The 60,948-nt window shown below is 45.9% G+C and overlaps 3 protein-coding genes across 7 annotated transcripts in view; all 3 read right to left on the bottom strand.

Annotated features, from left to right (window-relative positions):
* Window positions 1–3,282, bottom strand: part of dgkb (diacylglycerol kinase, beta) — a 42,223-nt gene extending 38,941 nt beyond the window's left edge. For both annotated transcript variants that reach the window (XM_068323911.1, XM_068323910.1), the window contains exons 1-2: window positions 3,047–3,282; window positions 1,141–1,266 (exon numbers count right to left, since the gene is read on the bottom strand). In XM_068323911.1, coding sequence (XP_068180012.1) covers window positions 1,141–1,210 — 70 coding nt within the window. In that variant the 5' untranslated portion in view covers window positions 1,211–1,266; window positions 3,047–3,282. The remainder of the gene's footprint in view (window positions 1–1,140; window positions 1,267–3,046) is intronic.
* Window positions 3,283–11,474: 8,192 nt separating this feature from the next.
* Window positions 11,475–46,973, bottom strand: agmo (alkylglycerol monooxygenase). 3 transcript variants are annotated; one of them, XM_068323817.1, is made up of 13 exons: window positions 46,402–46,973; window positions 41,500–41,630; window positions 38,389–38,540; window positions 28,496–28,599; window positions 28,283–28,378; window positions 27,039–27,105; window positions 26,759–26,824; window positions 26,128–26,207; window positions 25,797–25,931; window positions 23,125–23,241; window positions 20,309–20,391; window positions 19,728–19,833; window positions 11,475–11,921 (listed from the first exon to the last, which is right to left on the bottom strand). In XM_068323817.1, exons 1-13 carry the CDS (start codon window positions 46,519–46,521, stop codon window positions 11,841–11,843), a joined length of 1,338 nt encoding a protein of 445 aa, XP_068179918.1. In that variant the 5' UTR covers window positions 46,522–46,973; the 3' UTR covers window positions 11,475–11,840. The 3 variants fall into 3 exon arrangements, with proteins under 3 accessions (XP_068179918.1, XP_068179920.1, XP_068179919.1); XM_068323819.1 differs by having other exon boundaries at window positions 46,415–46,512; XM_068323818.1 differs by lacking the exon at window positions 46,402–46,973 and adding an exon at window positions 44,454–44,526.
* A 1,740-nt stretch (window positions 46,974–48,713) lies between these two features.
* meox2a (mesenchyme homeobox 2a) lies at window positions 48,714–57,672 on the bottom strand. Of its 2 annotated transcripts, none has more exons than XM_068324537.1 (3): window positions 56,656–57,672; window positions 52,923–53,131; window positions 48,714–49,521 (listed from the first exon to the last, which is right to left on the bottom strand). In XM_068324537.1, exons 1-3 carry the CDS (start codon window positions 57,230–57,232, stop codon window positions 49,303–49,305), a joined length of 1,005 nt encoding a protein of 334 aa, XP_068180638.1. In that variant the 5' UTR covers window positions 57,233–57,672; the 3' UTR covers window positions 48,714–49,302. The 2 variants fall into 2 exon arrangements, with proteins under 2 accessions (XP_068180638.1, XP_068180639.1); XM_068324538.1 differs by having other exon boundaries at window positions 52,923–53,095; window positions 56,656–57,661.
* Between the last annotated feature and the right edge of the window lie 3,276 nt (window positions 57,673–60,948).

Here is a 60,948-nt window from a genome sequence, read left to right on the forward strand (position 1 = left end):
CATTACAGCCGGCGAGGTATAGTCGTGTTTTCCTTCCCTTGTACCGATTCAAATGATGAAATGAGTCAACATGTTGGAGCGTAACATAAACTCCAGGCATCCCGCCTGGCGAGCAGGGGAGCCGTTTGTCGGGCGGCAGGTGAATCATCCGGAGCCACAACTGCACCACGAGGGGTAAAGGCACGGGCAGGTGGAGGCATCAGAAGGGTCGTCGGACTGGTTCAAGGCAGACGGAGGGTTCGGCTTTTTGTTATCGTCCCTGGTTTGATGCTTTCAGACCAAAATCGCCAATGAGTTGAGGATCGCTGAAGATATTAGGGAAACCACGACACCGACTTTTCAAGATTCGATGTGACCGACGGAACAAAAACAAGTCAGGAAACTGGAGGAAACAACGAAGACCCAAACTCTTAGCATAAAACTATCGGTAAGGGTTTGTAAGTTCTCTCCAGGTTCCCCTGATCCTAAAAACATGAACTTCAGGTGGATTGGTCGGTTTCAAACTGCCCGTAGATGTGCGTGTGCGTGGGTGGTCGTTTGTCTTTTGTGTGGTTCAGCTGTGTTAGCAGACAAGCAACATGATGGCGTTCATTAGCAAACACGCTAGCTGTGTAATATAATATAATAAGACAGAGCCTCTCTGGGGAGTCGCCGTAATGCCTTCGCTACCAGCTGCTGCTAATCAGTGATTCACGCTTGACTTGTGAAATCACGTTTACATGGTCCTGCACGGAAACGACAGCGTTGACACGAACCCCCTCTGCTAGCGGGTTTCTACGGCGGCTGGGAGGAGTCATGGGGGAGGAGTAAAGGAGGAGGAGTCAAGGAAGAGGAGTCAAGGAGGAGGAGGAGTCAAGCAAAAGCAAAGCGGTCGAAACAATCGAGAGACGTTCATGTGCAAAAGAAGCCGACGGACGTTAAATGTTAGCATGTGATGCTAGTGCTAAAAGCAGTTCAGGAGTCATTAAAAATTGAATATAAACTGATAAAATAATTGTGCTGCCCGTTGTGTTGGAAGATTAAAAAATGAATTATTCATAATCGGAGCAGCTGGAGGACCGAAAACCTTACACACACACACACAAACACACACACACACACACCCTCACACACACACACACACACGCCCGTCATACTCACACTGGGTGTACTCCTGCAGGAGGGCGAACTCGGCCGGGGTCAGGGTGACCCAGTTGTCCTGGCTGCTCATCGTGCTCACGCCCGGCCTCGCCGCCCGCCGACCATTCCCCTGAGCAACCCGGCACCCTGGAAAAAAGACCAGGAGGCGTCAGGTCACATGACCCTATGTCGCCCCGGGCGATATTCATGCAGGCGACGGGTAATTAGTCCCTTTATCTGTTGATCAGCGTGTTTTGGTATTCAGGGCGACGACCTTCATGTTGGTGGAGAGGGAGGAACAACGGAGGAGGTTTTAAACCCCAACGCAAATGTCAAGACAACGTGTGTGAAAGTGTAATTAAGGAAACGTAAAGAAAAACGTATGTTTGTTTTTTTTTGGTTGCCTGGATACGGGTCGCTGGATTTTATTATGAACTCAAAATGACGGTAGAAAATGTGATTATTATAGTTTGATACGAAAAAAGGTCACAGGTCGCTTCAATCAGATCAAACATTCAGGGAATGAGAGGGTCATCAAACACAGCGTCTGGGAGACGTTTGAGAACCGTAGGAGACGAAAGACACAGAAGAACCTGGAGATACAAGTTATCTGAGACACGAGTCGTCCCTTCGTCCATGGACAAAGGGACGACTCATAATGAACCGTACCCACACGAGGCCACATAGGTCCAGGGTTGAACATGGGTTTGGATAACTTAAAAAATTTATGCAAACTCATTGCCTTAAAAGAGCTAAGCTAAGTCAACTTTAAAATAAGTGAGTTACCTGAATTAGATTATTTTAAGGCAACAGGGCTTAAAATTTATTAAATTGCATGAGCTTAAAGGTTTTAAGTATTAACAACTTAAAAGGATCAAGTTAAGGTTGCTCAACTACAGTATATGTAATTGACTTAGCTTAATTCATTTAAGGCAATGAGATTGCATACATTTTTTAAGCTAAGTCAACATATTTTATTTTACAGTGCATGTTTTTGTTCGACAGTGACAATCCGAGACACGAGTCGTGCTCCAGGACACGCCTCCAGGAAATAAGGTTCACTGTTGATGAATAGCGTTTGGCATGCAGACATCAATCAGAGGGTATTGATGATCATTGATCGATCAGATGAACGACGTTCGGACTGAAACACCTGTGAGGGGGGAACATCAGAGCGTCTGAAGCTGGAAGCTGAAACGGAGCTCCGTCTGAAACGACCTCATCAGCCGGGCTGGTTGCTATGCAGACGATTCAATGCTGTTCAAGGTAAACCAGTGTGGGCGGAGCCAGGAGGCGTCGGCGTCGGTCGCATCAGTGTGTGTGTGTGTATGTGTGTGTGTGTGTGTGTGTATGTGTGTGTGTGTTCACGCAAGTGTGAGTATCCAGATGAATGCAGTGAAACATTTTTCGTATCACATGACGCGACAGATGTATGAGGGAAATCATCATCATCATCATCATGATCATCATCGAACATGAAGGCTAAGCAGCTCAATACAGCGATGCACACACACACACACACACACACACACACACACACACACACACACACACACGGGATCAGCCCCCTCCTACAAACTTTGCTCCGCCGCTGGAAGCTGCAGCGTTCCTCATCGTGTTCCACAGGATGAAGAACGCTCCCGTTTCCTGGAGCCTCCTGTGAGCCTGAACGCATCACAGCGATACCACCTCCAACCTGACAACCCCCCCCCACAATAACATTATCATCATCATCATCATCATCATCATCATCATCATCACAAATCCATCTCCACCACTCTCATCCTGCCCGGCCGGTTCTCTGGAGGAGGAAGAGGAGCTGCATCTTCATCGCTCACGCCGTGACACACGGATCAGAGATCACGGATCAGGCGTGTTGAAGCTGCTGCGACACGGACGAGACGTGGAAAATTAACACGCTGCTCACCTGCTGCGGCGTGGAGGAGGAAGAGGAGGAAGAGGAGGAGGAGGAGTCCTCTTCAGATGAAGATCTGCTCCAGCGTTGGATCCTCCTGAGCAGATCTGTGTGCGAGGAAGAGGAGGAAGAGGAGGAAGAGGAGGAAGAGGAGGAAGAGGAGGAGCAGCCCTCTCTGCTGCCGTCGGGGAAGCTTCTCTGGAGGAGTCTGATCAGAACAGCATCGCTGGTGATGTGGGGGGGGGAGCAACAGCGGTACTCTCTCTGCAGCGATCAGTTCTCATTCTCTCGCTCACATCCCTCCCTCCCCCTCTCTCACCTCCCCCCCTATAAAAATGTCCTCCTCTATTTTTTCTCTCCCCCCCTTCCTCTCTTCACCACCACCCCCCCCCCCTCGAGCCGGTCACCATCAACACATTACCATTCAACACGACCGACGTCAAGAGCACCAACCTGTGGGAAGTCCACTGGGGGGGGGTTGGGGGGTGGGGTTGGGGGTGGGGGTGGGGGGTGGGGTTGGGGGGTGGGGGTGGGGGGTGGGGTTGGGGGGGTGAAGCAGAATGATGGGAAAAGCAGAACATGTGGAGAAAGGATGGAGATGATGCCAAAGGAGAGGAGGTGGAGGAGGACTGATCAATGCTGCCCCCCCCAGACACTCACTCACACACTCACACACACACACACACACACACACACACACACATACACACACACACACACACACACACACACACACACACTCACACACTCGCATTGATTACACATGATGTGGATTTGCCCCTAATTACCCCAAAGGAATAAAAATCACACCTTCCTGAAACGTAATGTGTTCATCCATATTCAGAACGGCGTCGTCGACATATCGACCACACTTACCCGACGCCCCGCCCCCTCACACCCCCCGCCCCCTCCTCCTCCTGATATACGGATGAAGTGGCCTCCTCGGTGGCCTCGGCAGAAGCCATCGATCTCGATGATGGCGGTGACCGGAGCGGCGCCATCGACACGCAACACGTGAGACGTCTTCCTGTTTCCGGGCCAACGGACAAACAAATTAGCTTCTCATCGACGGCGTTTGGTTATCAATCGATTGGGAAATCGATACCTGCTGTGTGGAAGAGCCTGAGCCAATCAGTGGTTGTTTAGCCCCGCCCAGTTTTCTAGAGCCAAACTAATATCTTTGATTAATAGACCAACCGACCTTCAGATGACCTTTGGATGACCTTTAGATGACCGTTGGATAACCATTGAGGTGGAGGAGCCGTCGTTTACCACAACCCACAAGCCTCGACGCGTATCGAAAGCCAGCTGAACCGTGACCCATATATGGGCATGTGGGCGGCAGATGACCCACTGTACCAGTAACGACCGTGTTCCGGTGGTGCCCCCGGCGGTCTGGGGGGGTTACGTGGGTGGCAGAGGAGTATTGACGCATCCACATGGGACCGTCAGCGGGTCACGAACTAAACGTGAATCCAGTTTGTATCAACTTGTATCAACACACGGACCGGTACCGACTGACCCACGGACTGGTACCGACTGACCCACGGACCGGTACCGACTGACCCACGGACCGGTACCGACTGACCCACGGACCGGTATCGACTGACCCACAGACCGGTACCAACTGACCCACAGACTGGTACCGACTGACCAACGGACCGGTACCGACTGACCCACGGACCGGTACCGACAGACCCACAGACCGGTACCAACTGACCCACGGACCGGTACCGACTGACCCACGGACCGGTACCGACAGACCCACGGACCGGTACCAACTGACCCACGGACCGGTACTGACTGACCCACGGACCGGTACCAGTCCACGACCCGGGGGTTGGTTCCCACTGCCAGAGAAGACAGAATAGATTGAAATCTGGGGACTTTGGAGACCTTGGAGTCTTTATTGTCCGCTCTATTGGTCTGGGTTTTAGGTTCAGTCAGTCTTAGTGGTGGACAGGGGTCAGCATTGGTAGTTTGGCTGGTCTATAGCTACTTATCTCCAGAACCAGCATTAACCTCTTCACTACATCCTCCACTAGCCCCTCTGAAGCACTGGACAGCCCCAGGTGTTCATAAATACCTACACTCCTCAATCAGCCCTTGGTGCCAACAACCCAATCTACGGTTCTTCCTTAGATGACATTTGGTGGGTACAAACCAGATCCAACAAGACATGCAGGTTTCCTGCCTTCCTGTATTTGTCCTTCATGCTGCGCTGCCTGAGCTATTAGCTTAAGCTAACATGAAGCAAAAAGCAGAAGACCAAAAATGTATTTATTTTGGAGGCCTCGGTGGATTTGTGGTCTGATCTCTGGAATCACACGTTAACCCTGTGGTTTTTTTAACGACTTTGTAGTGAACAGTTTGGTTTGTTGTCTCCTGGGAGGAAGACGAAACAATCCCTGGAGGTTGTAGATGAAGAAAAAGATCTTTTGGTGGATGGATACTACATCAGATGAGACTGGATCTTGTTTCTTCTTTCCCGTTGGTTGATAAAAATGTTTTTTCCCATAATTTAGGGGGTTTGTGGCTTTTTTACCAGGCTGGAACGGATTAAAATGATTTTAGTTATTTTAAATGATCAAATGTTTGACTAACGAGTTCAGTTACAGAACGGATTCAACTTGTATCTCGAGGTTCTACTCTAGGTTCTACTGTAGAGTGTGAAGTCAATCTCAGCACATCAGGTCTCATAACAGGACCGTTGTGTCAGGTCGTGTCCTGAATATCCATAGACTGATTCAGGGTCTTTCTTCCAGTCCGGTTCATGGCTCATGGATGCTGGCTGGGAAACAGATGGAGTCTTCCTCGCTGAGTTTATAACCCCAGGCATCAACAGCATCAAGAGTGAAGAAGGACTGACATTAACGTAGAAACACTCTAATATTAGCCTGAAGCCAGAAGTCAGATGTCTCAGTCAGGGCCGATCATTATAGAAGGGTTTATTCCAGGCCCATTTTATCCTGTATGGAATCCTACCACTGTACCGGGTCAGTAATAATTAGGCATCACAGTGTGAGAGCAGAAAACACCCCCATGAACCATCGTGTTGACCTCATTACATGTATGTTTGAAGTGTTTCCACGTGCCCGTGTTGGTGAATTCATCGGTGTGTAGCAGGACCCCCACCCCCGCCCCCCGGCAGACAGTTGGTGCTGAGCGCTGAAGTGTTTTATGATAGCATGAGTCACCGGGACTTTCTGTGGCACAGAGGGACTAAATCACATTTGTTCGCTTCCCCATCTGTGGCGTAATGAGGCAAAAACGAGGAAAGAGAAGAGCTGCAAGGACCAATGACATGTTTCTGCTGATGAAGGAAGTCCATTTAGACTTTGGAAGTTGAGTTGTTGGAGGCAAAACTGACTGCTGCCTACAGAATATCATTGCTAGCTAGCTAGCTGGGTGATTGGTTGACTCATTCATCGATTGGTTGGCTGGTTCCTTCTGTCTGCCCATCTGGCCACTACTTATTCGGGCTCTGGTTGGGATATCAGCAGGGTATTCCATATGTTTCTCACCTCCTGTTGAATCCCGAGCCCCCTCCCAGTAATCCCTAGATATACCACTGGGCGTCCTTCCAGTTGGAAGGGCCAGAAAACCTCCAAATGGAGCTTCCTAGGAAAAAGCCCGGACCAAACAAACTGATGTTCTGCTCAACAAGACCGCCCACGCCTTTCCATCAAACAAACAACTGGCGTCACATTCTTAAAAGTTGAATAAATTAGCCTTTAGCCGTTTCCATCTCCATGGATTAGTGTTTGAAGAACCCCTTGTTGACCTACAGTAAATACCAAGTGTCATACACGAACAGCGGATGGCGCTCTTCACTGTCATGACTCATCAGATATCCTCCATGAAGACTCTTCACCTCCAGCACGACTCCACTCATAGGTGAACCCGTGAAGGTCGGGACCGTTGAGGACTTCCTACGGGTATGCTGAAGCACATCCAGGCCATGATGGTGGAGTTGTGTGGAGCAGTCATGCGTTCGCCGGGTTTCCAACCACTGCTGATGGGATCAGTTCTCGACCCAGTGAGCAAAGAACAATTACATGCTGACGCCGGCGCTGTGATGATATAGAACTGGCGTGTGATTGTTGTCGTCTTTCTCTCACGATGGAGGAAAATTGTTTCCATCCCTTACGTTTGTTGGAGAAGCATTTGTTCTCTTTTGTATGTTGTGATTGTAAACACTCTGGAATGAAATGAGGAATGAAACTGACCAGAACCGATTCATGAAGTATCTGATGATGCTTCTTAGTCTTCTGCGTCACACAGGTACGTGTCCAGAGCTACATTACAGGTAAACCTCAACTTACGTCCTTAATCGGTTCCAGGTGATGTAAGCTGACCTCGTCTCCAGTTCTGTTCTGAACTTTATTAATGAATGTATTTATTAATATTTGGTTAATATGAATCTATTTTAAGCTGACAATTCAATTTTAATTTTCAATGTCATACAAAAAAACATTGCTTTCTCGTCTTCAGCTGCTCTTTCCTCATCGTGGGTCACTGGGGTTGCTACAGGCTAATAATATATGTTTTTATTGTGATGTATTGTACAGTAACACGATATTATGTGCTTTTAATGGTTTACTAGTGATTTAATGATTCTAAATTTGTGGTAGACAGACGTAAAGTGGAGGAAAATGATGTAAACTTTATTTGTTTGTGTATTTTAAAAAAAAAACTTTTGTATTACGACGGAACTCCAAACAGCATTAGCCGAGGTTTGCGTGTACTTGTAAACATTCTTTGATAAACTGAATAGATTTACAATATCGGCATGATGAACACCGCTTTGCGCCACGGTTTTTTTTTTCTGTTTTTTTCATGGCTAAACCAGAGTTCCTGAGGAATCACTGAAAACCACGAGACCTGAGTCTCACGGTGACGACGGTCAACAAGTAGGAAACCATCTTTGTTTGGGTTTCGTGGTTAAAGGACTGACGTTACACATGAATTGAGTTCTTCACCCGACAGCATCTGAACTTTACAGAACACGGGGGGGGGGGTCGGCGCTGTCGCTTTCAGGCAACTAATCACGTTGACGGGGTTGTCACCCATCGCCGTGGTGACCGGGAACACCAAAATGAAAGGACAAGAGAGTTCTAGATGTGGAGAATTGTTTTCTAAAAAGGAAATTTGTTTCTGGACAGATTATAATAGCTTCATGTATTTAAAAAATCATCAGGAACTTGTCGAGGGGTGTGTTCCATTTGTGATGCATCATTTACATTTCACAAATGATTCCGGGGGCCCGTTAGGAAGCAGCCGCCGCGCCGCCGTGGATGGAATGATTGCGTGTTTGTCTTTGGAGCTCGACCCGCGAGATCCAATTGTCATCGAGCGTCTCATTGATTGTGTTTCTCCAGCGACATTTCCTGGTTCCATTAAGTGAGACCCCGGGCAGAATTCCCTCGCTGCCTATTAAAGGGATTTCATGCACATGGAGGTGAAGGCCGTGTCTATCCACACCGGGATCGATACCCCAGCTTCTCATCCTGTTACCGGGTCGTTCCAGCCACCAGACGGGTCATTAAACAGCAGCACATCATCAGTTGACAATATGAAGGTATTTTTAATCTAATATTGGTCAAATAAAAAAAAAAAGCCTACAAATATTAATAAAGTCAAAGAAATGTCTCTAGAATCTGTTTTCGTACCCAGTTCCTTTAAATACAGTCGGCATAAATCAACTTTATTACTGTTTATCGTCGTTTATGGCAAATGTAGCCACAAGAGGGCACAAGCCAGTGTCTTATTGTGCCGGTCCCAAGCCCGGATAAATACAGAGGGTTGCGTCAGGAAGGGCATCCGGCGTAAAACTTTTGCCAAATCAAAGATGCGAATCAAACCTATGACTTCCATACCGGATCGGTCGAGGCCCGGGTTAACAACGACCGCCATCGGCGCTGTTGACCTACAGGGCGCCGGTGGAAATTGGACTACTGTTGGTCAAGAAGGAGAGGAGGAAAGTGTGTTCGTAGGACGAGAGAGAAGAGGAACGCCAAGAGTATAGGACTAAGAGTAAGGACGATGAATGTTGGAACTATGACAGGAAAAGGTAGAGAGTTGGTTGACATGATGCAGAGGAGGAAGGTAGACATACTGTGTGTCCAGGAGACCAGGTGGAAAGGTAGCAAGGCTAGAAGTTTAGGAGCAGGGTTCAAGTTGTTCTATCATGGTGTAGATGGGAAGAGAAACGGAGTAGGAGTTATCTTGAAGGAGGAGTTTGTTAGGAATGTCCTGGAGGTAAAAAGAGTGTCAGATAGAGTGATGAGTCTGAAGCTAGAAATAGAAGGTGCGATGTTCAATGTTGTTAGCGGGTATGCTCCACAGGTAGGATGTGAGCTGGAGGAGAAGGAGAAATTCTGGTTGGACTTTGATGAAGTGATGCAGAGCATGCCTAGAAGTGAGAGTTGTCATTGGAGCAGACTTCAATGGACATGTTGGTGCAGGAAACAGAGGTGATGAGGAGGTGATGGGCAGGTTTGGTATCCAGGAGAGGAACGCAGAAGGACAGATGGTAGTTGACTTTGCAAAAAGGATGGAAATGGCTGTAGTGAATACTTTCTTCCAGAAGAGGCAGGAACATAGAGTGACCTATAAGGGTGGAGGTAGGAGCACACAGGTAGACTACATCTGGTGTAGACGGTGTAACCTGAAGGAGATCAGTGACTGCAAAGTAGTGGTAGGTGAGAGTGTAGCCAAACAGCATAGGATGGTGGTGTGTAGGATGACTGGTGGTGAGGAAGATGAAGAGGGCAAAGGCAGAGCAGAAGATGAAATGGTGGAAGCTGAAAAAGGAAGAGTGTTGCATGACTTTTAGGAAGGAGTTAAGACAGGCTCTGGGTGGTCAGGAGGTGCTTCCAGATGACTGGACAACTACAGCTAACGTGGACCCAAGTGGAAGAGTGAGGTTACAGGGAGAAGAGATCAAGAAGGTGGAGGGTTTGAAGTACTTAGGGTCAACAGTCCAGAGCAATGGAGAGTGTGGAAAAGAGGTGAAGAAGCGTGTCCAGGCAGGATGGAACGGGTGGAGGAAAGTGTCAGGTGTGATGTGTGATAGAAGAGTTTCAGCTAAAATGAAGGGAAAGGTGTACAAAACTGTGGTGAGACCAGCGATGTTGTTTGGTCTAGAGACAGTGTCACTGAGGAAAAGACAGGAGACAGAGCTGGAGGTAGCAGAGATGAAGATGCTGAGGTTCTCTCTGGGAGTGACCAGGAAGGATAGGATCAGGAATGAGTACATCAGAGGGACAGCACATGTTAGAGGTTCTGGAGATAAAGTCAGAGAGGCCAGACTGAGATGGTTTGGACATGTCCAGAGGAGAGATAGTGAATATATTGGTAGAAGGATGCTGAGTTCTGAACTGCCAGGCAGGAGGCCTAGAGGAAGACCAAAGAGGAGGTTTATGGATGTAGTGAAAGAGGACATGAAGGTAGTTGGTGTGAGAGAAGAGGATGAGAAGACAGGGTTAGATGGAGGACACTGATTGGCTGTGGAGACCCTGAAGGGAAAAGCCGAAAGGAAAAGAAGATGGTTGTTTATGGCGGACCTCAAGCAACAGATGAGACTATAACCCAGAGTGCATTGCACCAAGCGATCACTAATAAGTGACGTCACAAAAATCCACCGTAAATAACATTTAAATGAGAACACACTCCACATCGGGTACATGAACGCACCATGAGCATTGTGGCGCCACCTGTGGACCTGGACCGTGAATATTCACACATACGATTTCACTCGTCTTTAGAAATGTGACGTAAACGTAAACACACGTTAGCGTGAATGCTAACATCAAATACTGACTGAGACTTTAACCCTTTAAAGCCAGAACTGTGAAATAATTGCCAGAAAAAAAAGCAAATTTTTGAAAAATGAAGTCTTCATGGAACCTTCAAATTTTTGCAAAAAAAAAAAAAAAAGTATATATGAGCTTCAATTTGTATAATTTTGGTTAAATCTGGGAATTCTTTCACATGGAAAATGCAGATTTATGCTTCTGCTTGTAAACATCAGATTTTCAAGGAAAGAAAAGTCAAATTTATGATGTGAAAAATGTCAAAACCCTGACAGGTGGAGTGGATCAAATATAATTCACTCCACTTTGCTCAGTGTGGACTAAAGAAGGCGGCAGCAGCACAGGATGTTCATCTATAATAACCCTCTAGAAATAAAAAGATAAATTACTCAAACAGTTCAAACAGAGCCACTAGAACACGCTAATGGCTGTGACATCATCAGTGACTCATCACACCTTCTGTTCTGTACAGAACGCCTCGTGCTGAGGTGAATCACTGATGGATAGAAGTGGTAACAGCGCCCCCTGCTGGCGGCTCCTCACTCCCACGCAGCATCCGTGGGTCCGGAGGATCACATGATCCTACGGCCGGAGGTCGGAAGATGCAGACATGTCAGGTTGGAAATGCTTTATTGCGGCGGCTGGCGCTACAGGTCAAAGGTCAAACCTTGATTACAGTCATTTGATAAAATTAAGACAGAAAAAATTATTTTCACATTATTCCAAGCAAAATTAGTTGAGTTAGTTTCACGGCAGAGCAGCGTCGCTTCGATTAAAGCAGGTCTAGAGGAATCTAGAGGAAGTTCTCTGGAGAACTTTCAACTTTTTTCAGTCTGGTTCTGATAAAGCAGATTAATTAATGTTAATACAGACATTATTTAACGTCTCACAAATAAAATACAACTTGAAAGGCACAATCTCTGATCGGGTCTTCCTTCTGGACCCCGTTCTGGTTCTCCACGGGGCTTCTAGAGGAACCGGTGGAGCTGTCAGACGTTCTTCTTCTTGATGCCCGTCAGCTGGGAGAAGCTCTGCAGAGCCCAGAACAGCAGAGAGAGGGAGACAAAGGCCTGGACACAGAGAAGGGGGGTCAGAGGCCGGAGGTCTGCTGCCTCGTGCTAACCGGCTAACGGGCTAACGGTGCGTTCAGGTGACGCTTCAGCAGAAAGCATTCAGGAGCTGACAGCAGGAAGCAGATTGAGGTTATTAATAACGTTTAAGGGGAGACGTTTTTATCAAAGTCTGCCTCATTTTTAAAATATTTTAATGCTATTTTGAAAAACAATTTCTGAAAATAGTAAAACATTTAAAAGGCTTTAATTTAAATAAAAAAATTTAAATTTTAACTGTCAAAAAAGATGTCAGATAAGAATGTGATGTAACTTTTAGTCATTGATCACTTTATTTTGTTCCACAATAATAAAATAAAATCCAGATTTATAGATTTCTTCCTATTTAAGGTTTTCTGCACTGAGACGCTCCAATTTTAATTAGAATCTGACTTTATTTAAAACTTGATGAAAATAATAATTATAAGAATGAAAACCTCAGAACTTTCATTCCATCGTCGCATCAACTGTGATGGTTTCAAGGCGTCACCGTGGAAACGGGCCAAGAATTTAAGACAACATTCAGAGCCGTTTGATTCGTGTTATTTAAGAAAGAAGAAATTTACTTTTCCTCATTCCGAGAAATCAGACGGGACGATGTCGACGCCGGATGCTCTCATGGTGGGGGCAGAGGGGTCGCCGTCACGGCAGACCTCTCTGCCAGAAACAACCCCCCCACCACCACCACCACCTCCCACCCCCCATTCTGGCCCATAAACTACATCCTACATCGCAGCCGGAGCCAAACCCAGACCTCTGTCCATCACGGCCCAAACGGCCTGACGGGGAGGAAAGGGTTTCGTCATGGAAACGGCAGCTGCAGCGGGAGAGAGAGGATAAAGTAGAGCTCTGGACCCGCTCTGGAAGTTACTTCATAAACGTTTAAATTACCGCAAAAAATAGTTCTTCGCCATAGTGCGGGATTTCGTTTTTTACCGGTGGTCCTGGAACACATTAACAGTGAGAAACGAGGGATTACCGTTTGTTACTGAGGGCTTTAAGCAAAACAACACGTTTAACCTCAGGAAATGATTAAAGGTCTTTTGTACATGTCTAAGGTCAGAGGTCAAAATGACGCTGGATTAATTCACAACTTTTTAAATCCAGGTAACCATAGGTTCTACCGTAGGTTCTACTGTAGGTTCTACTGTGTTGCATGTTCATAGTAACACACTCAGCTGCTGGTCAGTCTTTTATAACGGATGTGAAACATGAACGCTCGTCAGTCCGACACGTAATCAAACACCAAACGATGAACCGACGGCCGGGACGACCGAACGCCGATCCGTCCTGCGGCCCGCTGACTGATACGACGCATCCAGATAAACGCCTGGAGACGCCGTGTTCCTGCCTCCGGCGGGGTAAATAAAACGCGGCGACGCCCTCAAACGCAGCTGCGCTGGTGATTGAAATGAAAACAAGGCAGAATGGCTGCTGTCAGGCGGTGATGGACGAGCTGCAGCGGGATGTTTCCAGAGCTGCCTCCATGTGGACGCCTGCAGCCCACCAGACCTGGACTGAACTGTGCAGGAAAGGAACCGGAGTTCCTGCATGCAAAAGGTGCACACGTGCACACGTAGATGCACACGTGCACACGTAGATGCACACGTGCCCACGTAGGTGCACACGTGCACACGTAGATGCACACGTGCACACGTAGATGCACACGTGCACACGTAGATGCACACGTGCCCACGTAGGTGCACACGTGCACACGTAGATGCACACGTGCACACGTAGATGCACACGTGCCCACGTAGGTGCACACGTGCACACGTAGATGCACACGTGCACACGTAGATGCACACGTGCACACGTAGATGCACATGTGCACACGTAGATGCACACGTGCACGCGTAGATGCACATGTGCATCTATAGCACCAAGACAAGCGCCCATTATGTGCAGATATATGGGATCAGGAAGGATACGCCGAGCAGATTGATGACCCACCAGGGAGCCGGTGTAGTGCCTGCTCTGAAGCACAGCCATGAGGAACATCATCACACACACACACACACACACACACACACACACACACACACACACACACACACACACACACACACACACACACAGCTGATGTTCTCATGTATCTCAAACATCCTCATCTTCACGTCTTCGTACCTTTGCAGCACATGTGTCAATCTCAAGGCCCCGGGGGCCAAATGTGGCCCTCCACATCATTTAATGTGGCCCGTGAGAGAATAAAAGGTCAGAGTGTCTAAAAATAAATTGGTCAAAAGTGTGCTTGACCAAAAACTACATTTCCCACAATGCAGTCATTCAGCCCATTTGAACTATGACAAAAAAAGATTTGAACAAAGTTAACGTCCTAACTTGTGTCTGATGTTATTTTTCTTTATTGATTGATGGTTTGATCCTTGATTGATGGAGTTCTGTGGGTTTAATAACCTGACAAATTAAAAGGATTTATGTTAAAACAGGGAAACAAACATTTTTTTCTGTCTAACTGTAATGTTTGTAACTTAAATAAGTAATAAATCCAGAGTTATTTTAAATTAAGGAGTAGTTACATTTACTTTACATTTACTTTACATTTACTTTACATTTACTTTACATTTACTTTACATTTAGTTACATTTCTAAGTTACATCTGGCCCTTTGAGGTGACGCTTCCACCTCATCAACATTTTAACGACAGGGACTTCATGTTCTACTAATGTCAATAACTTGAACGTCTGACGTGTTGATCGATCATTATTGCTTTGGAGTATTAAAATGCTAACGCGAGTCTAGTACACTGACACTAGAACAACAGTTGGTAATTAGTCCATAGAGAGCACTCTGACTGTAAAATTCATGACTACAAGGTAGCTTTGAAGGTCTTCTTCAAGCTAAAACTACAGGACAAACTGGTTTAACTGGTTTTAAAACACATCTCACCTCATGGAGATCAGATCTTGATTGTTAGTTAACGGTTACACATCCATATTTATGCACAAATGAAAGTCTCTAAGGGGATTTCGGAGTGTCTTCAGCCTGATTCCATCCATTAAAAAAAAAAAAAGAAACCTTGAGTTTGCAGCCAAACTGTTCTTGAAGACATTCTGTGCTGCTGCCAGGCGAGTCCTCAGAGGGAGTAATCAACGCTTTCAATTAGTAAAGCAACACAAGTGGCAAGGCTGTAATCAGCTCAACTATTAGACAAAAACCACAGCCAGCTCCGTCCGAACGCTTTACACAACAACAAACACACTAAATTAAGATCTACTGCCCAATTAAACTTTGTTTGACTGAGACCATGGAAAAAAACTAGGAATGGAATCAGATAAACTAATTAAGGAGAACTAGATCCAAAGACAATCAAGCCTGAGGCAGCGAAGGGATGCGGTGCAAGAACAAACTGAACTCCTGCCTGGGGAGGGAAAGGATTATCCGAGACTGTCAGAGGGAAGGTAAGAATCTGGAGGTGGTAGAACATCAGATTCACAGGGTAGGACCAACCACAACCAGGATATGGACACCTGTTACCTCAGGAGGTAAACTTATTGATTAGAACAGCCTGAACTCATCAGAAGCCACACGTTAGACACTAAAAAGTCAGTTTACTTCAACTCCAAAGACTTAATTTAGGCTCCAGTTAGATCTGCTGAAGACAAATGGGACAGGAATTTTGTGGCGCATTCAGGTGCACCCATGCCAAAGTACGTTTATGCTAGCCAAGACTTGTGCTGACGAGATGTTGCATTGATAATCTTCAAGTTTTCTTGAAATTAAAAAAGGTTTTGCTTTGACCTTTGGTGGACATTTTGACCTGTTTGGTACTTGAAACTCCAGAAGACTTCTTAGTCTTGACTTGTCTTATCTCAGACTCTCTCCTGGACTTCCTGTCTCTTCTTCAGCTTCCTGTCGCACTATTAAAGCCAAAAACAGTTGAAGACATTGAGCCAAACAAATTTTATTTGTAGAGTCTGCTGTGAGAACCACACAGTGGGCCTGAGGACGTGGTTCCAGTTCAGGGGAAGAAGTCATTCCTATCCCCAGGAGTGCTGGAAGTCTGAGAGGGTGAAGAATCTTTGCCAGGAAACTACTGATCAATACCCTCAGTATCTACCAGACAATGACCTCACCGGTTTGACCCAGTTTAAATGTCTCTGCCCCAAACAAAATGAATACCAGATATTAAAGTATAATAAATGGGAATTGTTTGTTTAGAACTTGGGGTTTAGGGTCTCCATCATGAACACCTCTCAGGATCAGAGCTGGAATACCGAGATTGGCTCACGGATCGGAGGTGTGAAGGTTTGACTGATGCCTCCCTGTGTTCCCACAAGAAATATGTCTCTACGGAAAATACGAAATGGTGAAGCTTTAACGCTTTTTGCAGGAGGGAACAAGGCTTTCACGGATCAGTCCTGGTGTGACGGTGTTTATTCTCACTTTTGCAATCTTAGACCTGCAGCCCGTCCAAACCAGCAACCCCCAACCGATTCTGGCAGCTGGAGACATTTTCCAGTTTGCTTCAGTTGGGTTGTTGCCGCTTGGACTATTGTGAGGAAAGGACTGTGAATAATTCCGTTTTGAGATATCAGACGTGCGATTATTGGAGAGTTAAGTGTGGCAGAGAAGAGAGATCCATAAGTTCGTCTTGTGAGCCAACAAACTCGAAATGAATTCCGAAAGCCTTCGCTTAGAACGGCTCTGATGGTGATTTATATTTGGGATTCAGTAAAATCCTGTATCGTTTGTTATGTTTTAAATTCGCGAGCCAATCTCTGGAGTTACACTTGTGCATTTCAGCGGGGGTCGGGGGTGGGGGTGAAGCAGGAAACCGGAATGGCGATCCGGGGTTCAATCAGGTTCACATGCTGGCTCCGAGGCTGCGTCGTAAAGCAAATCGCCGTTGTGTTTTGTCGATGAATTAAAGCATAAATAGGAAGACAAATTCAAAAGCGAGTCGTCTTGGCCAAAGGAACCAACCCAACAAAAGCCAAACTAAACACGGCTACAGAAGCCCCGAAGGGCCAATTGCTGTTAGATTTCCATAGCTCTACCTGGCAAGTGGTGTGACAACATAAACCAAGCGGTTTCTCTTTGACGGGCACAATCCCCTGCACATGGAGTGATAATATTTCACACTGTGTACGCTCGACCACCCCGCTGTTTACCCCAACAGAACAGTCCTACCCTGCGTTTTCCTTTCAAATCCCTCCATTTTCTCCCTGGGAGGAGATTTCCTTTCCTTTCCATTCCTGCGAGCTCTCAGATGATGTCATGCTCAGCCAGTTTCCATTGCTCCCAAACAATCCCGTTAACCTCAGCGCTGCTTCTCGCTACCACAAATTCCTGCTTCAAAACAGAAAAAAAAACAAACAGAAGAAGGCCGTTGACCTCTCTGCACCTGAATTTTTTTTTTTTTTTTGCGGAAACGGAAACGACCCTCTGATAACGACCACCTCTCACCGGTTGGGGTCTTATCGGCCGGCTCATAACTGGGAGGGCAGGAAGTGACATTTCTGAGAGGTAATATTGTTCTGACTGCTTCCTGTAGCCGCACAAAGACGGAAAAACCGATTGGTTGGTGCCGTTAGCTTTGCTTCTTCTTGAGCAAACACTTATTTCCTGAAGCCACATCCCGGTCGTCTCGTAGAACCGAAATCGTTTCAAAGAGTCCTCAGGTGTTTTATTAACCCGTTCTTATCTTTATTCGCTTCAGGACTGCTTGGAAAGGAGGAACCGGAACCGCAATCCCAATCAGAAGACGCGTCCACCCCCTCCCGACCGAAGGCAGGTGTATTTTTACAAGCTGGCGTCTTGAATTACTGTGACTTCACCAGCAGTTAGCGGTCGTTCTGAGAGAGGAGCTGCTTAATTACTCTGGAACACGCAGCGGCTCCCTGCCTTCAGGCGATCGGGGGCCCCACATGGTAACACAAGTGTGTTACATCACGCCAGTGCGCCACGAGCACGCCTGGCGCACGTGGACGCAGATATTATAGCGCTGCCGATGTCAGCATTATTTTACTTCTACTTTCCCTGCATGTAAGTTAAAATACAGGGTTCCTGTTCGGTGACATAATCACTCATCTCGTACAGTTTTTTCCGAGCTGAAATGATGAACGACTCGATTCAATCTGAGAGCATTAAAATATTTACATTTTCCTGCGTTTTTTAAAATTTTGCTAAATATTAAAAGACAAATAGACGGTACAAGTGAGTCTCGGAACGCAGCGCACTTCCGGATGCTGTGAGCTAATAGCATGTGCGTATGGTATCATGTGACTACCTACTAAAAATCTGCGATGTAGTGAAGCCGTTCTTGAAAGGATTACTACAATCTGAAAAGCTTTTAAATTGGTTGATTGTTCCTCCTCTGAGATCAACTGGATTATAATCATTTATAATTATTATGATAATTATAAATTATTATAACAATTATATTATAAATTATAATAATCTTAATATTATAATAACAAAAAAATTAACTGAATAAATAAAATAACAATTATAATTTTATAATATTATGATATATTATAATAATTTTGAGACCCCCCCAGAGGGTTACCAGACTCTGGACCATCTGGGTCTCCCTGCGAGCCCCACAGACGTGGGTTTGGGGGGCGAGTGGGCGGGTGGGAGCCCCCCAGTTTACAGGTCAAGCCTGCAGCTTTACAAGGGAAATCTCCAGAGTGGCTATAAATACCACCGAGGGCTTTAAGGGGGCAGTATATCACACCCCCGGGTCTGAAGGACCGCAAACCCACCCAGTTTTTTTGTAGTTTTATTTTATAACTCCCCCCTGCCTCACCCGCCCCGGCCTGAACACAATTAAATACCAAGGTCCCCTCCCCCTTTTCAAGTGCCTGTTAATTGATTGGCCCGACTTCAAAAACACGCCCCCCCGCAACAAAGAGCTGGCCGTTCACCTCCTGCGTCCGACCCGTATATCATTAAAGACGGAGGGGGGGGGGGTTTGTCGTCCTGAGCGCCGCCTGCGACGTTTATTCTCCAGTTGATGGACGGCGGCGTGGAACCGGCACCAGCGGGCCCTTTTAAGTGGCACGTTAGCGTGACGCTAGCTGGATCCGCGCTTCACTTTTCACACGGTTTCACAAAAAATTTCAAAAGTCTTGTTTTTTTACGGTGAGAACGTTTCGATTGGCCGTTTGAACACCTGAGCGGCGCAGATGTGGAGTCACGGGACAATAAAAGCAGCGCTCACGTGCTAATCTCATCAGGCGGCGCTAGTTAGCAGCAGACGCCTCTAATTGGATCCAGAACCGTCGCTCGGGTTCGCGGCGAGCAGAAAGGTTGGGGACGGGGGGGGAGGGGGCGAGTAATGAGGGGTCAGCCGCCAGAACCAGAAAGGAACGCCAATTTTATGGTCAATTGGGCGACACATCTGGACGCGTAGATCACAGGGATGTGGGGTTTGAGTTAGCACCCAGCACACACACACACACACACACACACACACACACACACACACACACACACACACACACACACACACACACACACATACACACACAATTGTTTTATACCGTCCACTCATTATTTTAACCTTCGTTCTCCATCCCATAAAGCTGTTAATATTTAAATCTTGTTTTAATCTTGTTGCAAGTTTAAACTCTAGATTTATTAAGTTTGACTTAAACTCGACTTTCAAAAATCGCAATCACTATCATGAAACAAACTTGGAGAATTTATCTCCAATCTCCACGCTATCTCGCTAGCGTAGCACACCTGCATCGCCAACGTATGACGGAAGACCCGCCCCTAGGCCAGCATCCAATCACTCACCTCCGTGGGGACGGCCAGCGGCAGTGGGAGGGGCTTGACATGGGTGTACCTCTGCATTGCCATCAGGACGCCACAGCGCAGCATCTCCAACACGCCGGCGGTCGGTCTGCGTAGAACCCGTCACACGCTAACGTCACATATGTGCTGTACTTTCTTTATAGTACCCACAACTACAAACTAAAATATATTAAAACACATTAGAAGTATTTTTTTGTAAAATTTATCAAAATTTAATTATGACAAAAACTAGCAAATTTCAGTTCTTGTGTTAGCATGCTAGTTAGCCTGTGTCAGTAAGCAGATTGTCAGTATTAGCTCATTTAATTGGAAATGTTTACCTTTACCATCAGTTATAGATTTTAAATTTTAAATTAAAATGAAAAAAGAATTTTCAGCAGATATCAGGCTGCATATCCTTCGCATTACAGAAGTATTTTCACTTTTGGGATTATCAAATAAATCCGGTTCGCCATCTAGTGACCAGTTGGACAGTTCCAACCCCCCCAGATTAAACACCCACCGCCGTGTGGGTCAAGATTCTAAACTCATTCCCAGAAACCCGAGCTGTGTCGTCTCGGTACCTCTGATCGATGATGTAGCCCAGCGCCGTGAGCGTCAGCAGGATGTAGGCCGTCATCCCCAGGATGGTGAACTGGGACAGGATCTAGAATCAACACATGATGACACGGCGTGAAAAATGTAGCCTCAGGAAAAAAAAAAAACACTTTAGAACCTAAATCTTAAATTAATATAATGTCTGCTTGAGTTACGATTCCAGGAGACCTCACCGGGAGGGTGGTCATAAAGCCCGAGGTCTGCCGGACGGTTTACTCGCCACCGCCAACTACAACATGTCTAACCTTCAGAATAAGAGTCCTGACGCACGGACGCATACCCTGCAGCGAACGCAGTCGGCCTATCGCATTACACCGACACACATCCGAACCACCTATCATCCCAGATGCGTCCCGGGGCGGCGGCGGACAAATCCCGAGCCAGAAAACGACTGACATCGGAGTAGAAATCCCACGTAGATCCTGACAGACGGACCCTTTGGGATGTACGCGCAACAATCGCTCAAAAAAGCCAACGTAGAGAACGTGATGTACATTCTAAAGCGCTCTCTAACCTCTGACCTCTAGCAGCTGGGAGCTCGGTGTCTCCTGAGGATGCTGGGTCGTCAGCTCCAGTTTAGATTTCTTTGACGCTCAATATAGCCAAACCTCACTGACTGCTCCCATGCTGTTAGGACCCAGCAGGCCATATATGGTCAACGCAAAATCGACATGATCCAATTAAATGCTATTTCTTTACATTTGTCCAACATAAACCTCTGTTGGACTTACATTGTCTCCACTCTCACATGTAAACCCTGGAGGACATCGAATCTGGACTGGAACCAACGATAGTCCGACTGTCGAAGACTGTCAACGCTGAACAACCATTAAGTTCAGACTATTTTTCCCTCTTATTTTTAGTCAGGGGGGTAAATCAGAGGTTATGTGAACTTGTCGGAGTTTGATATCCAAGGGGTTCGCAGCTCGGACGTTACCCCTGAGATCTAGTCTTGGATAAACCCGTTGGTGGCGTCACACGTCGAGACAACGATCGATCTTTCACGCCATCGGGAGTCAAACGGCAGCAATAACAGGGCAGAAACAACGCTAACATTTGGCGGCGGTGGATTGTGTTTTTCCATCGTCCCCCGAGATGAAGCAGATTAACTCATTATTCAGGTCATTAGCTGCCGCTGTCGTGACGCGTCGACAAAAGCTAGCCAAGCTGAGTTCCAAAGATCAACGACCTCTGCGGAGAGTTTATGGTTCAAATGACGTAATTCTGTGCTGCACAATGAGTCAGCATCTTGTGAACATTACCCTCGTCGGTAAACACCACAAAAGATAGCTAATTATTAAAGCTATTACTCTGTTGGACGATAAGGAGCCATTTCTAGAGATGACCAAGTTGCTTGAGAAAAAAAAAACAGGAACCAGCTGCCAGAGACGTCCACAGACGTCTAGGACGTTTTTTTAGAGGAAGACGGAGAACTTGCAGCAGCTTAAGGTGCAACAAAGTTTGCGTATTTCAGAGCTCACTTGTGAGAAAACACAGTGTCACTCTGAGCAAAGCATCTTGGGAGAAAGAAACCCAAAAATGTCCAGAGTGCAGGAGAAAGTCCGATCAGTAGCTACAAAGCTCTGGCAGCCAACGAGTTAAAGTCTTTGGTTTGTCCAATTCATACACCACAACCATTATCCTGCTTATGGTCGTCAGATAACCCAAGATAAAAAAAAAGAACACGTGTGTCCGTATCACATGACCCATGGACAACATTTAGACAGTTTTGACCATCATTTTTTGCTCAGATGTACTTTAAACTGTAACTTAAACTGTATCCAGAACCAAAGTCCAGATTTTACCCCAATAAAAACATTAACGGAGCTGCTGAGAGATAAGACTTTATGACCTGGTCACTTCCTGCCTGCGATGGACTATTTAACCAACGCTCCATCAGCGCCGGCCCACTGACGCTATAATTGAAGAGTGGCTTCACTCGTTAGAAATAAGTTGGCTTTGAATTAACGCAGAGTCCATAAAACGTCCAGGACTGTGTCATCAATTGTCAAGCTAAATAAGCGGCTGGCGAACATGTGGGTATAAATACATAACACTGACATGATGGATCGTCGGGCTGGAGCGCTCACTTTGTTATTTTCCCTCCAAGTCCTGATTGCTGCATCCTGAAGGCTATTTGGGTTGGGAAATGGTTGACTCGACAATTAAAGCGTTTGTGTTCACTGCCTGGACCACCAGCTGCCATTTAATTCGCTGGGGTGGGAGGGATTGGGGTGAGGTGAACGGTGGGGGGACCACAACTGAAGGAGCACCATGGAGGTAGCCATCGCTAAAAGACAGGCCGTTTCGTTTGGGAGCTCAACGGCGCTGGGCGTGACGGCACTTTTTTGGCTAACCAAAACTATGCAGGAAAAAAAGCCTTCCAAAGATAACTGCTGAGGAGACCCGCTTCTTTTTCTCCCCGGAGGAGGAGGAAGGGGGTCTCTTGGCTCGTCAAGTGGAAAATAATAGACGAACGGTTGTTCTGAAGGGAACGCTGATCAGTCATTCTGTCATGATGTTAGACAGACCCAGTCTTTTCCTGCTGGATAAGTAGAGGACTCCGAGTTGCCACAACAAACTGCATAATTGGGTGAAATAATGTTGGCAAACAAACAGGCGACCACACGGTCTCAAATTAAGACCCGTGGACCACCTCGTCATAGTCTTCATGAGGGATTACAGTAGCCTAAACATACCTGCGGCCGCCACATGACCAGATGGTCGTCGGATTCTCTCCGACAGGCCTGAAAAGTCTCGATTTAAGGCGACAAAAACGTACCATCTTCTTCTGGAACAAGTCGTGGTAGGTCCACAGCACCAGCATGAAATGCACCACCACGTAGGCTTGTAGCGGCAGCGACCAGCTGGGATTGTACGGGACCTCCTTTCCAGTCACCTGAAAGAAAAATTTCGCAAAAATTAACCTCGCAATTTAAGAGACAAGCTCAGAAACTTTCCTGAAGCTGCGCTGAAGTTTCAGGGCGGCGTTGGCCTCCAGCGGCGCCACCTGTTGTAAACTGGATGTGGTTTACCCTCCGTTCTTTATTTTAACAGACCTCCACCAAGGCTGGGCTATCCTTTACATCTGATTTACTTCCACAAGTCACTCCTCAAGGTTTTGAGGAAATCCGGCGTGTTTTTTTTTTCGTGCTTTTTGGCCAAATTTGAAATATTGAAATTTATATAAAGCAGAAAAATAATCCTGGACCGCACAGCTTAAAGGGTTCTCGGTTGGGTCTATCCCCCCAACATTGTGAATTATCAGTTGAAGGAAGTCACACAACAGTACGGTAACACAGCTGTACAGTTACCCCTCGTGCATTCACGATTAAAGCGCGACTTCATCCATCACAGATTTTTAGCAGGTGATACCGTACTCTTATTCTATTGGCTGACAGCAACCGGAAGTGCGCCCAGTTATGCGAGTCTCAGACTTCCATGAGACACAAAAGTGCTTTAAACAGTCTATCAAGAGTGTTTTAAAGGTAATACAGATAGAAGGTGGTTTAATATCAGTAAGGGGGGGTTCATAAACGTTTAAATTACCGTAAATAATAAGATTTAAGTTAAGTTTATAAGTTTTTCGCTGTATTGCAGAATTCGTTATTCGCGTGTGGTTCCTGGAACGTATTCACCCCAAGGAACGAGTGCGCACTGTATTTATGATTAATTAGGGTAATAACGGTTAATATTCTTTTTTCTGTTTGTCTTTGACAGCATGATGAGAACAAATAAATAAAGAACAAACAAACGCGTGTTTTCTGTTGTTAATTCCAGGCGTTAGCGGTTTGAATTTTTCAACCGCGCCTTCGCATCAGCTGTTTGTGTTGACAAACAACCAAACAAAAAGATCGCGTTACGCGTTTATTTCCGCAACAAAAGACTAACGAGGCCAAAAATCTAGATTCCCTCCATCGGATGCCAGACGCCGCTGCGGTCTCTCAAATCAAGTTCACCGCGTTCAGGCGTAGACTCTGCCAACAATAATAATAAAAAAAAGAAAGAAATGTGTGCAGAGACGTAACTCCTCTCAAACGACGGAACACAGGAAGAAGAAGAGATGATGGGTTTGAGTTTAACTGAGGTGTAGTAAAGGTAAATAAAAGGACTTGACAAAAACGACACCAGGATATAGACACTTCCCTCTGGACAACATGTTGTCATGGAAATGCATAAAACAAATATTTAAGAGCTGAATGTCGTCAGATTGTCTGACATCACAGACAATGAAATTACAAAATAAATTACAAAATAACAACTTTAACAGAATGAGGAAAATAAATACATTAAAGTGTCAAAATCATAAATCCTGTTTGACACAAAAGCCAAGTTTCGTAAAAAATAATGACCGATTTTTGAGCGACGCACTGATAAACATTTACAGACCGACGACAGAACCAAAACTTCAACCCAAAGAAATGAGTCACTGAATGTTTCGGTTTTTAAAGAAAGGGGGGAAAAAACCTCATAATTTCACTCGTAAAAGTCATGAGGCAACATTTCACACCTCCGATTCTTTTTTACGTCTCGTTTGTTTTCTCTTATGAAGAAAAAAAAAAAAAAACTAGAAAAAGCCTTTTACGTTTTTGTTTTTTTTCTCGCAGACTGGATTTGAAAACTGGTGAAAATGAGTTTGTTATGTTCCATCTATAAAGTCATCCAGGATTTACTGGGTTTGGTGGTTTCCACCATGCACGGAGGAATAAATGAGTCCCTCTGCAGGAATTCCCTGACTCATCCGACCGGTTTGTGTCTCAGCTAACTTCTTAGCGATAACTAATTTGACCTGAGGGATTCCTCTTGAACCTGCAATATTTTGGGGGGAAATAAAATGAAAAGAAAAAATAAAACCCCAAGTAGAGGTCCGCCTCTTGTTCAGGGGGTTTTCCCAGGATCCCGAGGAACCAAAGCGCCACATGTGGCTTCCCCTCTGCATCCCATCCCCGTCCCTGTAGGTGTTCCAGGAGCTGCTCTGCTTCTTCTCAACCAGCTGAAACACTTTCAGGTCTCCCCTCCCCTCCCCTCCCCTTCGTTTCTATCCTGAACCTTTCAGATTCGGCTGTTTTTAGAATTGCCCTCTGCGTAAGGGACCGATTTAATTGGAAAGGCAAAGGGTGACGAAAATGTGTGACAACATCGGCGTGATTTCAAAGGTAACCGCTAAAGACGGTCACGAAAACACGCGAGCTTTCCATCCCGCAGACAGCATTTAAAGATGGTGAAAATGAAGTTGTTGTGTTCCCTCTACAAAGGCTGTGTGGATTTTATTTGATGTGGCAGTTCCTTGTTAAACTTGCAGAATTTGTCCTCCAATCAGGAATGCTCTGAGTCACGGAGCGCGTCTGAGCGACGGCTAATGAAGTCTGAGGGCGTTTCGTCAAAGTTTGCCTCCTGCACCCAAAGATGACAAAATCACGTTTTTTTTTGTTGCTGTTTTTTTTAAAAACCAACCTTGGGAACGAGTTTGTGGTCGCCAAGTCGAGGTTTGCCCGGCGCCCAACTTGGACCTTTGAGGAAAGTTGACAATTTGTTGCTGATTTTCGTGTAGGTTTTGGATCTTTTCCACAAGTACAAATAGTAGTGGAGCTGAAAGAGAAGAAAAACACAAGTCAAACATCGACACAACCCAACGCCGATTGGCGTTAAGCAAGCCAAAGCTTGCTTTTATTGGCCTCTTTGACCTCGGCAGGGTAGTTTATTTAGACTGAGGCAATAATGTTCTGGTTACGCCTCGTCGGCTCGACGTGGTCACGCCAACACGACCGGAGGGGGCGGGGCTTACCTGAACATGGACTATCTCAAAGGTCTTGATGGGGGACACCAGGCCGTAGATCACCTTATCGGTCTCTGGAGCAAAGGTGCCTGCGGAAAACATCGACAACTTTATTTAAATTACTGTTTTTTTGAGTTTGAAGTCAGACATGACCATATTAGGGTGAGAGAGGGCGGAGCTGAAAGATGGGAGCCAGAGGACAGGAGTGTCTAGTTTTAAGGTCGATCTCTGGGACAAAGACGAGTCGCCCGACCACAGTCGGCTAATTAATACTTTATGGGTCTTAAATCTCGATATAACTAGAAATGACTCAGCAGAGATCTGTTTCCACATCCAGAAGAACTCCTGGAACAATTGTTTAAATGGGATGAGGTCTTCTTTCATCATCGTCAGCTTCGTGCAAACCAGGAAACCGACTCCCGACATCGGAAATCATCAGCAGCTCACGAGTTATCGATGAAAAAAAAAAAGATCATTAACGACAGAACATCTAGATCTAGATTTTGTTTCCCAAAGCAAGAACAAATCTGGATAATATGACGTCCACGGCGCTGAAATGACATTTCAACGGAGCCGACACCTTCGTCTGGAGTCGTTCACGCTGGGATGTGATGATGAATAATCAGGAACCAACACTCACCGAATAATCGATCCCAGATGATCAGGATCCCTCCGTAGTTCTTGTCAAGGCAGTAAATATTCCTCCCTGTTGAGACAATGTTCAGATAATCATTTAAACCATTAAAACATCGTTATTTCCAAGCCCACGCTGGGTTCTAATTTGCCGTTTCCACAGGTTCCAGCCGTGATGAGGCGTGACCAGCCGGCGTTTCCTGTTGTTCTCCTGGGTGGGATGGAACGTCTCAGACCTGGAAACCAGAACCTGGAACGTTTAGGAGTAAATAAAGGAGGAATCTCACCGTGATGAACTCTGTGATGCTTCGGGGTGTTGAGGATCCACTCCAGGGGGCCGAGGTCTCTGATCAGCTGCAGGATCAGGAGGAGTTTCAGATTAAATATATTTAAATATATTTACATTCCCCAGGAAGAAGGAAAATGTTCCAAGTATTCAGTTTTTAAACGACAAAAACGTGAGAAACGGGACTTTAAACACTGACGCTACAAGGAAACGTGGTTGGTTTTACGCACACAATCCTCCTCAAGATGTCCAGGATTGAACTGATTCATCCTCTGAGGACAATGAATGAGTTAAAAATATTTATTGTTGACCTACAACTGAATTATTTCATTTTTTATTTTAAAGATATGAATTGAACTAATCTTCGAGGGTCACAAACAATTTAGGATTCAGCATCCGGGAGCATGAAAACTCGTTGAGTGAAATTTGAGCAGAAATCTACCTTTGCCGATATCAAAGGGTTTCATTTCGCACCGTTTTCCCGCCTTTTTGCCACACCTTTGTGATCTTTTGACGTTTCTCATCTCGGTCTGGACGTTATTTCTGGGTGATTCATTATTTCCATGTAACGCCGGCGTCTGGCAGCCGAGCGTGAGAGTTTCATCTCGAATGAAAAGGGTCTCCACCACTTCACTCCGGCTCTGAGGCTGCGAGCGGCGCGCCAATAAATTACATGACATCAAAAAAAAAACTCATAAAGGAGGCATAAATTACATCCCTTCAGAAAATTGTGACTATTACGACTGTTTTCACTAATAGTGCACTAAAAGACAGAAGGCGTTTCCAAATCCATTCATTCCCTCTAAAGATTGTTGGGATTGTAAAACTGATATTCCCACTCACATTAAAGGCACAGAGTGGTCATGCTTCTGTTTGGAATATTTCATAAAATCTCATTATTTTTTATTGAATACAGGTTTCACTGCAACACCGGGGCTACAAAGGCTCCACTCCACGGATTAGTGCCGGCACAGGGAGAACACAGCTTTACAGCCTGGGTTTGATTTCAGAATTAATTATTTTATTTTATTTTTTTCATATCATAAATTTTGAAAAAATGCACAGTAGAATAGAAAAAACAGAACGGTCAATATTTTATTAAAAAAAGCAAAAATAAGTAAGTTTCTAGTCAAATTTGACTATTCCTGATTGAATTCTGCCCCCATCCTTTTTTCAAAAAAAACATTTTTTTATTTGTGCTTCTGTATTAGCCAACATTGTATTTCACCCAAAGGAAACCTTTACCTCCGTGTGGATCCAGAACTGGTAGAGAAGATTCAACTGGATGTGAACGGCGAAGAAGGCTGGAGGAGCGATCAGAGCCAGGGGGAGGTAGAACATCTGAAAGGAGGAGAAAACTCAACAACCACCTATAAAAACGCTAGTTAAGCTAAAACTGAAGTTTCGTTAGCATGTGTGACCCTCATGAAGGGAACGGGGGGTGTTGGAGTGTCTCACCCATGAGGTGAACTGCTGGGTGAGGGACTGCCGGAGGGCGGTGCTCAGGTTGTACTGCTCAGAACTGTGGTGAACCTGGTGAGCCGCCCACATGAAGGCCACCTCTGGAAAAGACCACAAGCAGATCCAGGAGTCAAACAGACCGGATCAGGGTTCAAACCCCCCTCCTGAAGGTAACGGGACACCCCCCGGCCCAGAACCAGACCCGGGGTTCAGCTGGTTCCCCTCCAGCCCGGCGTCCCCCGGCTCCAGTTAGCATTCCTCTGCTGTGTTGTGATACGTGCTACATTAATATCTGCGTTACACTTCATTTTAACGCGAACATGCTCGTTAAGTTTCACTGGGTTTCCGGGACCTTTTCCAGACCACCCCGTCTGGCCTGAGCCGTTCGGCGCCGACCGTCCACTTAGCCTCCGGCGGCACCTCAAAGTCCACGTCCCAGGTGGGCCATCTCTAGAAACCAATCCATTAGAACTAAAGATAGACCAGGTCATCCGTTTGGGGACATTAGATCATTGACCTTCCTCCCGTGGCGTCAGTACAGACAATACCAGCCAACAGCAAGCATAGCTTAGCACAAAATTAGCATCTTTTTGGATTAAGCACGTATGTTTTTTTTATTCGTAAATCAAAGCTGAAGAAACATTCCTGCTAGAACGCAGATGAAACATTAGCTGTTTAAACACGAACACTACATCTGATTTACTGTTTTATTGTCTAGCTTGCTAGCGAACCTTGGCTAACATTATAAGGCGCACCTAAAAGCCTTTAATTTTCTCAATTTCTTATAATCCAACGTATATATATATATACATATATATATATATTTTGTGTAAAAATTAAACAAAATAGATGCAGTTTATTGATCTGTGAGAATTTGATTGTCTTAAATCAAAGCTAGGCTAGCTAGCTCCATGACTTCCATCCCCAGTATAACATCCTTCATTCAGAGCACACGTGTTCAGGTACGCATCGTGTTTCTCCTCCAATCAGAACAGAGACGCGCGTGAAGCCCGGCGGGTCGGGCTGCACCTGAACAAACAGTCCGCTGACAACCGAAGGTGTGCAGAAGAGGAGCACCATTGGTGGAATTCCTGGGGAGTTCGAAGGTCAAGCGTTTGGGGAAACCCCGAGCAGCTCGGACAGAAAACCATCGCTTCCGAGCGCTACTCGTCACCTCGCTTATTTAACGCGTTATTGCTGCATTTCAGCAGGTGTGGGAGAACAAATGTCCCCCAGAACGCTTCGACTACGGCTAAACGGGAGATATCGATTGGGCTGAAACGGAAACGCTTCATTTCAAACTTCTCTCTCGCCGACGTGAAAAATGAGGTTAAAAAAACGGTGTTTCCTCCACTGTGAACCGTGGGGGATTCAAACATGAACTATCCAGCAAAGAGACATGTTGAGAGGATAATCCAGCCTTTGTTTAATTCCAGCCGCCTGAGTCCTTTTTGCTTTTTTTCTCCTCCGTGGAATCGGGCTTGGCGGGATCCGCGACCAGAGGCGGCTAAGATTGATGCGTGTTGTCACTGATAGGAAGTAGGAACCGCTAGGCTTCGCTGCACGCCAACGTCCTCGTCTCTCGCACTCGGCGGGACGCTGCATAGTTTGGCAAGACCTATCCAAGAGGGAAGCCCCATTAATGGTGAGAACCGGTGCCACGGAGACCGTGTTCCCAGCAAGACTAGGGAACCGCCGAGGCTTCCTCAGAAAAACAGGGCCCGGTGACGGGACGCCGGATCTCTAGATAATGGTAACTTTTAGCGAATTAGCACGTTTGCAGCCTCCCTTTCCCGACTAAAACATGTGTGTGAATCTCTTCTGTCTAATCCTGGATGACAAATAACCTGTTGATCAGCGTCAGAATCAGGATGCCTTATTGACCCCGGGGGGGTTGGTTATAGCCGCTGCTGGCCTGGGAACAAGACGAATGCGTCCCGGCGCGGCCCGTTTGTTTTATTTGCTCTGGCAGGAGCGTTTGGCCGCCCTCCCGTTCAGACTGATTTCCATCTGTCCTCCTGTTTGACGGGACCAATCAGAGCTGTGGGCGTGGTTTCAAACGTCTTGTGAGCATCTGAACAAATGTGGTGGGAAGTAAACGAGGTGAATTTCCCTCCATGTTAGCTATCTTAGCTAAAGCTAGATAGCATCCCAAAACAACAACATAACAGGCTAATATCTCATGTTTTCTCTTTCGCTGCTTCATCATGTCCAGTCTTTAGCTCACAGTCACCTCTTTCATGCTAATCCATCAACTACCTATAAAAATGGCGGGAAAGTAAAATAAAATTAAAAGTGCAAAAATTTAGTACGGTTCCACCTCTTAATAATCGTTCCAATCCGAAATTCTTTGGTTTACTAAATTTTACATACTTCATTTATTAACGACTCAGTGATGTTGTTTGGTCTAGAGACAGTGTCCCTGAGGAAAAGACAGGAGACAGAGCTGGAGGTAGCAGAGATGAAGATGCTGAGGTTCTCTCTGGGAGTGACCAGGATGGATAGGATCAGGAATGAGTACATCAGAGGGACAGCACATGTTAGAGGTTTTGGAGATAAAGTCAGAGAGGCCAGACTGAGATGGTTTGGACATGTCCAGAGGAGAGATAGTGAATATATTGGTGAAAGAAAGGACATGAAGGTAGTTGGTGTGAGAGGATGCAGAAGACAGGGCTAGATGGAGGACACTGATTGGCTGTGGAGACCCCTGAAGGGCGAAAGCTGAAAGGAGAAGACGAGATTTATCGATGACTCACATGTAGGTTCAAGCCAGAACCAAGGAAAAGACTCCATGAAGTAGACAGGAACGATCCAAAAGAATCCAAAATCCCCCCAAAAACAGCAGAATAAAGTCCAGGAATCGAGCAGGACCAGAAAAGCAAATGAGTTGGAGGACACAGGTGAAAACCAGCAACAATCTACAGGAAGAACAAACCAGGAAGTGTGAAGTAAAAGCATGGACAAGGACGGTTAACTTCCAAAATAAAACAGGAAGTGATCAGGTGTTCTTTATTTGTGTGGGCTCCAGTGGCTCCAGAATATTGAAGAGTTTAGCCCAGCGGATAGAAAAGGAGGAAATTACTTTATCTTGCAATGTTAAAGAAAATTTAACAACTTAATTTTTCCCTCCCTCCAAGTTCCAGCAAACAGTTTCAGACGGACAGCAGGGAAAACACAACCTCACCAAATGTGTATTTAAAAAAGAAAAAGGCCTTATTTTCACCATTATTCACCAGCGGGGTCGCGAGGGGAGGTCGGGCAGCAGCTGACATGTTAGGTTAAACTGTTGAATTATATCATGACACACAATCAAGACCTATAAGTCATAATCGTTTACGTTACGCGACGGCGTTGGACTTTTACCGCGTCTGTTTACATCCAATCCTGTCAGGAGCTGCTTACATAAGCAGTCATCTAAATACAAAGTCGTTCAGCGCTACCAAAACTCACAGTGGAAGCCTGCAGTCGGTGCCAATAATTATCAAAGTGTACCTTAAAATAAGGCCATAAAAAGAAAGTAGAACCGGTGGAAAAGAAAAATAATCAGCGCAGACAGAGGTCGGAATCGACTTAAAAACCTTAAATTCTTCTGCGCTGACATCGATCGGATGCCTGACGGTCGCCGCCAGCAGCCCAAACGGGTCTCCGTGTGCCCGCCCTGTGAGTGGTGGACCGGCCCGTCAATCATGGGGGTAATGGCCTGTGAACAGCCCCTCCAGTGTTTGAATTGGAGGACTCTTGGAAGGGGCGCCAACCCAAACAGCGAGCGGCGGACTCGGCGGGATCGGCGGCCAACTCCCTCATGCCACCGCCATACTTCATGCTGTCCACACAGCCCAGAGCGAACACGCTAATCTAAACACGCCGGCCCCCGGTCAGGCCCACTTACAGCTCTCACAAACAACATGTGGAAGGAGAAGAGAGAGATGGGATTGGATGTTTTTCATCGTATCCTGTAATTGTGATTAACGACGATCAGATGTCTCGTTCTACGACAACCACGAAGATTCTCAAATATGATTAAATGAAAATCTTGTGAGTTAGATTTCTGAATTTAACAGCCAAATTACTTAACTTTAAGAGATTCACCCATGTTTTGCTGAAATTAAATCAAAATACCAAAAACACACTACACCCCAAAACTATTTATTTTTCCTCTTTCCTTCACTTCCATTCATCCACACGGACCATTTCGATCCGACTTGTCCAGTTTTGGAAAACAGCTGTGCAGACGTCTGCCTTCTCTCAGATATAATAGGATTAGATGGCGCGATGCTTGTGGTGCTGAAAGTGCCAAAAACACACATTTGAAAAACTAAACAGTGCCGTTTCTTCCCAGAAATAGTGACCCACTTACCGGAGACAGTTCACAGACCAGGGTGTGAGCGCAACTGTGAACGAACCGGGTTCTTTCCAAATTGCGTTGTGCAAGGAAGTCGGAATCTCATCCGTGAGGAGATGCTAACTATGCTAGCTAACATTTTGGCGTAGTTGAGGAGTACGCCATTAATGTGCGCGTCCCACGGTTTGTGATAGGGTGTCTTTACGCAGAAGAAAATAGTTTGAATACATGGAAGGTAAAAAAATAATAAAAATGCTGCATTTAACAGGAAGAAACCTCCAGCAGGTCCCGAGAGAGATCTCCCAATCATACATTAACGTCACATAACTTCGACACCCTTTTTATAAATTTCCCCTCCACTTTAGTCTGGACGTTCTTGGCTCAACCGGGGAACCTTTATGATCACTTGACCACGAGTAAAAAGTTACGAAGACGCTGTGCAGGATGAGCTTAAAGTGACCCACATGTGAGGCACCGTCCCTCAGATTCACACTTCACACTTTGTCTTCTAGTGGAAATCTCCTCATCTGTCCACGCTGTGGATGGGAGGACGTCTGTGGATGGAGGGGAACGCAGGAGGGCAGCAGACGGCCGGACTCAGGACTCCAACGAGCTCAATGGTTTTAACAAACGTGGTTTTTTACCTCTAAACGTTGCACAAGAGCACATCATCTCTTTGTCGTGTCTGGTTTTAGCGACCTATAGATCCCTGTTGATGTTGTCTCTACCTCCCATGAGGCCTTTCACTTCTGCTTCCCCACATCCTGACCAAAGCATACCGACAGACCCGGCCTGGACTCTTTTGTCAGCTCTGCAACCTGCAACCGGGCCAGGAACTCGCCGTCAAGGTGAAGATTAATGAGGCCCAGGGGCAGGTTAACCCACTCCCACACACTCAGCGCCCTCCAGCCCGCCACACAGCCAGGAGGAGCTCCTCTTTAAACAATAACATCCACATCGGCTGCGACTCCACTGGGACCAGGACAGCCGAGGAGTGCTGAGCGCAGCGATTCATCTCGACAACCGCTGCTGCCCGCAACGCCGAAGGACTGGGGGGCGGCGAAAAACACTGAACAAGGTTTCATTCCAGTCAAACTTGTGAATGTAAGGTTTTCACTTTTAACAAAAGAGTCTCCAAAGTGCTTTCAAGTCCGACACCTAGGAGAAGACATTCCCCCGTCAAAGTCCCTCAGTCCATTTAAATTTAACATACAAAAAACCCAAATAAAGAACAAAAATATTGAACCAGACCAAATTCAAATCTTTCTTTTAGATGACCAACTCTTTTCAACAGAAAAAGTCATGAAAAAACTAAGTTGTTTTTATCTAAATCCAATGCAAACTTTCGGGGTATCTTTCCTGCAACATTCCGAACCGTCCCAACAAGTTTTCTGAAAAACTGTCCACTAGTGTTTGTGAAATTGCTCAAAGTTCAAAGATAGCAAATCTCCACCAACAACGCCAACTTCTGTTCCTTCGGATTCGTCCATGACTCCTAACGTTACAGACAAATCCCCAGTTTCTGCTCTGCTGGATGGATCCCACTCCCCTTCCCAATGCCGACCACTAATAAAACCTTCATTAAAATCTGACGAGAGCTTTTAGAGGTACTTGTTTTGCCTGAAGCGGGTTTTAAGGCCAACTCTCCGGGGAATCCCAATCGAACCGAGTTTCTCTTGATGACTTTGGACCGATGTCTTTATCGTCTTTGCATATATTGTTGATGAAGCACTGATGCCGTCCCACGGAGCCTTTAAGCTACTCTCAGACGAACTATAAGTACAAAACAGGGCAGCAGCAACCGTCGCGGTGAGCCAAATACAGTGTAAGTCCATTACCTCACATATAATCAGAGTAGGGAGAGCTGACTGGCTGATTAATGTCTTCAGCCCGGTTGGCTTGCCTGGATATAGAAGCAGAGCTGCCATTAGTGGCGCTTGCAACGTGAGGTTAGAATAAACAAAATCATCAGGCCTGTCAACAACACGGCCACATCCGAACCGATCCGGCGTCCTGCTCACCCAAAGTCATGTGGTCCCAGGCGGGTTCAGAATAGACGACATCAGGTCCGTCCGATGGTGGAAACCGACCGAGGGCAGCAGGAGAATGAACACCAGTCTCGAATGAGCCAACCTTCAAAGACCAGCAGCTCCAGCTCTTTCTAGAGATCCTTTAGCTGCTAGCTTGATGCAGATCCAGACACAAGCTTCTGGTAGAGTTCCAGAGGAATCTTTGCCCATTCCTCGCGGACAAAGGCTTCCAGGTCTGGAATCTTTCTGGTCTACAAGCTGCAGCTACATTCTTTCAATGCAACCAGAGTTGTTTTAATGGTGACTTCCAGGATCCAGGACTTCCCTTGAATCTTCTTCAAGGTGTTCCTGATCTTTGATGGAATCCATTTACCCTTTTGCAGGTTTCCAGGAAGCGAAGTGGCCTCATAGCACCACCGAATCCTCGAAATGCTTCACCGTAGGTAGGGTGTTCAGCTTCCTTTGTACTCCTCCAGACATACCGCTGATCCAGAAGGCCCAGTTTGGCTTCATAGCTCCAAAAGAACATCATCACAAGCCTTCTGGGTCAGACTTAGACCATTCTGAGTTGCTGGAACCTGAGTCTTCCTGATCAGCAGTGGTGAAGGTCTGTGAGACATTTAGGACTGCACTACTGAAGTCTATGTTTTGTCCGAGTGTGTTTCTTGTGATGGATGATGCTCAGCCATTTGCATGATGAAGGTAAATAAGAGAACCCATCAGCACTGAGTCATTTAATCGGTTTTGGTCTGATCTGATTAGTGTAAACAGCTGATACAGAACAGAGCCTGCCAATAAATCAATAACACACAACAGGGGTTGACTTGTTTGGCCTCTAGCTGTGGATGTGTGTTGTTTTTTTCTTACATATCAAGGGTCTGTTTTCTCAAAGGTCGCTGAGATTCAACCCAACAAACAGTTTGGTGTTTGTTCTTATTTTCATCAGGACAGACTTCTCTAAATGTCATCTGGACTTAAAGGCCTGCTGACGGGTGGATCTTTACCACCTAACACGTCCGAATCTTTCCGTTACTATGAAACATTAAGATGTATAGTTTGACCCGACAGGATCGCAGATGCAGTGTTCCTGCTGTTCTGAGACAAAAACGGCCAGGGTTGTAAAAACAGTTCCAAAGCGACCAATAAAAGAAGACAGGACCTCCTAAAGCAGCGCTGCACGACAATTTGACACTCGTTAAACTGCAGAAAAATACCCGCATCCTACATCTGACTCACTCCTCAGCCTCGCACACATTGGAGTATTTTGGTTGAACCTCACTGTGGAAAAAAACCAGAGGTCAGAATCTGGCTGACCGATGTGACCTCGGCAGACCAGAGCGAGGATGAAGGACCGTGCCGAGCCCGGCTCGTGGTCGGGGAGGTTCGTGGGCAACGAGAGAAAAGGGTCATATCCCGAACGAGCACTGAGGGCGCTCAACACCAGACCAGCACGTCTGATCCCAAAATATTCCACAACAACAACCCCAACATGCTAGAAGTGAAATGAAAGTACAGTAGAACCGACAGTAGAACCTACAGTAGAACCTCGACATACGAGTGGAATCGGTTCCGTTAGTGAACTCGTAAGTCAAACCTTAAAAATAACTTCATTTTAATCTTTGTAAAAAAAAAAAAGCCACAAACCCCCTAAATTTTGATAGAGAACCAATCGACATGCAGACTTTACCTGTGTATAATTAATTATACATAAGTTACATAAACAATGATAAAAAATGAAAACAACCACAAAAGTCACGAGAACACACGAGCTACGTCTTTACTCTACCAACGAGAACCAGATCCGGTCTCACTGATGTCGTATCCATCCACCAACACTAGTAAAGAACGAGATCCCATTTCACTGATGTATCCATCCGCCAACACGTGGTAAAGAACGAGATCTGGCCTCACTGATGTTGTATCCATCTGCCACCTAGTGGTGGTGTCCTGAAGCACGACCCGTATCTCAGATTTTCATTTGTATGTTCAGAGCGGTGCGTATCTCGGGGTTCTACTTTAAGTGGAAAAAGTGACAGATTTTAAAAGAGCTTTGTGGGAGAAAATCTGACAAGGTTCTGGAAAATAAAGTTGGGCATAAACAGGAACTACTTCCTGTCCTTAAACATTCTCCCAGTAGGTACCGGCTCTGATCCACCGCATAAGATTTGATGATGTTTCTCAGATAAGTTGATGATTTTATTTTGGATCAGGGTTTGATGGGATCATAGGGTCCTGCTGAGCCTGACAAAAGCACTGAAGGACTTTCTCCATTAAATAACTCACATTTATCAGGTTGGGTTTCTTCATGTTTATTCCTCCTCTCTTTATCGCACACATCCTGGGCTATCAGGACCAGAAAGAGCCCCGGTCCTGATAAAGAAACAGGGATCGGCAGAAGGTATGAGGCGTTGTGGGCGGAGATGTCAGACTTATCTTTACAACGTGACTTTTGTCTGGTGTGTAATTCCTGTTTAGGGGTAAAGTACCTCAGAGAACAAACACGAAACAGCCAGAAAGCTCCAGCGTGAATGGTCCAGAGCCCCTTCTCACTTCATTCATAGAAGGGGATAATCAAACGTCCTCAGGACGGGTGCATTAAAAGTTAAAAATCCCAAAGCCTCGGGTTAAAACATTTTGGTTTGTAGACGATGAAGCGTCTGAATGTTCCTCCGACGTGAATAAACGCCATTGCAGGCCACAAATAAATACCTTTCTTCCGGTCCGAATCACACATGAAAAGCCGTAGAACTTCAGAAATCCCTTTTTTTAATTTGTGTTTTGGTATTAATGCTGCGGGACGGCGCTGTTTCGGAGCGCCGGGCCGAGACCGCAGGCCTCTGGAGACCACGAGCTCTCACATCTGCACAGCTCCACACCAGCTGGATGTAACTCAAAAATAATTGCTTCCTCCGCTACGTCCAGGAAAACATGATGTGTGTGCTATCTCCGCGGCTCCTCCCTGCAGGGATGGCAACTAAATCAACATTTTGCAGCCATTTTTCACCGGTCGGCTTTGGAGATTTTCATCTGTGTTGTCTTAAGGACACTTGAAAAAGGACAAGGAGTGACTGTTCATTCAGCGACGGTTGACTTATGGTGGAAAAGTCAACATCAACGTAGCGTAAGTTCCACCCAAAAGGAACGGCACATCGGCGAAGCGTGGACGGGATGAAAGCAGCTCATTTAGACGCATCTTGAACCACATGTACGACACATAAAGAGGATAATAACACTACTGGAATAGTCAAAAAGATTTTATTTTTGTCCAGCAGGAAACGTGGCGACTATTCAAAACCATTTAACCACCGTGACTCCGACTTGAACCTTCCAGAAGAGACGAGTTTCCTCTTTGAATGATTAATATATCCAACGTTGGGCTAAATGTGAACAATCTGGGTGCACGAGTCAAAAACGGGTTGAATTATTCAGGCAGGTTCTAATATGAGTAAGCACACCCATTGGTCCACGTACCGGCACTACCTTCACAACAACAAGATAAACAGCTGTGATTGGCCTACCGTGAGCCGCGCGGTGGAGCCAGTAGTAGCCCAAGTCCACGCCCAGGAAGGCGATCCACCAGGTCCAGGCCGAGTCCCAGGCCAGGTCCACCAGGCGGAAGTGTTCCCACACAAACATGTAAGCAGTCAGTTCACAGCCCCGCATGAACAACCTGGGGGGGGGGCAGAGGATGGAGAACACTGACTGTTGGTGTTCAACCCTGAGTACCGTCTGCAGGTACAGCTAGTCCTCAACATACTAACACAACTGGTATAGTTCCAGTATGGCTCCAGTGGAGTGTACATTACATGCTTTGTAAGTACTTGCACATAGGAAAACTTATTTTTAGAGAAACATAACCAGCTCTCCTGTGAATGGAATGTCACCTTGCTGAGGGAAAGGAGCCGGAGCTGGTGAGGAATGTTGAGAGATGGTCTAGATATATTTGTCAGTGTTTGTGTGTTCGTCCGTCCGTCCACCAAATATCTGCACAACCGTTGCAGATAGAAAGATTAAACAAAAAACCACATGACTAGAGCAGCAAAGGGGATGAAAATGATGACCTTGAGAAAACTAGGTCAAGGTCAAATTTTCACTTTTATACCTAAAGGTACTCATCTCTGAAACCTGATGAGATATAATCACAAAACAAAAAGCAAGATTCAGAAAGCCAGAGGCATAAAAATGTGATGATAACCTTCACCTATGGAAAACTAGGTCTATGTCATGCTTGATAGTACAATAGAGCAGTGGTCCCCAACCCCCGGGCCGCGGACCGCTAACGGTCCGTGGGTCATTTGGTATCGGGCCGCACTGAATTAAAAAATGATTTACATTACTTCCGTTTTATTTATTTCGGAGTCGGAAAGATGTTTTATTTTGAAAAGTGACTTCTGTCACGCTTGACCGGTCTCGGTCACGTGACAGGTTACCCCTAAATTAAGCGCCCACCACCGGTCCAGTGTACTGGATTAAAATCAAGGCAGATTATCCTGAGATCGCCCAAAAAGTATCGCAAACCCTGTTTCCATTTCCAAACTCCTGTCCTTGCGAAGCGGCGTTTGTTTGTTTATTGTCTGTTGATGTCTGCATTTCACATAAAACCACTGATGATGATTTATTATTAGACTACAGCTGTCCTGGCGTCATTAACGATTATCGAGCAAATGAAGGCCGGTCCGTGAAATATTGTCTTAGATGAAACCGGTCCGTGACGCAAAAAAGGTTGGAGACCGCTGCAATAGAGAATTCCTTGTTGCTGCTGTTCACTGTAAAAAACAAGCTTTTGGAGCGGTAAAGTGTCAAGAGGCATAAAGTAATATGTGGTAGGGTTGAGAGACCCGTTAGAAACTCTTGGATTATTATACTTAACACAATATGTTTACAAAATTAAGTGTTATAATTGTTTATTGAAATATTTTTTTTAATTACACGTGTTCGTCTTATTTAGGCATGTCTTAAAAATGAAGTTAACCCTTTACCTATGGCACTAGTGCCCACGCTTTAAGATGGCAAGTGTTGCTATGTGCACATATGGTTCATAACAGTAGTCACAACTGCATATAAATGGCATTCAAGGCAAAACACTAGAAGTATCACAAGATTGTTACACGGCTGGTTAATACTGTAATTCCTCAAACTTAAAAATCCCAGACTGACAGCTGAAATATGTGCTCTGTTGTGCTGGCATTTTTTAGCAAATTTAATTCAACAGGGCTTTAATTTTGTTACGTTGCATAGCTTAAAGGTTTTAAGTATTGGCCACTTACAATGATTAAGTTAAGGTTGCTCAACCATATTTAATTGACTTATTTAAGGAAATGAGAATTTTTTAAGCTAAGTTAGCATATTTTATTTTACAGTGTATCTACCGTCAAGCGTCACTCGTGATGCACGTGATCATTTTAATCCAGATTAGTTTACGGTGAACTTTAATCCTTTTAATTTAATCCTCGAGGAGGAGAAGATTAAAACGCTTCAAGGAACTCTCCACCACTTTTTAAGATCATCAAAAACAACAGTCAGAGTCACAGTTGATGATCCACTGTAGCTACTGTAGCATTTAGCTTAGTTTTAGAGTGAAGGAAGAGGAGGGAGGAGTTATTGTGGTCAGAGTCAGAGTTGCCATCAGAGAGATGGTCACCACTATCTTCACTAGCCTAGCTTTATCATCCTTGATAAACAGTAGAGTATCCAAGGTACGAAGCCTGACGCTCTGACATGCTAAAAGAGACAACAACAAACAACAACAAGAGGTGGAGACCGGTGTTGGAGCTGCGTGAACACAGCAGTGCTGCCACTGAGGAGATTGTGGTAGAAAGGGGAACTGCAAAACAATCGTTGGATACGGCAGCGCATTTGTTCCCATCTACGAATGTTCGTAAGTCAAATGTTCTTAAGTTGGGGACTACCTTTGGTCATTACAGGCTGCACAAAACCAAACCAACAGCTTTCAGAAAAAGGAGATAAACTTGTGTAGCGCCTGAACAACATTACGCTTTATTTATATAGCAGAGATTAAACAAAAAAATGACTAGTGCTTGTGTAAACCTCATATCCTCAGGCAGCAGGTTCTGAGGTTGCGACCGGTCTGATAAGGCGTAGCATTTCAAGAACGCAGCCAGGACCTAAACCATAAAGAACTTTGAAGTGATCAGTCAAAACTGTCAGCTAACCGCAGAAAAGATGCCAAAACAAGGTCTGTGTTTAGCCTGACAGGCAAAACCCAGGGCAAACAGCTGTATTTACAACGGGTTATATATAACACGGGCAGCTCCAGTGTCTTATCAGGACGACGTTCAGCCTGACATAACGACAGACTCTGTTCCTTCACAAATCAGAATCTTTCCAGGAACGTGTCAGATGACAACAGCGTCGTCATCAGCTGACGGCGCCGAAACGAAATGTCACACGTGAATCCGCCACCGGCTCATCTTTTTGTCATGCAGACGACTCACGCGTTACCATAAGACATCTATTCCAAATCGGAGGAGGGCGGCGCTTACATTTACAGGAACCAAATCAGTTTTATCGTTCAAGCAAATAAATAAAAAAATCTTTTACAATAAATGTCTGATAAATAAAAAGAAGTAAAGCGTGGCGTCAGGCAGAAGGCGGAGCTAATCACTCACTGTGGGAGTCTGGAGATCATTCCACAGGAGACGGAGGTGATCCCATCGCTGACGGTGTAAACGGGGTCTCCTGACTGCAGCATACCCACCACCAGCTCCAGAACCATCAGCCCGATGAAGAAAGGACTGGCCTGGACACACACACACACACACACACACACACACACACACACACACACACACACACACACAACCATGATTCAGCACCGCTGCAAACTGTCCAAACAAGCGTTTGGAGTCTTCTGTTGCTTTTAGCAGACGGGTAACTTTGAACATTTGTCTTGGCGGATACCCTAAAGCTGGAGCGGCTTTGATGTCTGGTGATCCGTGACGTTTGTTCCGCCGTGAGGTCGGAGCGTCGGGTCCGAAGCCACAACGAGCTGGCGGGTTGGAGATCGCAAACATTTTTCTTCCCTGGAGGCAGGAATGACCTCACCCAGTGGAATTAAACCTCAGAGTGGACAAACCAACAACCCACAAGGTCAAAGGGACCTCAAGAAGTTTAAAAACGCGACACCAGAACCAGAGAGTCCAAAAAAAATCCCAGTACTTACAATGGATTAGGTTTAGCATGCAGAGCCCAGTTTACTTACTTAAATAATCTTTATTTTAAGTAAAAAAAGTCTGTTTCAAATGCAAAAAAACATTAGAGCTCACATTTTGGTAGAGATCCATGATCTATTCTATGTCTGTTGTTTTTCTATGATTCTGGGCAACTAGCCAATAGCAGGGCAGGATGCTAGCATGGTTTTCTGTGTTAAGATATCACATACAAACACTTGTAAACATATTTAAAAAGAAAAAATTATAGTGTATTAGCTTAAGTACCCACAATAACATCGATCTAGCTGATGAACTGGGTTAGCCAACTGATGCTTTAGAGGGATAAATGAGCATAGATAATCGGCATAGAAAAGATGTTTCTCTCCACTGGAAAAGTTTCCAGAAGGTAGCTTCCAGGAGTCCAGTCGCTACACGCTGCGTTAGCGTTCTCATGTTCTCATCCAGAGTCATCAGATCCTGATAGAACTCTGTCAGAACCGCTGGACGTCTCATCCAGGAGCACGAAGCATCCATCACGGAGGGAATGTCCTCCCAGACGTACGGACACATGGAGCTCTACGGATGTGGATCCGCTAACAAAAACTTTATGTTAGCCCTGACACAAAATGTTGAAAGTATAATTCATGCTCCAAATTTGTTGGGGGGGGGGGGGCACAGATATGCACATCTTGCAGAGCCTTTTTTAACACATGGTTAAGATTAGGCTACAGAACGACCTTGTCAGATTGAGGGTAAGCTCCTTGACGTTCCGTTAGCGCTGGACGCCAGCCCCGGTTTCCTGGGTGTCCGACCCGTCCAGCCTTTTTTCGGGACTTTCCGATACGATTCCGTTTATAACACAGTCACTCAGGAAGTGCCGTCGGTTCCGTCTGGCCTTGGAGGAGCTCCATGCGTCAGTCAGCGAACGTGTCTTGGCAGCAAAAAAACGGACCTGGCCTTTGGAAGCCGGCGTTGCCAAAATAACTTCAATTCTGTGTTTGAAAATATGACTTTTAGAAGCTGCAAATCGACCGCTTAGGAGGCTCCGTTTCAACGCAGGTACAATAACAACCAGGACATCAGAACGGTGTGGGTTCTCAAAGGTCGACCACGAAGCGGTCGCACATCCGTGGGAACGACCAGGAAGTTAACGCAACGGTTTGGCGCAATCTGCTAAACGGGGGTTACCAGGGCCGGTTCCACCTGTCGGGTTCCACCTTTTGGGGTTTTTTTTGTCAAAATACTCCCACGTAGATTCCCACCAAAGTTACTGGATGGAATCCAGGCCAGGATAGAAGTCGAGGGTTTCTGGAGCCGATCCGTGGTTCTTGGGGAGTCGGACATTTTTCAGTTTTTTTTGCCCGACGAACAAAAAAGAACGTCTGACCTGATTGCCGTTAGCGAGAAGCTAACGAAACAAAGGCTTTAAAGCCAACAGCCAGTGACAGGCCTCTCCGTCGTAACGGCGCTGGAAACGTGTAATGACCTCTTAATGGGCCCGTCAAACATGGAACCAATTAGCGCGCGACGCGGTTAGCGAACAGGGGTCATGACTGCGCGTCAGCCGCCCCCGCGCCCGTTTGCTTTAGTCGCTGCATTCGTAACCGGAGGAATGAAGTGGGGGCGTGACGGGATCGCACGGGAGCGGGGTCACGCAGGTGGGAGGGGGTGGGCATGCATGTGCATATCCACATGCTAACGCGTCCGCCTGAGCGTGCAGGTGTGTGTGTGTGAAAGTGTGTGAGCCACCAGGGACCCGCGATCACACGCAACGCTCCAACATCTGGCAGCAAACTGCAGAGCTGCGCCAAACAAATGGGCTCCCGGCGCAGGGGCCCCCCCAAACCCCCCCCAGGAGGGAGGTGATCATTCTGGATGCCGCTGCTCTGCTCCCTCCTGTCGGGCGGATCGTTTTACCTCCACAGGCCAGGAAGGAATTCTTCAGCAGACGAGAAAACGGGAAAAATTTGTTGTTTTGTTGTTTCCATCTTTAAACTCCTCCTAAACGGATTTTATTTTCCTGTATTTCGGCCCTAAACGCGGCTTTACGACGCCACCCGCTTTGACGCTGCACGCGGTTTGTTGTGGCTTCTAATAATTGTATTTTCTCCCCGGCTGGACGCGACACAGAACGTGACATTTGCGGACCAGATGTCTGCGTTTCTTTATTTATTTTTTAATAAGGTCACAGACGACTGAAAACACAACGCCTGACAATCCACTTTCATCGCCGCCGTCTGTGGAGATTATTGCGTTTGCGTTAAAATCACATCGGAGCTGAGAAACCTGGAACCCCCCCCTCCCCCCCATAAATCCAAAATGTCTGCAACATTAGACGACGACGTGTTTTTATTTCTAATTATCGCCGATCTGAGTCAGTAAACAGAGCTGAGTCACAACCTTTTTCTCACCCAACAATGAAAACTTTTATCGCCCTGCAGCTCCGGCAAATTTGTTCAGTCATGTTTGGTGGTGGACTCTCCTGCTGGATGGGGGGGGGTAATTTTTCTGCCCCCCCCCCGTTGCCCGGCGCGTCCAATGAAACGTCAGAACCAGAAACTCGGCACTAATAAAAGGAAACCCAGACCCTGGAGACTGATTAATAAGAAGTAAAAACCTTATTTAGGTAAAACTGTCCTTTGAGTCGAAGCCAGAAATTAATTAGGGGGGGATCATAGTGGGGGGGGGGGGGATTTTGCAGAACAGGAAACGCCGACTCTTCTTGAACAGCTGTTTCTGGACGGATGCAAGTCGTAGGTGAACGTTTTCATGCTGGAATAATCTAAAAACAAGTGTTTCATATAAAGAGGAATGTCAGTCGAGGGGGGGGGGCTTTTTTTTTGTTTTAGGGGGGGGGGGGTGGATGTCGTCTCTTTAACTTATTCATGATCGTTTTAGTCAGCTTGTGACCATTTTTCCACACACCCCCCCCCAAAAAAAACCGGCAAATTCAAAGAATTAAAATTTCTCATTATTTATTCCTCGCTAAAAAAACATGCTAACCAAATTAAACTCGCTGGGTTACTAAACAATGAGCCTGGGGGGTTAAACTGACACTATCAGCTAATTTAATTTTCCACTTCCACAGCTGAAGCGTGACCTGATGACATCATCAGCAGAGGCCAGTCACACACACAATGGCGATGCCAACTGATGAGGACATCGAGAATTAAACTGATTTTACAGCGATGAAAGGAGGCTGTTGTGTCTCGTATATGAAATACTTTTGATTTGGAAGGTAATTATTACAGTGGGGGGGGGGGCGGCTCATGACCCACAATCACAAGACAACGCTGAGCTCACTGTGGGAGAATAAACAGGTTTAACAACCTACTAATTATGTTGATTATTGTTTTATGTCAAGATTTCTGAGGTCAGAAGATAAGTTAATTATATTTTTATTTAGATTAAAAAAACATTCATTTAATTTCAGTTTTCCATGATCTCAAAGTCTTGTCGAATTTTCATTTTTGCTCCATGACAGTGCAAAATTTTCAGAATTAAATATTTCTTCATTTGCAAGTACTATAAATTTTACAACACATTGAAATGATAAAAGAATAAACATTTCGATGTTTGTTGGAGAAAAAACACAAAGAAATAAGTTAATCGAGTAATTGTTTGTTTCATATTTAATTTCTTTTTAAATAAAAATAACAAAAAACAACGAGATCTTAAAATTCCTGGTACGATTCCGCCCAGGGGTGATGTATAAATGTAAATCTGTGGACACACTGAATACGTTCTGAATTAACCTCTGAAAAGAAGTGAATAATTTTTCTCAAAGAATAAGGTCAGCTGGTTACCGCGGTGACAGAAATAGACAAGCTGCTGAAAAATGCAGAAGAGAAAAAAAAAAAAATTTCCTCAGAATATGTTCAAGTACATAACAATAAGCAGATTTCAAGAGTTTATCAAAATGATTATTAAATTATAATTATCTTTTTTGATACATAATATTTTAATGAGGTATGAGAAAAGTTTCAAATGACTTTTATTTTTAATACATATTTTTATAATATTTCTTTTGTTTCTCAAACATGAATCTGTTGTAATTTCGTGTTTTTTTCCCATACAATTCTGAATATTTCCTGTAATATTATGACTTTTTTTTGTAACTTTATATCCTTTTTTGAGGCAAATTACAAAATTTAAGATTTACGTTGTGACGTTTTGTGATAAAATTACAACTTTTTGTGTAACGTCATTACTTTTCCTGAATATTGATTTTAATCTAATGACTTGTGTTGTGACTTTTTTCACTCTAACCCTGAAATTACCTACAAAAATGATAAAATATGATTTATTTATGTGTTTATTGTAAGGATGCATAGGTTGACCACCGGGACCGGGACCCACCTGCTCCACGTACCGGGGGACATCCTCCACCCGCTGGAAGGACGACTCGTTCGGTGTCAGCAGGCTGAACATGGCCCGGAGCCCCGGGGACAGGGAGCCGAGTCCGGCGGCTTCAGCCATGGATGACGGGGTTACCTGTGCAGGTATGCGGCGGGGGGGGCGGTGGTATTGGTGGTGGTGGGGGCTCCTTCCGGTTCGCTCGCGCCCTCAAACAGCGTCGGTTGTTCCTGCGGGAGGTCGGCGGTGGAGGACGGGCAGCGACCCAACACCCTGTGGCAGCAGCTGCAGTTACTGTAAACTCAACGTGACGTCACGCCCATAGCGCACGAGGCGCAGATCTCGTTCCGCCCGATTCTCGCGAGACTTGGCGGAATCACGCGTTTCCAGGAATGAAGGGTCGCAATGTCGAGCTGGGAGCCACAGGAGATACATCCGGGTTCTCCTTCAGGTCATCTACCTGGACAGGTGCTCTATAAAGGAGGGTTTTGTTTTTACTGCCTTTACTGTCACTCAACGTGTTTCAGGACATTAGCCAGCTTCACCTTCACTAAAGCGCTCGTTACACAACACCAAGAATACGCTATCCAATTAATTATTATGGGATGTTCTACTGCAGCTTTAACACTCTCTGCTGAATTTTATTCCACAACTATAAAGCTAAAATATCTCGATGCTACAAACAAAAGTGAGTGACACAACTTTTGTCAGATTAAGATGGTGGTGGTGGTGGTGGAGGTGGTGGTGGTGTTGGTGGTGGTGGTGGTGTTGGTGGTGGTGTTGGTGGTGGTGGTGGTGTTGGTGGTGGTGGTGGTGGTGGTGGAGGTGGTGGTGGTGGTGGTGGACGTGGTGTTGGTGGAGGTGGTGGTGGTGGTGGTGGAGGTGGTGGTGTTGGTGGTGGTGGTGGTGGTGGTGGAGGTGGTGGTGTTGGTGGTGGTGGTGGTGTTGGTGGTGGTGGTGTTGGTGGTGGTGGTGGTGGTGGTGGAGGTGGTGGTGGTGGTGGTGTTGGTGGTGGTGGTGGTGTTGGTGGTGGCGGTGTTGGTGGTGGTGGTGGTGTTGGTGGTGGTGGTGGTGGTGGTGGTGGTGGTGTTGGTGGTGGTGGTGGTGGTGGTGGAGGTGGAGGTGGTGGTGGTGTTGGTGGTGGTGGTGGTGGTGGTGGTGGTGGTGGTGGTGGTGGTGGTGGTGGTGGCGGCGGCGGCTGATGACCCTGCTGAGACTGACGTGATTTTTCTAAGCTAATATCTCAACTAACAGCAAGCACATTTGTTTTTGAGTGTTTTTCTGGTCTTCATTGTTGGTTATAACAGGTAGAGGTGAAAAGAAGCACCATAGACGTAGCAAAAAGGACACCCCCGACCTCCGCTAGCATACGAGGTCAGAGGTCAAAGTATATGGGGCTAAACCGATTGAGGTGACAATGACAGAATGACAAATAAATGACAAACTGTTTGCCAGACCGAAAGTCTCATGACCACCAAAAACAGGGAAGGCTGGCGGTAGCTTGATTAGCGTAGCAACACTCCTGGGTGTGGCCAGTTCAATGGACCTAACTCGACCAAAAAGGCTGGAGAAAGCGTCGTAGATTAGCTAAATGGATATAGATAATCACTACAGCTCGTATCTGAGGTAGCGCTCGTTGCCCCGGGGCCGGGGTGGGATCCAAGGACAGCTTAAAGGTTGTTTAGGTCAGGGTTATAAACTCTCACCTGTTGGAGCGCTTAGCGGATTTATGCTGACGCAGCATGTCCAATGATAGGTCCGACACTGACACGAGCTTCCACGCCATCGGCCACGTGATGCTAAAGGCAAATTCAAATTTAACGCTAACATTTGATGGTTTCCACGTGAAGGCAGTTGGGGTAGGAGTTGGGGGTCGACGTGCTCCAGGACGCCTCGCTGCTCTCCTAGTTCATGCGTTCACTGGAAGGTCCTGGGAAGACGTGTGTCCTCCATATGTCGTGTAGAAACGCTCGCTGTGAGGTTCCCCCCCCCCTCCACAAATTAGAATGCACAATCACAACGTGGTGAAAGACGAGATCGGGCCCAGGAATGATTTTCAACTGGATTCCGTAACGGAATCCGATCCTTTTGCGGGTTCCTCCAACTCTTGGCAGGAGTCCCACGTCTGTCCCGAGGCAAAGGTGAATTTAGTATGCGTCTACCCCCCCCACCACCACCACCACCACCATCGTCGGCTTTCAGCGTTTAATTCATCACAGCTTGGGCACGACTCACGGGTACGCGTAAAAAGTTCTTCATTCAAACAGAATTTGCTTTTACCACTGGTTACATTTTTATTTCATCTGCAACTCCCCCCCCCCCAAAAAAAAAAAATCATAAAATATGTATTTCAGGTTTCAGACTCTTTTACAAAATGTCACCACCGGTCAGCGTTTCTTTCTGCGTGATTCCGAGGGTACAAAATTTTCATGAGGACACCCAGAATTATTTACACATCATTTATATTAGCCGGGCAAATTAGATTCACCGGCGCGTGATTTGATCATAACTCAATTACATCGTAATTTACATTTTCTTCAGTATAAACTGACCGAAGTGCAGACTAAAAGTTAGACAGTGCAAATCCTTCTCTGGAGGCACGCAACGCGGAATGTTCACGCCAGTTTGACTGAAAACGATTTTTAACATCCAAATATTCCGAGGATTGAGCCAAACCGTCACATCAAATTTGATTTTTTTGACATTTACAAAATAATTCTTTTAACCAATGGTGCTTTAAAAAATACGTCAACATTCTGTAAGTGCTCGTTTCTGGAAAGACACGTCGTTCCTCTGTACATTTCTACATTTATTTAGCATCGTTGTAAGACGATGGCGAATCACCGAGCTGCCGCCCCTTTAAAGGGGGGGGGCGGTCCCGATGGGTTTGTGTTCGTGGTGACATCACAAGTGAGCGTGCTCGGAGCTCTGGTCGCTATCGCGACTGTCCTCGTTGGCTAGGGAGTCCGTCGAGTGGTGGAGCGCCGCGATGCCGGAGAACTCCGACGGCAGCAGCGTTCCCTTTTTCACATTCACCAGTTCCTTCTCTCGGGCCGCCGCCCCCTGCTGGCCGCCTTTCACCCTTTTCCACTTCATCCTCCGGTTCTGGAACCACACCTTCACCTACGGGGACCAAGCAGACAGAAATGATCAACTTTGCCGCCTGTGAGGCGAGCAACAACTCATGAAATAGACCATTAGGAGACTGACAGCAGCTTTCTCTTTGGGTTTGGCAGCTACCCCCTCCAGGGGCAATTACGTGCGGCCGCGGCCTTCCATCTGCCACTTGGCGTCTACCTGTTTTTCCCCGACTCAACAGCTCTGACCGTATTTACGTCTCTCAGATTGATGATTAAGCTGTAGCTTAATACGGTTTACACGTCAAGTAGCAGCAGAGGCCCTCTGGGTGTCGACACGTGTGGGGGGAGGCACGGGGTGAGGCCAGGGGGGGAGGTTCACTCCTGTCACACAGGGTGAGGTGGGTTTATTTTTGGGGAGCGTCATTCCGAGGGAACTGACCGGTCACATGGTCAGGAAGTCGGTTGACAGCATGAACGTTTGGACTCACCCCTGTGGGTCTTGAGCAGAGACTCGTCTCGTCGTTTGGCTTCATTAATCAGATGTTCTGATGTTTATTTAGATCGATTGGACAGATATTAACGGACTCTTTCCACAGATGAAGTCTACTGTTTCCAGACGAGTGCCGTCTTCAATGGTCCAACCCAAAATGTTCTTCCCAGAGACCCTTTAGTTGCTAATCTGAAACAGATCCAGACTCCAGCTTCTGGTTCCTGGGGAATCTTATCCCATTCCTCCAGTTCTGGAATGTTCCTGCTTTACCTGCTGCAGCTGTCTTCATCAGTCCCCCCAGAGGGTTTCTCTGGACTCCAGTCAGGTGACTGTGACGCCTCTAGATTGACCCAGAACTTCTTTTGGAACCAGAAGAAGTTCCCAGGTAGACTCTGAGGTCTACCTGGGAAGTCCGAGTTTCATCTTCCTCACGGATGAGGATTTCCAAGAGTTCCCGATCTTTGATGGAATCTATCTGGTCTAGTGGACCAGGAAGCATAGTGGACCCAGAGTATCACCGAGCCCCCACTGTGCATCAGCCTCCTTCTTCCTCCAGATATGCAACCGATCCAGAGTCCCCAGAAGGTCCAGTCTGGTTTCCTGGCTCCACAGAACCCCAAACCAAACCTTATCTTGACAGTTTGAACAACACAAAACAGACATTTAAATGTAACGCAAAAAACATTTACTTCCGAACCAAAGTTCCTCTAGTTGTGCTCCAGATGTCTAGAACCTCGCTAACTAGCGTGTTGCTCCGTCCTGATGCTCAGACTCTATCGTCTTTGTCATCATTCCAGTTTTCACGGCCTACAACAACACGAAGCATCCATCAAACCTCTCCCAGCAGCCCATGCGACGTAAATCAAGAGTCTGTCCGGCCGGCTGCATTGCCAAATATTTACCTCACGATCTCCTGCTGGATATTTTCCCCAAGAAAACCCAAGTCCGACGCAACACTCTGCACGAGATGCGGAGCTATCACGCACATTTTGTCCAGCTTAGAAACGCAAAAAGATTGATGCTAGCAGTCCGACAGGAAGACGACGGTATTCTGACGGCTCGGAGCCGAAGCGGCGTTTAGAAGGGCTGTAAAGTTCACGCATTTCGAAGCAAAACCTAAGGGTTGGGCAGACCTTCGTATGACTCATGGTACATTTATCACGTTCACTCAGAGGAGGGATCTAAATGTGACTGCTGGTTTACTTTGAGAAACCATTAACGAACACCTGTAGACGGTTTTATTCGCTGATTTCCTCAGATAGACGTTTTTATCTCACAGTACAGTTCATCAGTATGAGTCTGAGCATTTAGCGAAAGACTGTCAGACTTTCAGAACCTGAACGCCTCCCCCTCATCTTTTATTTGCGTCTGTTTTTTGGCTTTGCTGTCATGTTATGCGGAAACCGCTCCACAGATGTCCGTGAAACACAGTTGGAGGTTTGTTTACGGGAGCGAGAAGAATCCGTTAAACTTTGGATTGGATCCCGATAAAGGGTTGGATCGAGGATTTGGTTTTATTTTAAATTTTTCCCCATCTGCATTCAAAAAACAGATTCATTTAGTACCGAGGTCGTCATGTGAGGTTTAAGGTTTCAAAATCAATGTTTCAGTCAGTTTGCGTTGGAAGAGCTGTAATAAAGTGATCAAAACAAAACAAGACAGTCTGACTGTGTTGTAGTCGTTCTGGCCATAGTGGGACATCGACATACGTAAAAGACTGGAAGTAATCGTAAAAGAACCACGGCCTCATTTTATTGACTTGTTTACATGATGGTCGAGTGGCGTTGCTTTTTCTCAAAAATTTGTGAAAATGTCTAAACAGCTACACAAATGCAACAAACATTTACTACTTTTGGTAAAATGGTTGTCAAACGGTAGATATTAAACATTTTATTGCATAAAAAGGTAAATGCAGGGGGTTTTCTCTTTGCTTTACGTCGCGGGAACCCTTCCTCCGGTCAGGCCAGTTGTGAAATGGGTATTTTTACGGGTTGATAATTGGTATCTGGAGTTGTTTAAATTTAACAAAAAAAGCGATTATTGGGCCTTGGCAGAGGCGTTCGCTCAAATTCAGCGCCTTTCTAGCTTGTGATTGCAGAAAAAAGAAGGTGTAACCAATAACTTGGCTGCGTTCCATTTCTGTGCGGCGTGCACCATCACAGGCTTGGGCCATGGTGCTGAATGGGACGCGGCCAGCGCTGATGTTATTAGTTCCACCTGCTCGCATCAAAATGTCCACAGCTAGAAAGGTCTAGAAGAGTTATTGTTCTCTTGCAGACGTTTCCTCAGCGCTTTTTTTCTTCCAATCATTATATTTAGGTTAGCATGACAGAAGGCGCGTAAATCTTAGCAGATATTGATATACGCGCCGCAAGCATGTGGATCTTCGGGATCTTAAAATTTGATTTGCGTCTGTAACGTCTCGAAGACGCTAACCTCTCTTCTTTACGTCGATTCTTCGCCGTTTGGCGCCGCCAGACATAAGCGGCGAGGTGTCAGCCGGGCGTGACTTATGGCGTCCAAACGGGTGCCAGAGAACAACGGGCTGCGCTACACTTCCTTCCCCCCCCGGCCATTTGTCTCCTGTTATTCACTTCACGTGTCGGGGCTTTGCGGTGCCCGGCCCACGCTCCCAGACCAATTTGTGCTCGCAGCGCTAGCGGTGCAGAGGAAGTGACTTGCTAGACAGCACTTCCTGCAACCCGTCTCCCTTCCTCGGCTTGAAAGAATGGACGGGAACATCTGGAATATGATAGTCCCGTCACACGGCTACATCTGGAGCACAATAACCCCTCAACCCGAGTTAGGAAAACACAGTAGCGAGCCCAAAAGCCTCCTCGCCGTCCTGAAGCCGAGTCCGCTTTCACAACATGGCATTAATGTGCTAATAGGGGGAGCCCGGTAACGCCTGACCCCCGGGGGGGGGGGACCGACCGAGGTGGGTGGGAACGTACTTGTCTTTCCGTGAGGTCCAGGTTGACGGCGATCTCGTAGCGCCGTAGCCGGGTCAGGTAGTTGTGGTGGGCGAACTCGGCCTCCAGCTCGCGGATCTGCTCCTTGGTGAACGCCGTCCGCTCCTTCCTGGGTTTGCTGCTCACGTCCGACTTGAAGTTCCCGTCCTGGGACTCTGAAACCAGACACCACACGGGTTTCTGCGCCGCTCCTGACGGATTTATACGCGAGAAAAATAGAAATAAAAAGTCCGGCCTTACGAGGCAGGTGCAGGAGCGACACGATGGGGGCCGTCGATCACACTTTATCGCAGTTTCACTTATCTGGACTTACATATGAAAGAAAGCACATCTGAGGATTTATTTTAAATAGAATTTGCATTTTTTTTCTCCTTTCCAGATTGTTCTGATTCACAGATTAAACCAGATTAAACAGACAAAAACATCTTTGAAGACGTGTAAAAAAAAAAACGCTCTGAGTTTCATCACGTTTTAAATGAAGTGAAGCATAAATAACAAACTCTTTGCTAATTTCCTAAATAAAAATGATGAAGAAAATATTACAAATCCCTGACGTGTCGTCTCCTTGTAAACTCATCATCTGAGGAAAAAAAAAAAATTTTCCAAGGAAAACACACATTTAGCTGAACCCCCCCCCCTAACCCCCCCCACAAAAACTTTCCTATTGTGAGCACACGTTGTGGTTTCTCTGCAGACTAATTCCTCTGCTGTGTTAAACCTGCATCCAGCTGACCCCCCCCCCATCTGTTCTGTCTAAACGAGGATCGTCCTTCTAATTATCTTTTTTTAACTCCCTGGAGAGGCGACGGCGGCCGGTGAACTGTACCGACTCTAAAACGGTTCTATTTATACGGCCCCGAAACAGGAAATAACAGATCTATAGGCTGCGAGAATTCCCACATGAATTTTTTTTACAAAATGAAAAAGATGATTTCTTGACCCGTAGCGTGACTCGGCTCCCCCCCCCCCACCATTTTGACCTTCCCACTCCCTCCCTGTAATTTCAAACCGAGCCGTCCTGATTGCAGCGCGGCCTCCATCCTCTCTCTTTCTGGTAAACAGAGACGTCGTGTGAGGAGGAGCGAGGGCCCGCCGGCGCGTCGGCGCACCGCCGCCGGCCCCCGAGTTGAAACGAGCAGCGAGGCTTTTATGGCGCAGCCGCGACACCACAGCAATTAGGACCCGACCGTAACTTTCATCCCCCCCACAAAAAAAGAGGAATAACACGAGAGAGAAAACCAGACGGGCACGTCGGTCAGGATTCTAAAGAAACGGGGGTAAAAGGTTAAAAATCCTCACACATGGGGAGGGAAAATGTTTTCTCCTGGGACCAACGCCTCCCCGCCTGCTTGTTACCGCACGGCTTCGACATATTAAGACTTCAAGCACCTTTTATTGTCCCACACAGAAAAAAACCCAGTAACTTCTTTAAAAGGCGCGACCACTCCCAGGACGGGACAGCGGCGCACAAATAGAACCCAGACTCTGCAAAAGTGCACCGGCGACACTCCGAAGGGCTCCGAACCCCCCCCCGGATTGACCACAAAAAACCAGCAGAGCCCAGACGCTACCATCACCAAACCCACGTCACACGCAGACGCTCCGTGTTTTTTTGTTGTTGTTTTTTGCGTGAAAACAGGCGACGCCGTCATGGAAATGAGCTCTCGGGTTTTGTTGTTATTTCTGAGTCTAAATCGGGGTTTCTGGTCCAGATGGCGAAACCTGATCAGGGCCTGTATCTCATGCAACTGGCAGCGGTGTAATATTTAGACAGCTGATGGAGTCAGCAACCTAGTTAGACCCCATCGTGAATGCGCGGCACATTTAACGCCTTTGCACGCAAGTATTGTTGCAGGGGGGGGGCGGGAATCAGAGGCTTCAAATGATTCGATGAAATAAGAAAGGAAATAAAACGAGTTCCTGGATGATGAAACGACATTTTGCACATCAATAAAAGGATCATCTGAACTACAAGTCAAAATAAAGATGACATCTAAGCTTTATTTTATTCTTTGGGGATGTTTATTCCAGAATATTCTGTCGTCTTTCTCCTTTTTGAATATAATGACACGTTTTACGGGTGTTTTTGGCGTGGCGGCTGTAAACCAGCTGGGCCGTCAGAGGAACAGGACCCTCCCTGAGGTGACCACCAGCATCCTGAGTGAAAACCGATCCCACGGGGTGGGGGGTGAGAGGGTGGTGGGGGGTATATCAGCCGGCGGTCAGGTGCAGGTGATGTGCTGCTCACACAAAGAGGCCTTTAAAGGGGGTGTCGGTTCAGCGCTGCAGTCCGCAGCCCTCAAATGGACAGCGGCGGCGCCGGGCAACACTTTCTCAGAAAACCTCGAGCTCTCGCTCGTATCACGTTCCCCAAGAGAACTCCGGCGACCCCGACCCGGCAGGGTGGCATGAAGTGATTGATTACCATGGTGACGGCAGGACGGAAAGGCCCGCCAGGTTAAAACGATGCGTTTGAGGGCAAATAGGTAAAGATTTCCTCGAGATAAATCCATGGAGAATTAGTTAGTCTCGTAAAATAATGTTTTCCAAAGAAAATAAAGCTTTAAAATTTACAGATTATTTTAAAACTTGACTTTTTCAAAACACCTGACGTTTTATGGAGGTTTACAAAATCCTGAATTTCTTAAACATTTACAAAATCCCGACTTTCTCAAAAGTTTACAAAATCCTGAATTTCTAAAACATTTACAAAATCCCGAATTTCTCAAACATTTACAAAATCCTAAATTTCTCAAACGTTTACAAAATCCTAAATTTCTCAAACGTTTATAAAATCCTGAATTTCTTGAACGTTTACAAAATCCTAAATTTCTCAAACGTTTACAAAATCCTAAATTTCTCAAACGTTTATAAAATCCTGAATTTCTTGAACGTTTACAAAATCACAAATTTCTCAAACATTTACAAAATCCTAAATTTCTCAAACGTTTATAAAATCCTGAATTTCTTGAACGTTTACAAAATCGTAAATTTCTCAAACGTTTACAAAATCCTGAATTTCTTGAACGTTTACAAAATCCTAAATTTCTTACATGTTTACAAAATCCGGAATTTCTTAAACATTTACAAAATCACAAATTTCTTAAACGTTTACAAAATCCAGAATTTCTAAAAAGAAAAACTAAACAAAACAGACTTCATGCAGAGAAAACAATTGAATATATTAGAATAATAAAAAAAATGTCTTTTTTTAATCTCTTTTTTTAAATCAACAGGTAACAAAAGGGACTAAAGCTTTACTGTGGCAGTAAAACTAACAACCCTCCTCATGTTGGCCCTTTTTTGATTTCATTTTCTCCGTTTGATCGTTCTGCTCCACACGAGGTGCCGGTTCTTTTTTACGCTCCGTGACATTAAGGCTTTACTGCCTGGTTTTCTTCTCCGAGGAGCGTCGCGACCGACCAGATGTGATTTTCGAGATGCGCCCACAGCTTGGATGTGGCCTTGGCTCCGAACGCCGTCAGCCGACACCTACGAGCCGCTTTTCTGACAGATTTTTTGTTTTCCTATCAGAGCTGCAGAAACGTCCACAGTTACGTGTGGACAGATTTATGATGACAAGTACAGATGTGAGTTATTCTGGAGCGACGCCTGGAATTTCCTCAAATGTGGACATTTATGTGATGATGTTCCACCAATAATAAGAGAGGAAGACATCCAGGACTAAAGAATCGGGAATAAAAGCTCTCCTCACCTGAACTGTCGCTTTTCCGTTTCACGTTCCTCTTCTCCGCTTCCGCCGGCGACAGAGTCTGTCGGCCGAAATCCGCCGGCTGGACGCAGGAGGCCCCGGTGGGGGTGCTCCCGCTGCCCAAACTGGGGGTGCTGGCGCACATGCTGGGCCCCCCGGTGTGTCCCAAGTCGGGCGTGGCGGGGCCGTTGTCGTGGGACGAGTGGGAATGCGGGTGGCAGAGGTTGTGGCGGGCGTTGCCGGGCGACTGCATGGGCGGGATGTGCCAGGACGTGTGGTGCTGAGGCGGGTGGTGATGCTGCTGCGAGGGCAGGTGGCCGCCGCGGTGGGGGTGGGGGTGGTGGTGGTGATGGTGGTGGTGGTGCGGCCCGGGGAACAGCCCGTCCTCCACCGGGTAGCTGGAGATGATGCAGGGCGACGGCGAGGAGGTGGAGGAGGAGGAGGACGAAGAGGCCAGGTCCGGGTAGGAGACGTGGTCGGAGCGCCCGTGGAGCGTCAGCGGGGACTGGGTGAAGGCGGGATGCAGGGCGGGGGCCGGGGCATGGGGGCTCCGCAGGCATCCAAACAGTGTGTGATCCATTATAACACACACACACACTCACACACACACACTCACACACACACACACTCTACCCTCCAGGAACGGCGAGAAAAAAAAAAGGGGCAAAGTTACCAAAATCAAGCAAAACCAAAAAATAAAAGATCCAAGATGCTCCTTCAGTTTTTCCCTCGATGGTCCTGAAAGCTTTCCCCCCCTCCCTCAGTTGGAAAACTGGGAGAAGGAACGGGAGTTTGTTTGGAAGCGGGTGTCCTGCGATAATCCGGAGCGTGCGGGTCGCACAGGATAAACAGTCGGGCCGGATCGGAGGCAGCAGAACCTCTCGGGTGTCAGCAGGAGCCGGAGACTGAAGGAGGTTCCTGCAGGACGAGGGGAGCCGGCGGAGGGGATGTTATAAATAGGGTGTAACGTGAGAGGGAGGCTGGGTCACAGACTGCATACGCGCTACTGACCACATACATATGATCACCCTCCAAAAAGCACAGCACAATAAATCTGTACTATTAAAACGGCTGAGCCTCAGGAAAGAGGGCCATTTATTTTGGACTTGGATCTGACCTCCGGTGGCCATCTTTTACTTTCCTGGAAGAAAACAAAAACCTTAACGCGTCGTAGGGTGAGGGGGGTGGGGTGAGGTGTCGGGGGTTAACCGAGCGTGTCACCCCCGTCTTCGTCAGGGTTGACCCTTTAAAATACTGTTGGTCTTGCGGAGGAAAACGAGGATCTTTGTTGCTTCCTGCGGAGCTCGGAGGTTTGTTTTTCCTCAAAGTAGAAATACAGTGACCACTCGTTACCCGCGGGTAATGCGTTCCAGGAATCACACGTATATAACGAATCCCGCGATATTGTATCAAACTATATATCTTATTATTTACAGTAATTTAAACGTTTCTGAACCCCCCCCCCATACTGATATTAAACCACCTTCTATCTGTATTACCTTTAAAACGCTCTGATAGACTGTTTAAAGCACTTTAGTGTCTCACGGAAGTCTGAGACTCACAGAACATAGAACACTTCCAAATGCTGTCAGCCAATAGAATGCGCGAACAGTATCACGTGACTACCTACTCAAAATCCGCACTATAAGGCGCACCTAAAAGCATTTAATTTTCTCAAAAACCGACAGTGTGTTTTATAATCCAGTGCTCCTGATATACGAAAACAGTTTTCAAATAGGTCATTCATTGAAGGTGTGCCTTATAGTGCAGAAAATACTGTATTCGAGTTATAGTTCCCGAAATAAAAACACCAAAAAAACTAAACCTGGTGCAACAGGAGCCCTTCTTTTTTATTTAGTGCAGCTCGTCATTTTGCGGTTTTATTTTCTAACGTGATCCGACGGTTATTTCGACGCCAGACGCCTCGTGTGTCCGTCAGCGTGAGGTTCAAATAAAAACATCGAAGCTGCTGCTGTGACATCAAAGATAAATGCGTCGCCTTGTAAAAACGGGAGGTTGTTTTTGGTGTCGTGTTTATTTAAACACGCGTCCTCAGAAAACCACAAATAAATGAAGTAAACAGGAAACGGGTCAGTTTCAGACGGGTCGGTTTCTCTGTGCGAATGTTTTAAACGATCGATGAAAGTCTGATTTGATCCAGTTTCATTTAAATAGCTCCCAGGTTTGGTTTTGAACAGATTTAATTTCCCATAATCCCCCACACACTCACTAATTCCGATTTATATAAAGTCAGAATTTTCGTTTTCGCGGCTCACGCAGGTTCCTTCAGATCGACTCAGGGGATCCGACTCGGCCGCGTCGCCGGCGCTGTGGAAGGAAATTAATTCCTCTTTGGGAGAAAATGACTTTAACAGATATCAGAGGGGGCGGGGGGACTAACCCCCCCGCCCCCTCCAGGCCTACTGGAGCCTCCAGAGGCAACAGAGCACAGGAAACGCACCAGAAAACACACCTCAGGTGCGCGGGCAACGCCGTGGACGCCTCATGGCGATGGCGTCTGTTTGCTGATGGTTCGTCCTCACGCGTGTCATTTCCTGCCTCTGGTCGCCACCCGTCATTGGCTGCAGGAAGTCTCCCACTGTGTGAACAAGAGTGGGCATTTTAATGTGAAATCAGTCCACGTGACACCGGGCTTTTATTTTGAAAAGATTCCAAATTGAATTTTCAAGTCTTGATCTTGTTATCTTGAGATATTTGATTTGTTTATTATGTTTTGTTGTCGGTTCAGGTTGATCAGGTGATCATGTGATCATGTGACATCACAGGGAAAGATGAAGGGGGGGCAACGGTGAGGAAACCACGCCACAAACCTCCAGCGCCTTTTTATAGCAGGTTTGATTTTTTTTTACAATCAGAAGATGATTCCTGAAAAACTAAAATTTTAGAATTAATTGTTTAGCATCAAATATTTAATCCTGTGTTTATAACTAAATGATTGATAAATGATTTGTAACATTTAGTTAATTAGAACACCTCAACAAAATGGAAACAGAACGTTCCAACAAGAGGATTCCTGAATCCACTTTTTAATCCCAGATCCAAAATGAAATTTATTTTGAAAAAAAATTACATTTAGATTTGTTTATCTCAACCTTCCTTCGAGTTACATGCAAAGAAACAGCATTAAAATAAAGTTACTTATTTATTTATTTGTAGTTGAAGTTTTAAATTTTAACTTTTGATCTACTTTCATTTTAAATAAGATGAATCTTTATTTGTCCCACAATGATAAAACAACGATAAACAAGAAAATAATGGGAAATTAAATATATTTAATATTAAGTGTCTGAATATATATTACATAAAGTGCAAACAATGGCTAATAGGAATTAACAAATATTAAAATAAAAGTACAGCTGAGACGTCATCTGTTTATTAAATCGATTTAAAGGCTAACTGTCGAATAATCGATTTATTTACTAGATAAATAAAATCTCAGCTGAAGCCGTTCTTTTCCGGCGCCTTTAGCTGATGATAAAATCTCTTCCTGTTTTCCTTGTGCTCACTTCCTCATTGGACGGCGTCTGATGTGTCAGAATGGCTCACAGCCCGGGACTCGAACCCGACCGTTTAAACAGGCCCAGAGTGTGTGTGTGTGTGTGTGTGTGTGTGTGTGTGATTATTATTAGACGCTTTCCTCTTCGTTTCTGCAGCTAATATGGAAACCTTTCGGGCCTGAAAACACGTCTGAAGCTGGACGCCAAGCCGAGTTCGATTCCAGCCGATGTGTTGGGTGACGGCGGTGGAGCTCACATCCCCTCCATGAGGCCGCTGCTCAGAACAAATGTCATCCTGGTAAAAGAAACCCGCAGGATGTCGGCCTCCGCAAAAACCTTCAGACGCAACCTCAATGGAAAAAACCTCGGATATAATCGTCCCGCTTTTTGTAAAAACCTGATATCCACTATAAAAAATAAAAATAATGAGACCCGGTTCCAAACGTGGGGATGAAGTTATCGTCTGAAGATCGGCTAAATTTAAACGAGACAGAAAATATCTGGAATGTTTTGGATACGAATAGGACTGGATGACCAAAACGCTTTTATTTGTATCAGTTTGTTTGTTTGTTTGTTTGTTTGTGTGTTTGTTTGTTTACAAGTTTTGAGCCTGGAAATAAATTTCCTTAAAATTTAGTGGATCGGATTTATTTCCAGTTTCATTGACATTTTGAGATGCAGTCAATTTTTCTTTGTTTTCTTTTAAATATATCTTGGAATAACTATTGGATTGATGTAAAAACAATAAATAACATCAGGCCTCGTTTTATTTGTCGGG

This window comes from Antennarius striatus, chromosome 9 (genome assembly GCF_040054535.1).
Source record: "Antennarius striatus isolate MH-2024 chromosome 9, ASM4005453v1, whole genome shotgun sequence".
Classification (NCBI taxonomy): domain Eukaryota; kingdom Metazoa; phylum Chordata; class Actinopteri; order Lophiiformes; family Antennariidae; genus Antennarius; species Antennarius striatus.

Bases quoted from the DNA above. Each gene is read 5' to 3' on its own strand.
- agmo (XM_068323817.1), bottom strand. From the start codon at position 46,521: ATGGCTGAAGCCGCCGGACTCGGCTCCCTGTCCCCGGGGCTCCGGGCC. The intron at 41,631-46,401 runs GTGGGTCCCGGT...GTGTGTGTCCAG, and splicing joins TCCCCCGGTACGTGGAGCAG to GCCAGTCCTTTCTTCATCGG. The intron at 25,932-26,127 runs GTAAGCCCCGCC...CTTCTCTTTCAG, and splicing joins TTGAGATAGTCCATGTTCAG to CTCCACTACTATTTGTACTT.
- meox2a (XM_068324537.1), bottom strand. From the start codon at position 57,232: ATGGATCACACACTGTTTGGATGCCTGCGGAGCCCCCATGCCCCGGCC. The intron at 53,132-56,655 runs GTGAGGAGAGCT...TAAATCCGTCAG, and splicing joins ACGGAAAAGCGACAGTTCAG to GAGCGGCGCAGAAACCCGTG. The intron at 49,522-52,922 runs GTACGTTCCCAC...TGGTCCCCGTAG, and splicing joins TGGACCTCACGGAAAGACAA to GTGAAGGTGTGGTTCCAGAA.